Raw genomic sequence first — 72,089 nt, 5'->3', positions numbered from 1 at the left:
ACAAAAATATTGATATCTTTTTCCACATAGGAGCATGTTGCCTAGCTGGAATTTTTGTACTGCCTAGCCCCTTTCCAAGTACAACTCTAAGTGTCTTTACCATCTTAAATACCTACTCTACAGTGCAAATCTTTAGAGCTTGATGATGGTCCACTGTCCCATCAAAAGCTATTTTATTCTTGCGGTATGGGTGATCTGGATGAAGGAACCTACAGTGACCCATGAAGATCATTTTTCATCTATTTATTAGCCAGTGCCCTCCATTTCCTCCAAGCACTGAACACATCCATTGTACCCTTTCACAGTCTGCCCTGATAGGTCACCAGGAGCGGGCCAACCGGAGATCGTTACGAATAGCATTGCGCGTAGGGTGAAATTCTCACATCTGTACTCATCCCATACCCTTACGCCATCTTTCCATAATACAAGATCTTCAACCAACGGTTTGAAGTATACATCGATATCGTTTCCTGGTTGATTCGGCCCATTAATCAGCAAAGGCATCAAGGTACTCCCGCTTCATGCACATCTAGGGTGGAAGGTTGTAGATACAGAGAGACACGGGCCAACTGTTATGAGTACTTCTCGTGTTGCCGAAAGGATTCATCCCATCCGTACTCAACTCGAACCTTATATTCCTCACTTCATCTCTGAATTTCCTTGTACTTTGAATCGAATCTCCTCCATTGCATGCCATCAGTAAGGTGTCTAAGCATTCCATCTTTCTTGCGCTGTTCGGCGTGCCATCGCATCAACTCATCATTCGCTCTATTAGCAAACAATCGCTTCAAATGGGGCATTATAGGGAAATACCAAACCACCTTAATGGGGGGTCCTCTCTTCTTTCTCTTCACCCCCACGCTATCGCTCTCGATATCATCAACACCGTGGTGCATTGCAAACGTGACATGCTTCCAAGTCTTCATCCTCGGTGCGAAACAACATGCAGTCGTTTTCACATGCATGTATTTTCTCTATTTCCAATCCCAACAGGCAAACAACCTCCTTTGCATGGTACGTATTTTTGGGAAACACATTCCCCCTTGGAAGCAATTCCCTCAAGAATTCTAACAATTCTTGCATCAGTGTCAGCACCACATGCAACTTGCTGTGCTTATCTTTACAGTTTAGGTAAACTCGTGTTTTAGAGTCCTCTGCCATGCGCTGGAACTTTTGATGTTGTCTTTCACTCGTGAAGTCCCCCTCCCCATCGCGCAATATTTGCTGCTCTAAGCTGTCTTCATTGTTGCCAAAAAATTGTCCCGCCCATTGTTCTCGACAAAAGTATCTTCAAATGCCGACATATCAAAATCTTCGTTAGCCGTCGTATCATTGCTTATGTAATACAGAGATCCAGAGAGAGGCATTCCAAGAGCATTAATAGCATACACACAGGAGTAGAGTATTACGCTCCGTTTGGCCGAACCTGTCTAAAATCCCTCAAGCATTTACTCTCACTAGCAGTCGATCATCCGTCTCACCTACGTCTCACATATTCGCATTAAATCCACATATGAGGTAGATTCAGAATCATCGCCCCGGCCGAATCTCAATGAGGGTCCCTCAGGATCCCCGCTTCCAGAGTTCATCCTCTGACAGCTGGTGCGCCAGGTAGGGGGGTTGCATCCCTGAATCCGCCTTATTTTCTGGAAGAAAAATGGCGGGCGAAAATCGCCTTCAACGCACTGGCTCAAACTCGATCGAAGAAGTGGAGCACGTGGCCTAGGAGGCCCCGGTTCCTGCTGTTCCTCAGCAACAGCAGCTGTCAACCCATACGACGCCCCCCTCCCTTGGGGACAACGGCGCTGGGCCCAGCAGGACCGCCGCCGCCGCATGAGGGCCGTCCAACCCTCAGCAAGCGGCAAACGCCGCAAGATCGACGTCCGGACAGCGCCGAGCACCGTTACGGCGTAGGCTCGCCTTCGGTGGCGACAGCCCTGGGAGCGCTTTGCTTGCGACGCAAGAACTCCTCACGCACCCGCCTGTCTAGGCAGTAGGGGAAACCCTAGAAAGCCGTTGGCTACAGGAGGTGGCCGCCTTAGTGGGCACGACTCACCGGCAGGTGTTGGCCGAAAGTTCCCGTGCCACCTGCCACCGCGGTGCAACAAAAGCCGGTCCATCTTCGGGTGGCAGTAGAACTGGCCGGGGGGGCTCCAGGCAGAGCGCCACCCCTTTGGTCACAACAGGAGCTCATGACCTATGATTACACCTCAATGAGCGGAGGGCTGTCGAGGATGCGCGCGTCACCTCGAGCGCCATCGGAGTCCTGGCGCAAGGCCGAGGCAGAGGACCAGGCTTCCTCTATGCTGGCCCGCGACCGCCGAGGTTCCCCAGCGCGCCTACGTTCAGCCCCGAAGGGCACTGCTGGCGCCGTGTGATATGGCACGGGCTGCCGCGTATTCACCAGTGAGCTCCGCCGGGTCAACTGGCCCACGAAGTTCCGGCCAGAGCTACCGAAGAAGTACGACGGGTTCATCGACCCCGTTGAGTTTCTCCAAATCTACACCACCACCGTTCAAGCGGTGGGCGGAAATGAAAAGGTTATGGCCAACTACTTTCACGTAGCCTTGAGGGGCTCTGTCTGCTCCTGGCTTATGAACTTAACCCCAAGATCTGTTAGCTCCTGGGATGATCTGTACCACCAATTTGTGGCCAATTTTCAGGCACCTTCACATGCCCCAGCTTAGACTGCGACCTCCATACCGTCAAGCAGCAAGAGGGGGATACGCTGAGGCGCTTCATACAGCATTTCAGCCAGGTCTACAACACCATCCCGCGGATTACCCCCCATGCCATCATCATCCCATTCCGGCAGGGCATCCGCGACGAGCGGATGCTTGAAAAGCTAGGTACGCATGAGGTCGAAACCACCGCGGAGCTCTGCGCGTTGGCTGACAAGTGCGCCAAGGCGGCGGAGGCTCAGTCGTGGGACGTCCCGTGCCTTGAGCAACCCGCTACCGACATGGCAGGTCCTTCCTGCTCCGACAAGTGGGAAAAAAAAGAGAAAGAAGCACGATGTTGCCCCTGTCATGCCGGCGGAAGGCGTTGCCCGTAGGCCGGCACGCTGGGCGGCTGACGACAAGAAGCCCGCTCCCGTGAGGCCCAAGCCCGGAAAATGGTGTGAAATCCACCAAACTGACTGGCACGACCTCACTGAGTGCCGGTCGGTTAAGGGCCTCGTCGAGCGGGGCCAGAAGGAGCACGAAGAGTGCCGCAAGGGTGGCAACGACAAAGCTGCCCCCGAAAACCAAGAGCTCGGGTTCCAAGAGCCCGAGCACACCATCGCTTTCATCGATGGAGGCGCATACACGCCCTCCTCTTGTCGCTGCGTCAAGACAATGCAGCGTGAGGTGTGCTCCGCAACCCCGGGCGCTGCGGCCGCAAGGCCTCTGAAGTGGTCGGAGACCCCGTTCACCTTCAGTCTGGCGGACCACCCCGCGAGTACTGTAGGGGTGGGGTGACTACCTCTAGTAGTGTCCCCCACCATCTGCAATGTGAAGGTCAGCCGGGTGCTGATCGACGGGGGTGCATGCCTAAACCTCCTGTCCCAGGAGGCATTCAAGAAGCTGCAGGTGCGTTCGATGCACCTTAGGCCGTCCCTCCCCTTCTACAGGGTGACATCGGGGCACACGTTACCCCTCGGGCAGATCGAGGTGCCCGTCACTTTTGAGTGTCGGGACAATTTCCGGACGAAGAATGTCGTCTTCGAAGTTGCGGAGGTCCCTCTGCCCTACAACGCAATCCTCGGGCGCCTGGCGCTCGCTCGGTTCATGGTGATGACGCACTACGCCTACCTCACGATCAAGATGTCGGGCCCTGCCGGGCCCATCTCCGTGCCTGCCGAGACTGGTAGCGCCGTCTCCTGCGCTGAGCAGCTATACTCGGCCTTGGTCTGTGCTCGGGCCGAGGTCGAAGGACAACCCAGAGGGCCTGGGACCCTCTTCATGCAAACCTCGACTCGCCGCCGACGCCTCCATCCCCACAAAGGAGGTCGTGGTGGACGAAGACTCGTCCCAGGTCATCCGAATCGGTGGTGACTTGGGCGACAAATAGGAAGCGCTCATCGCCTTCCTCCGGGCTAACATCGACGTGTTTGCATGGCAGCCGTCAGATATGCCTGGGATCCCTAGGGAGGTGATCGAGCACCACCTCGCCGTTCGCCCAGACGCACGGCCGGTGAGGCAGAAAATCTGGCGGCAGGCGCCCGAGCGCCAGGAGTTCATTCGGGAGCAAGTCAGCAAGCTCCTCGACGCCAGATTCATCCAAGAGGTCCTCCACCCAGAGTGGCTGGCCAACCCAGTCGTCGTCCCAAGGCCAACTGCAAGCTGCGGATGTGTGTCGACTACACCGACCTTAACAGGGTTTGTCCAAAAGATCCTTTTCCTTTACCCCGCATAGATCAGATAGTAGATTCCACTGCGGGATGCGATCTTTTATTTTTTTCTAGATCAAAATTCGGGTTATCACCAAATCTGCATGGCCAAACAGGACGAAGAAAAAACATCTTTTATTTCCCCGGTGGGGACCTATTGCTATGTGTCAATGCCTTTTGGTTTGCGCAACATTGGATCTTCATTCCAGCGGGCCGTGTGCATTACCCTTAATACGCAGGTTGGCCTTAACGTCGAAGCTTATGTCGACGACCTCATGGTCAAGTCCTGGGATCAGGCCACCCTGCTGGAAGATTTGACCGAGACTTTCAATAGTCTCTGCACCACCCGCCTAAAGCTCAACCCTGAGAAGTGCGTCTTTGGGGTACCCGCGGGCAAGCTCCTCAGTTTCTTGGTTTCCAGCCGAGGAATCGAGACCAATCCGGAGAAGATTCGGGCCATCGAGCAGATGCATCCCCCGGCTCAGCTGAAAGGGGTCCAGCGTCTCGCTGGCTGCATGGCGGCCCTGGGGCGCTTGATCTCCAAGCTCGGGGAGCGAGGGCTCCCACTCTTCAAATTGCTGAAGAAGACCAATCATTTTGACTTGACACCAGAGGCCGGGCAGGCCTTCCAGGACTTGAAGAAGTATCTCACCTCACTGTCCGTACTGGTGGCCCCCTCCGAGGGCGAGCCTTTATTGCTCTACGTCTCGTCCACTCCTCAGGTCGTGAGCATAGTACTGGTGGTGGAGTGTGACGAGTGCTCGGGGCAAGGTGCTGGGTCCGAGCTCCCAGCCGCCCCCAAGCAGCATATAGGTCTCGGGGTTCCTCCTGACTAAGGAGTTGAGCCCGAGACCTCGGCTCCTCCCGACCAGGGAGTCGAGCCTGAGACCTCGGCTAGCCCCGACCACTGCGCCGAGCTCGTGTGCCGTAACAAGTCCTCGGGCGAGGCCACAGTCCAGGCTCGCCATATACAGCGACCGGTGTACTTCGTCAGTGAAGTCCTCTGAGATGCCAAGACAAGATACCCTCAAGCCTAGAAGATTTTTTATGCAGTGCTCGTCGCTTCCAGGAAGCTGCGCCACTACTTCCAGGCGCACAAGGTCTCGGTGGTAACCACATACCCACTGGGGCTGATCCTACGGGACTGAGAAGGCACTGGGCGCATTGTCAAGTGGTTGGTTGAGCTCGCAGAATTCAATCTGCACTTCATCAGCCGCCAAGCGATCAAAAGCCAGGCTCAGTCCAACTTCGTGGCAGAGTGGACGCCGGTCACAGAGATCGACAATGAAGAGTTATCCGCGTAACCCGGGCAAGATGGGCCCGGGTACTGGGTCATGCACTTTGACGGCTCCCTCATGCTAAAAGGCGCGGGGGCTGCAGTGGTGCTCACCTCCCCAACGGGTGAAGTACTATAGTACGTCGTGCAGCTGCATTTCCGACCGACCAATAATATGGCGGAATATGAGGGCCTCATCGCTAGCCTCCGAGCAGCGGTGGGCCTCGGGATCCGGCGATTGCTCGTTAAGGGAGACTCCCAACTGGTGGTCAACCAAGTATGCAATGAATACCAGTACGCAGACCCGTAGATGGCGGCGTACGTGGCAGAAGTCAGGAGGTATGAGCGGCACTTTGACGACCTAGAGCTGCAGCACGTACCTCGCCACGACAACGCTCTGGCCGATGACATCTCCTGCCTGGCCTCTGCTGGGCGCTCGTCCCGACCGGAACATTTGAAGAAAGGCTCATATGGCCATCCGTCCTGCCTGCCGACCAGGATGAAGGGGAACCCTCGAGCCTAGTTGGGGGAACCCAGGCAACACCCTCAGTGGGAGGTCCCGTCAGGGTGCCGCCGCCCGGTGAGTGTGCTACGCTTGCTGGTGGTTCTCAAGATGCCTCGTGGATCGACGAGATCCGAGGGTACTTGAAAGAAAACATCCTTCTCGGGGATGATGCCTCTGCAGAGAGGATTGCATGGCAGTCCAAACGCTATGCCATAGTAGATGGGGATCTCTACCGACGCGGCAAGGATGGTGTCCTCCTGAAATGCATCACCCGCTATGCCAAAAGCTTGATCCATGAGGGCGAGTGCCGTGGCCATGCATTGTTCCGCACGCTGGTCGGGAAGGCCTTTCGGCAAGGCTTCTATTGGCCTACAACCCTCCAGGATGCTTCTGAGTTGGTTCGGTGCTGCAGGGCATGCCAGTTTCACGCAAAGAAGATTCACCAGCCAGCTCAGGCTCTCCATACCATCCCCTTGTCTTGGCCCTTCGCGGTCTGGGGGCTGGACATCTTGGGTCCATTCCCCCAAGCAATCGAAGGCTATCAGTACCTCTACGTCGCCATCGACAAGTTCACCACGTGGCCGGAGGCGGTCCCAGTTATCAAGGTTACCAAAAACAAGGCGATCCAATTCATCCGCGGTATCACAAGTCATTTCGGCGTCCCAAACAGGATCATCACCGACAATCACGCCCAGTTCATAAGTGCCCTGTTCGGGGAATACTGCGAGGACCCCGGAATCAAGCTTTGCTTCGTCTCGCCTCTGTCGCTCATCCTCGGAGCAATGGGCAAGCTGAGCGTGCGAATGCTGAGATACTGAAGGGGCTTAAAACCCGGACCTACGACGTGCTGGCAAAGCATGGGAAAGGGTTGATCGACGAGCTGCCTGCTGTGTTATTAGCCAACCGAACCACTCCAAGCCGGGCCACCGGGGAGACACCGTTCTTCCTCATATACGGCACCGAGGCGGTCCTCCCCTCCGAGCTCACGCTCGACTCCCCTCGGGTGAATGCTTATTCAGAAGGCGAACAGGAACAGCAAAGACGCGACGACGTCGATCACTTGGAGGAGCGTCGGCAACGAGTCGCCGTTCGAGCCGCTAGATACCAGCAGAGCTTGCGGCGCTACCATCAGTGCCACATTCGGGCTCAGTCACTCAAGGTTGGGGATCTAGTTCACGGACGCACCCAGACGCGCGAAGGAAAGAATAAACTCTCCCCTATGTGGGTAGGCCCCTTCATCGTGACCGGCACCCCGCGGCAAGGCTCATTTTGGCTGGCCATAGAGGATGGGCAGCATCTACGCAAGTTTTATCCCTAGGTGGGCATGTTTGTGCTCGGCCAACCCAGGCAGGGGCCAGGCCCCCTGCCCAAATTGGCCGGGAGCTGCCACCAACCATGTAAGTTATCACTTCTGTACAAATTTGTTTGGTGAGATGCTCGATTTGTGCGAGAAAAACACGCTCTCTCATTTTTCCCGCTGATAAAAACGGATCCCGGTCAGTATGCGCGCAGGCAGTGACTACTGACTTAAGTCTGTTGTGGTAGGCTGTGGTTCCCGGCTGCATGGCAGTACCCCGCTACCGGGCCTCTAGGGTTCTTGGGTAATCCTACTGCTCGAACATGAGTGGTCGGGACCACCTAGACCCCAGGGGCGGGCTGTCGGTGCTCGGCCTGGTCAGTCCTACCCTGGGCACCACCTAACCATTGGACCTCTTGGTTACGACTCTGTCTGTACACTTCACTGGTCTGGGTATTCGAGAGGTCTCGGGTAAAAAACGAGAGCAGTCTATAATGAGTACCGCACTAACAGAGCGCACCAAGCAGAGAATCTTTGCCTATTTTTCAAGCTTACAGATAAATGCTCAAGAACCAAGCAGCCCGACTACAAGGGCCTCAGTGCCCGGGGCGCTGCTCGAGCCTCTGGGGTCCTTCGGCAATCCTACCGCTCGGACATGAGTGGTCGGGACCGCCTAGGCCCTAGGGTCTATTAGCGGGTTTCCAGTACTCTGGTGCTAAAAAGACGTCCTGGGGGCTTAGGCGCTCTGCACAAGGGAACCCATGTTCCCGGGCGCCCCGAGCCCAGGGCATCTTCCCTTTCCTGGACCGGTCGGCCGAAAGGCTGACAGCTACCCAGTGAGTTACTAAAGTTATATGAATTTCCTTCAATATATACGCAATAAACTATTGTTCCCAAGTTATCCTCGGGACCCTCGCATGCTAATCTGTTCGGCGAGATAGTCTCCTTGCGGGTAAAACCCCACCCACGTGCTCGCTTTTCCGGAACGACAAAAATAGATAGTAGTCGGTGTACCGTACAGGCGGCGATGGCTGACCTAGGTCCTTTATGGTGACCGTGGTGCCCAGCCGGCTTGGCAGTACCCCGAGCACTATCGAGCTTCTGGGGTCCTCGGGTAATCCTACCGCTCAAACATGAGTGGTCGGCACCACCTAGATCTCAGGGGTGGGCTCTCGGTGCTCGGCCTGGTCAGTCCTACCCCGGACACCACCAAACCGTGGGGACTCTTGGTCGCGTTTCCGCCCGCACGCGTCTCTGGTCTTTTTGTTTGAGAGGTCGGAGGGCAAAAAGTGTTCACTGGTCATGGCGTGCACCATGCCAGGTGGATTTGTCACTCGAATAAAGAAGTTCATGTCTGTGTCTCTTTGACTCAGCTGCTGCAGACTCACGAGGGCTCTGGGGATGGACGCTCGGGTGGTCCCACTACTCGAACGATGAGTGGTCGGAGCAATCTAACTTCCCGGGGGAAAATTGCCGGGCTTGACCCCGCCCGTGCCTTGGGACATCAAGCAAAAAGCAAACGACATAAAGAACAAGTACAGAGCGGAGTTTCGATCCCAAGAGTGGATTCTATTATATTAAAAGGAACTGTTCAGAAGGGGATCACTCCCATATTTACAACATTCCAAAAAACAAAAACAATAACTATCTACAGGCTCGGGAGGAGAGCACGCATCACTGCTGCTGTCGCTGCTCGGGCCCGGCTCCCGCACAAAACATTCCGCCACCTCGGTGGCGACGTCACGGACGGCTTCCCGGGCGGGGCTTCCTCTGCCTCAACCACACCCTGCCGGGCTGGCTCCAGTGGGAAGGTGGGGTCTCGGCTGTGGTAGCAGGCGAGAACGTGCTCGGCCACTCCTAGGGCCAGTGCATGCCCCTAACGGGTCGCCAGCTCCTGGACAGCGGCTGGCCTTCTCCTGCGCGGCGATGGCCTCGTCGTGGGCCTCCTCCAGCGCCTCCCGCTCCTCGGCCACCTCCCGCATGGACTTCTCGTAGGCCGAGCGGGCTGAGGCGATGCAGGTCTCCAGCAGCTTTTGGGCCTCCTCCAGCTGGCCCCTCTCATCGACTAGGGCGGTGAGCTCTTTTTCGAGCTCGGCCCGCTCTGCTGCAACGGCCACTTCGAGCCACCCGATGACCTCCCGGGCTCTTCCCAGCACCTCAGGGAGGGGTTCTGGGGCCTGGCCAGAAGATGGCTGAGGGCTGGATCCCCTCCGAGCCCTCTCTGCAAAGGTCCTCGGGGACCCCGACAGTGGCCACGCCGGCACTGCCCTTGACGCAACCACCTCCCCTGCGGTCGTTCCCTCCTACCTCAGAGGGCTCGGGGCAGGACCAGCCGAGGCTCTCTGCTCGAGACCAGCCGAGGCTCTTGGCTCAGGGCTGGCCAGAGCCCTCCGCTCGGGGTCCGTCGGTGCACTCGGCCCAGGGACAGGGGCTAGCCTTGGCTGCTCCGGGGGCTGCTGGCCTCCTGCAGAGTTCTTGGGCGGCCTGAAACGAAAACGGGTTAGCAACTAGCCAAAATCCGGGCAAAATGTGCTCGAGACAGAAAGGGAGCTTACGTGGTTTTGGGCCCGCGGTACTGCCATCGGGACTGCAGGATCTGGAAATCTGGGCTTTGCAGCTTTGGCTCAGGCCCGGGCTCTCACCTCCTCCTTTTCGGGGGAGGGCTCTGGACCTCGGGCTGTCGTGGTCCGGTCCCAGCGGCCGCCCCGGGGCCTGCTTCCGAAGGCTGGCCGGTCCAGCCTCCAGCCTCTGCACCGTTCCACCGCCAGTCGGGCTTTGGCCCCCATGGTTGCCGCGCCCTAGATCCAGCCTCCGCCCGGAGTCCGCTCCCGAAGACTGGCCGCCTCGGCTGCCCGCCGTCGCGCCGCCTGCCGTTGGCCGTTGTTGCAGAGGTGACGGCGACGAGGATGAGGACAGCTGAGGGACGTACGCTCGGGGACGCTTCCCCTTGTCATGAGGCGGGATTTCGGTAGGACGCTGTTGGTGCTTGACACGTCCCGGCGGCCGCTTCCTGTCCTCGGCATTTTTGGGGGTGGGGAGTGTGCTGGAAAAGGCTAGAAGCAAGGTGTGCCGCGGGCTGAAGAGAGAGCTCCCAGTGCGCAAGGAAGACGAAGGCAGAGGATGGCAACCGCAAGAATGGCGTGTGGGGTAACGATTTGTTACCCCTCTCCTTTTTATATCGTGGGGAATTCAAACGGCACATTCCTCGGTGCAATTTGTGAGGCGCATCTCCCTCGATCCGTGCGGTTGCCAGGTGCACCACCCTCGATCTGCGCGGTTGCCACGCACGCCTCCTGCCTTGTTATCAATCCCCTCGGAAGTCAGAAGGGCACACATCCTATCAGTTTCCCACCTGGGCCGTACCAAGAGCCTGGGGCAAAAAGACTGCAAAGACCGCAAGATTTTGGCACCTGACGACAAGCCATGTGGCACCGATGCTGTGATCGGCCTCGAAGAAATAGGGCCGCATCCGCAGTCTCTGGGCTATCGCCTGCAGATGGGACCGGGGGCTGCTGTCGGTGACATGGGAACCAGGGGTCCCCGAGTCCCGAGGCAAGGACAGTAGAATACCACGTGGTGCCTTCCCTCGGGGACCATCTCCCCGAGGCCCGAGAAGACCCAGTTCCGGGACGGGTGCTCGGAGCCATGAACAGTAGTCTCTGAGTACCCGTTGTTCCCCGAGGACCCGAGAAGATCCAGTTCTGGGAGGGGTGATCGGGGCCATTAACAGTGGTCCCCGAGTACCCGGAGTTCCCCGAGGATCCGAGAAGAGCCAATTCTGAGAGGGGTGCTCGGGGCCATGAACAGTGGTCCCTGAGTACCCGGAGTTCCCCGAGGACCAAGAAGAGACATACCCGGGAGAGTGCGCTCGGGGCTATGAACAGTAGTCCCCGAGCACCCAGAGTTCCCCGAGGGCCTGAAAAGCCCATTGCCGGTGGACCCCACAAGGGCTCAGCGGTGAGGTGTTAATTGGTGAGAGGTCCGATGCTGCATTTAAGAGGGAGCGTGGCCTGTCACTTCCAACCACTCCCCGCCCCCCACGCCTGTCGTACTGAGTATGTCAGTCCTTGCCACCGCCTGGTGGGAAGGCGTAGGGACATTTATTGCGATGGGTCCCCTCACACATCACCCTGCGGGGCCCGTAAGGGGAACGGCTCGGAGATATCATTGCTGGGCACGAGGCATATCGCCTGCCGCCTGCTGTGTTAGACCTGCTTTGATCGAGCGGGCATGCGGGGTTGTTCGGCAACTGCCCGGTGGGCCCCCCACTACACCTGCTAAAGTTGGCGTAATGGGTGACAGGACCGGCCAAGGGCGCATTTTCAACCCCCTGTAACATGAAACTGCAGCCCCATGATGGCTGCTTTCCATTTATGGCTCATAGGAACTCGTGCCCTCCTTTCTGGGCACGCCAAGCCTCCCCCAACAGGATAAAAGAACGGGTGCACTTCGGAGAAGAAGAAGCTGAAGTAGAAGTCTTAACACGCCTGAACAAGTTGAAGCATACGGCACACAAGTCTGAGAAGCTGAGCAGAGGTTCTCCAAGCTCGAAGCAAGACCAAAGCTCTAGACTTAGACAAAAAAACCTTGTAATACAAAGATCCAGAGAGAGGCATTTCCAAGAGCATTAATAGCATACACACAGGAGTAGAGTATTATGCTCCGTGCGACCCGAACCTGTCTAAAATCCCTCGATCATTTACTCTCACTAGCAGCCGATCATCCGTCCCACCTACATCTCACATATTCGCATTAAATCCACGTACAAGGTAGATTCAGAATCATCCCCCCGGCCGAATCTCAAAAAGGGTCCCTCAGGATCCCCGCTTGCGGAGTTCATTCTCCGATAACCGTGCTCATTCCATCAGGTATAGCCAGCCTTGAAACTCCTAAGAATCAAGTGTGCATGGATCTGCTTTATGTTTGAAAACTGCTTCTCGTTCTTGCAGTCGACACACAAACAACATATATAGTTACCGATACGCTTCCTTTTTGTCTTCTTGTACACTGCGGCAGCCCTCAACAAATCCTCAACGCAAACACAGAACTCTAGCCCTCAATCTTTGTACATCCATGACTAGTCAATCTGCAAATTATTATAATTAAACACATTCAACTTAATCATTAAACATTTCAGAATCTACAAAAAATTCATTAAATTACCTCGCATCCTGATTGTTCGCTATTTGAGGGCCCATCTCCTTCTGGTACTTGGGCCGGGTCGGGGGACCTGCCTTCCATAGGCTGCCATGTCTGATTGCGACCCGTGGGTGGACGTGCCATCCCTACAACAGAGTATTCTATCAACTGTGTTAAATTCATTATGTTGATAAATGAACAGAGGAAATCCACTGAATTATTATTTAAATTCGAGACTTTAAAAATATACTATAATATTTACATGTATCATTTACTTCACCTTATCCTGGTCACAAGTCTATAATTCATAACACAAGTCTATCAATTCATCGCAGAAGTACACCTGCTATTGCATTTGCATCCTTTCTCGAAAAAAAATAGCACAACTAAATAGCATAACTAAATCCATCTGTATAGTCTATTCATCACATGAGCTCGTTCCCAGCACCATGTGTTCATTACCACTCAGAAAACAACTGGAAGATGTTGTATCCTGCAACGATGACAATCTACTTGGTTGGGTTAGTAAACTATGGTTGCTTCTAGAAAACCTAGCAAACTTCTCTAGGATGGAAAAAGGCAGGAAGCAGTCAAGAAAGAGTAGGTGCTATTATTCAATTAGTGTAAGAACAAAGAGAACTCGGTGATGAGAATTAACAAAAACAAATATAATATACGAAGCTATGTTTGGTATGATAAACTGCAAATAAAAGATGTACACAACCAAAGATTTACACGACAGGGGAAAACAACAAAATTAAGCATGTACTATTTTTTGTGTCTTAAATCTTAAGGTGCATTTGACTTTTTCTTACTCAGAACAGCCGATTTCAAGTTGATTGGCAAAAGTAAATTCAGTCTTTGGATATATCTGTCAAGCTGAAAGTACAGACACTCACTCAACATCTACTACAAAAATGTGGTCTAAAACCTAAAGCTGCAACATCTATAGACTTCCATGGAACAAAAGAAATGCAACATCTATAGACTTCCATGGAACAAAAAATGTCCAACATGATTATATACACATCGTCTTCTCTCTTGTAGTTTTTCTAGCCTCAAGTCATACATACACACACACCAACACACATGGACTTCTTGTGAAATTCTTAATATAGATTCATTAGTTCCAAACAGGGCCAAAAAATAGTATTACTTTCCACCACTTAGATGGTAATTAAGCAATTTGTATGAGATTGATAAGTATATGTATGCATTGAATAAGCCCTAATTCAATTAATACTTCAGTGGAGCTCTTCTAATGCTTGTATGATGAGTCCTAAAAAGAACCTTCTATGATACATGTGCTAGACATAAGGTCTTCGTTCCCATGACTGCATATATATATATACTTACATCATTTTACGACATAGATGGAACAATATTGCCACAACTACTTGTCAATAATAATGTTTTTTTTATTAAAGAAGCATATCAACATAATACTTTTTAAAATATGTTCTTTGCGCTATCTCTTTTGTGTATAATCACAAATAGTTGTACTGATAAATTGTTCCTTCATGGGGGTTCTGAAGTAAATTGATAGCTCTTGCTCATTCCAAAATTCAACACCAAGGAACAACCACCTAAATTCAAATCTAGAGCAATATAGCAACTAAATGTAGCTAAGAATTAAATGTAGATCATCTCTATACATCTAACAATGCCAAAGTTGAAAACTTTTCCTAAATTAGATCTCAATTGCATCTCTAAATCCATAATCATAGAACAAGCACTAACCATCAACCCTTGAGCAATCTACCAGGTAAATCTATCTAAAAAAATATAGATCATCTTATTAACCATGGAGCACTTGACTCCTTCAAATCTTGAATCCTCCGACCATAGAGATGGCAAAAATGGCAATTAAACCAATAATGACATATTTTGATAAGCACGACTGATTTCCTAATATAGATAGAGCAAGTTGCACGTTGCGATGAGTTATCTTTTCAGTCAGGGATGCAACCTCCAAGATATCAAGAATTCTATCATTTATTCAGTATCCAGCTTTCTTTGAAGTCACCATCCATGCCTTTTCAATGCCTTCCGGAGGTTCATGTTTGAAGCAATCCAACATCGATCCACAAACTTGTGATCTAAAACTGGCAGCATTTTTAGAGTTTTCTTGTGACACCATTCATTAGAAGGGACACTAATGTTGATGGAAAGATTCGTATATAATCAACAACGACAAATACGAGCTTTTCACGGTTGCATAATAAAGGGCAGTAGTTACGATCTCACAGCGGAGCTTGCTGCATTCCTGATGGATCATGGATACACCGCCTGAAAGAAAACCTCACTCGGAAAATGATAGCTTTAGAAACATGCAGGAACAACGCAGAGCGGAAGAATGTAAGGAGCAGTCTGGATATCTCTTCCACACCCATTGTCATTAACGCACAACGCACCTCCTCTCGTTCCCCTCGCTCAATCAGTTCCCCTACCCACCTCTCCTCCATCGGAATCCGACCCTCCACCTTCCGAATCGAGCTTCCCACGAGCAGATCGAGCAGAATAGCACTCCCATTCTCGAGAAGAGGAAAAAGTTGCCCCAGACTCCAAATTGTAAGGTTTGGCAAAGCTAATCCAATCTGCAAAATACGTAGCATTAGCAAGGAGATAAGCATGCGTCTAGGGAACGAACCGAAGAATCCATCGGCGTTCCTGATAATCCAACAAAGATCCGGCCGTGCCACCCATGTCACAATGTAGAACGTTGAAGGAAACTCTAGATCCCCAAAGGGCTGGACCAGGTCTTCATCGGTGCAGTGGGAACATGAGCCCGAATTCTAGAGCCTCCGCCGAATTAGATCTTAGATCATGTCGCTGTCGGTGAGTTTCTGCAGCCACAACAACCATCATAGTGTTGTCCTTACCATGTTCCCTCTGCCTGAAACCTTTTGTAACATGTCAATATTCATCCATCTTTTTTCAGCCGTGCAACCACCGGATGGCATCGGCTTTCCTAGCGCATCAGCCATCCAAACACTGAGCTCCTTTTCCACCATGTGCCCCTAGTCTTCTTCCACTACTCCACGAAGCAGATAATCTAGAGGATCACTGACACCGCCAGCATCTATATCGTCGTGCCCCTTGCCCCTAGCCTGGGCACGTCTAGGGCGCGCACAGGGGATGCCTTTCGTGTTCCCGTCTATCTATTGGTTATTTTGATGCGCTGACTATATCATGATGTGTTCCATCAAGCCATCTACATGTCGACAGGAGAACTGCTGCTTGATCTACATTGACACAACCAGCAACACGATCCCAAATTCAAGCACCGCTGCTCGATCGCGCCAAGTATCCCACCAGATGATCTCCTTTTCAGGTGAATTTCTATCCAAACCTTTGCCCTATCTATCATTGTGTTCCTAATAAATATGAAACTCTATGTTCAAGTACTTTCATTGAATTCATAACCTTTCTCCGGGAACGCGAGCGTCTTTGTTGTTGCGTCTGTTCGCGGTCACCACCAAACATAGCTGCGTTTGTCGCTGTTTTTGCCGCTACCTCATAACACCCCTGCCTTTACCAACAATACCACATAGCTTTCCTTCGCGCATTTTACGTCATGCTTCTGTCAATTCATTGAAACACCATTGCATCCTAGCGTCAACGTCATCGACCGCCATCACCAAACTGAATTGCCACTGTCGTGATTCTCGATTGCCGCATTCCTCGCTAGCCACCTCTGCTCCCACCTCTTGGACATGGATCTGTACCCATGCACTCCACCGGCATGTCCTCTCCTTGGCCCCTTCATCTCCACTCCTTCTCCTACTCTCTTTCTACAACTGTGTACGTCATCTCTGGTTGGAATGACCGCACACACTGCCCCTCCCTTGTCTTGTAAAAAGGCACCACCGGCCTCTCCACATCCTACACAAAACTTCCTTACCTCTCTCCTACACCGAATTGCTTCCACATCGCTACGCTGACACCCTTCTTCAACTCCAGCAAAATCACCACCCACGCCTGATCACCATCTCTGACAAAACTCGAGCCATCGCTAACACTACGCAAAGTCACTGGCAGTATCCTTAACCTAATAGCACAATTTTTGGCCATTTGATCCATCTTGGGTAGTTGAGACTAGACCTCAGCATACCCCTTATATAATCAAGTTAGTGCTTGCATGGCATGCCAAGTTAGCACCACATCATCCTCCTTAGCCTAGGTAACGAAGTGTAGTAAGCCATATACTTCATGAACCTTGCATAATGATGATGTCAAGCCTAATGCAATGATTGTGCAATAAAGCTTTTTCTCGTAGGAAGATAATACCGGTAAACAAGCCTTTCCTTTGTAGCCTTAGCCATCTCCTAAATGCCGATTCTCATTCATCCTAATTCTCATTTAGGCAATTCTTGCATTTAAATTCTTCTAAAAACATAACCTATCCAACTATAGTATTTTTAAGGTGTTTTGATGATGTTTCGTATGTTGTTCTTAGTTTTTCCTTTGTGTTATTTGTTGGTAGTTTTCGTGATATAATGTTCCAGAATAGTTCAAGGACTTTAAGACCCTGATTTCGACAACACTGAGTAGCACATTGGAAGAACGCAAGTGTCCTTAAACATTTTGTGTCTATTTTTACAAAGTTTTGTTCTACAAATTGCATGCTGGTTAAATGTGATATCCAATGATTAGGGTTCACTAGTTTTCCACAATATTCCTTGTAGCTGTAGTTTTGGTTACAGTGTTATGTGTAGGTTATGCTTAATATTGCTTATTCATGGGTAGCATAGGAAATGATGACTCTTAATTAATAATGTTAAACATGATGATAACTTTGGTAAAGATGCTTACTCTTCCAAAGTAGGTTATGGGCAAGTTTGGCATGAGGTTGGTCTGTGGATGTGTTCCAGGTAAGAATGTTGGTTTTGTTGGATATTGGTTATTTCCCTGTTCTCGATGATGGCAGTCTTGCCCAACCATGTTAAGGACCGGCTTGTGGAGCGACCACCCATGAAAACAGTACAACCACAAGCCTGGTATGAGATGGGTCTTGTCGGGTAATTCTCTATCATCTCAACATGGTGAAGATCATTTGGTGGTACAAGGATGCAAGGGTGTACTTACTGGATTTGAAAGGAGCAAGATGGGGCTTCTAGGATGGAGAGTGTACTCTACTTATGTACGATTGTAAACCTCAGCAAGTTAACATGTGCTGAGATTAGGCTTTGGAAAGGCTTTGCAGTGGAATCTAGGCCACACACCTCAGAAGTGTGTAAGTGTTTGATCGATGTGGGCAAGAAGGACACACCTTGTGAATTAAGTGTACAACCTCTGCAGAGTGAAAACTAATATATCAGCCATGCTCACGGTTATGAGTGGCATAGACCCTCACACGATTAGTTGGGTGGTTTCGAATGGTTTGGTTTGGTTCTAGTGGATCACACTATTACCAAACACTCAGTTGGAGAAGGTATCAAGAAGTTCGCTTAGGATGGGTCATTCTAAGATGCTTTCTACATCGATCAATCCTATCGAAGAGTCATAAAGGATTAAATTATTCATGGTTTTTTTAGGATCCTATATAATTTATTTGGTTTGTAGGCCCATTAAGGTCACTTGTGTGATATGGTTTATTCGATTAAGGTTTGGATATTGTTGGGGGAAATACCCCAGCCTGTAGACATTGCTAAAAGGTCGTCACAAGGAGCTCCTTCGGAGCCCTTGGGCTCCAGATCCAAAGGAGGAAGCCTGGCTTTCGGAGTAATAGGCCCCTTCGTCCACTGTCCCCCAAGATAGGAGAATTAGCCATCCTTAGGGGGGGGTTGGGGGTCATCTCTAAGGACCCCTGACGCCCCGATCTTGTTGGCCTCCCGAAGCCCCAGCCTCCAAGAGCCACAACCTCCTCATCCCTAGCCTCCCGGAGCCCTAGTCTCCTGGTGCCATAGCCTCCTGGAGCCGTAGTCTCGAGGAGCCACAGCATCCTGGAGTCCCAGTCCTCTAGAGCCACAGCCTTCGATAGCCCCGACCTCCTGGAGCCCCATTCTCCCAAAGCCCCAGCCTCCCGAAGGTCGCCGTCTACTGGAGCCTGGGTGGGCTCCCCAGAGCCCCCAGGAAGGACCATCCGACCTTGGAAAAATATCAACCAAAGCGGGCCCACCAGCCATTCTCCACCTACAAGAGGTGACATACATTTAATACGACATAAGTGAAGGACATCCTAATATCTTGGTAGTGCGGTGCCGCAATAGGTGACTGACAGAATACCACACATTTAGGGCCACTTGCATCACTGTATCACCATACTAGATAATATCTTCTAAGTTAGTGGCATAGGTATCCCACCTAGAACCGTGCTGTGTGGTTCAACCGGCTCTAGGCCCATGATGTATTGTGATATTTGTGTTGCTGTAAGGGTATACCACTATATTTGTACCTTCGATAGCCCTATAAATACAGAGCCTTGGCCATCAGGCCAAGGGATGGATCCTTTTGACCATCAACATCCTCCCTCTCCACTTCTTCTCCTAACTTGAGCCACTCCTATGAGTAAGCCTTCACCGCACATGTTCGTGCAAGATATCTTCTTGCGCCAACAGCGCGCCATCTGTGAGTTCTGAACATAGAAGTACAAGGGGTGGTAGCATGCCACCAAGGACCACAAAGGCTCTGGCGCAAGCAGCCGCTTCTGTCACCACACCCACTCAAGAGTACGCATGGTAGTTGTGACCGGGCACCCTATGTGCCCCCTCCCACTTCACAACTAGGCAGAGTGGTAGCCCTTCATCCAACGTCGACCCGATTGCCTGGGCTGGCACATAAGCCCAGCAGTGGTGCGGTGAGGACATCCCCGCACCCCAGGAGGTTGCCGTTGAGGCTGCTACAAGACAGGCTGCCCTCCAATGGTTTTGGGCGCTTGAGCCCAAGAGCACCCATGCCTGGGCCCAGGCCCCAGATGCATCCGACGGCAACATCTCTGGCACCTCTGTTAAGCCAGTGTCCTCCGAGAGCTTGGTCCCCCCATCAACCTCCTCGCCACCCGTGGGTGGAAGGAAGTTTTGTGGGGACCATAGGCACTGATACTTGCAGATCCCGTTGGACCAGGGGCACCAACCACAGGTTCTTACACTACCTAAACAATACCATTGCATCTTGCACGGGGCCGGATGTGGCCACAGTACTGGTCACTGTTGGACCCTCGTAACCTTTTGATAGGAATACCTTGGGAGGAGGATAAGATGTCTAGTAGGAGGCAAAGCTAACAACAGGCGACCCGGTGGTCGTGAGGCTGCAGCGAGCTGCCAGGCAAGAGGCCGGATCTTACCAAGCCCCACTTGGCACACTGGGTCACCTCCGGCTCCGCCACTAATGGTGCAATTCCCTAGTGATGGGGACTGAGATGCACAAGCAGTCCCACCTGGGCCTCTGGAGGGGTGGGACCCCCCCACTGGCCTCCTGGGACGAGTTTGATGTTTGAGAGGTTGGCTAGACAAAAGGAGTATCTGGCTCCGGCAATGGGACTCTGGATACTTTGGACTATCGTGTAGCCCAAACCTTTCAGCAAACAACCCCGGCTGGGGGAGCCAACCCTTCCAGCGCCTTTAGGCTAAGAAGGCTTCCTGATCCCCGACCTTGTGGCAGAGGCTCCATTTTTGCAACGTTACACCAGTCTATAGCCACCTAGAAATAGCTTATCTAGCTAGTCTATATTTATATAGCAATGTCATCATATCGTGGAAATAGCTAGCCTAGCTATTAGGAAGTCTATAAAACCTAGGTCGCACCTCTGCCCAATAGTAGGCAGCATTACTTAATCTTTATCACTGTTTAACAGTAAATTATGAAACTTAGCTTAAAAATTGTACCCTTGCCTGTAAATACCATCTAGCATGGACAGGCAAGATCCCACCGGTGGGTCGATGGTGTAAGCCTCGATGCTAGAGGTACAAAAACTTAAGTGTAAGGTTATGTCTCAGCCCGATAGTAGGTAGTACTAAGCCATGCCTCAATCCAGCATGTGCTAAAGAATAGTCGTTCAACCTAGTCGTGACTTATACTGCCAATTAGCTAGTTGCCAACAAACGGTAAGGTACTAGACCTAGATTGGGTTACACCTCTATTCAAACAGTAGTCGATAGAATTTAAAATATATCTCTACACCTGAAGGCATTGTCTAGGTAGGAGACATGGCCTCTCCAGCATTGCTACATGCCGGAGAGGAGCGGACCCCTACTAGCATTGCTACATGCCGGAGTGGTGTGGACCCCCTTCGGCATATTTTTATGCCAGGGTAACACGGTCTCTCTGGCATTGCCACAGGCCCGGAGAGGAGGGGACCCCTTCTGGCATTGCTACAAGCTGGAATGGTGTGGACCCACTCCAGCATATGTTTCTGCCAGGGTGACATGGCCTCTTTGGCATTGCTACATGCCGAAGTGGTGTAGACCCCTGGCATATTTTTATGCCGGGGTTACACGGCCTCTTCGGCATTGCTTCATGCCCGGAGAGGAGTGGACCCCTTCCGGCATTTCTACATGTCAGAGTGGTGTAGACCCCTCTGGCATATTTTAATGCCAGAGTGACACGCCCTCTCTGACATTGCTATATGCTTGGAGAGGAGAGGATGACTTCTGGCATTGCTACATGCTAGAGTGGTGTGGACCCCCTCTAACACATTTTTGTGCCGGGGTGACACGAACTATCTAGCATTACCACATGCCCGGAGAGGAGCAGACCGCTTCTGGCATTGCTACATGCCAGAGTGGTGTGAACCCCCTCTGGTATATTTTTATGTTAGGGTGACACGGCCCATCCAGCATTGCTACATGCCTAGAGAGAGCGGACTCCTTCTGGCATTGCTACATGACAAAGCGGTATGGATCCCCTCCGGCATATTTTTATGCCAGGATGACACAGCCTCTCTTGCACTGCTACATGTCCGGAGAGGAGCGGACCCCTTCCTGCATTGCTACATGCTGGAGTGGTGTGGACCCCCTACAACATATTTTTATGCCACGGTGATACAACCTCTTTAGTAAATCACCGTGGGACTCCGGATGACCTTGCCTCTGGAGCATCACCATGGCTAGAGGCCTAGGGGGTCATAGAATGCCTCCCTTAGCCCCATCATCAGCTTCACCTCTGGCAAGCGCCGTGGGACTCCGGGTGACCTTGCCTCTGGAGCCTTGCTGCGGCTAAAGGCCAAGCAGGTCGCAGACCGCCTCCCTTGGCCCCATCGTCGGCTCCACCTTGGGCAATGCCTTGGTACTCCAAGTGGTTTTGCCTCTGGAGCCTTGCCATGACCAGAGACCTAGGGGGTCGCGGACAACCTCCCTCGGCCCCACCGTCGGCTTCACCTCCAGCAAACACCCCAGGACTTAGGATGGCCTTGCCTTCGGAGCCTTACCATGGCTAAATGCCAAGGGAGTCGAGGATCGCCTCCTTCGGCCCCATCATCTGCTTCACCTCTGGCAAATGTTGCGGGACTCGAGGTGGCCTTGGCTACGAAGCCTCACTACGGCTGAAGGGCCAAGGTGGTTGTGAACCACCTTACTCGGCCCCATTGTTGACTTCACCTTCAGCAACCGTCTCAGAACTTCGGATGGCCTTGCCTCCGAAGCCTCACCGTGACTAAAGGCCAAGCAGGTCGCGGACCACCTCACTCAGCCCGATCATCAGCTCCACCTCCGGCAACCACCATGGGTCTCCAGGTGGCCTTGCCTCGAGAGCCTCACCGTGGCTAAAGGCCAAGGGGTCGTGGACCGCCTCCCTAAGCCTCATCGTCAGCTTCACCTCCGGCAAATGCTGTGGGACTCCGGGTGACCTTACCTCTAGAGCCTTGCTATGGCTAAAGGCCAAGAGGGTCCCAGATTGGCTCGATCATTGACTTCACCTCTAGCTACCACCACGGCACTCTGGGTGGCCTCGCCTTCGAAGCCTTGCCGCGACTGAAGGCCGAGGGGGTCACGAACCGCCTCCCTCGGCCCTCTCGACAGCTCCATCCCTAGTGATCACCACCGGGCTCCAGATGGATAGCCTTGAATTGGAAATCAAGAAAAATTTAGAGTGGAGTCTGTACTTGCTTTGGATAGAAGAGAGAGCTCGATACTCCAGCTGCCAACACAACTACGGCGTGCAAAAAGGCTAGGGAAGGTACCGCACTTGTGGGATCGAAGGCACATAAAACACACGTCTAGCCACCTATTTGAAGGATCACCCACATTTTTATCCGAGAAAGGACATCAAGCAGTTCCAAATATTTATTCTCATTACTAATAACTTGCAGATCCAAAGGATGTTTACAAAGGAGGCATTGACAGATGAAAAACAAATCCTAAGAGAGAAACCCAGGGGGAAAGAAGTACAAGTTGATGATCAAGGATGCTACAATCGGTGATGCATGTCGTGACTGATGCGCTTCATCTGCGGCCTACCACTACGAAGGCTAATACATTAGTCGATCCCTGAGTCACCAAAGGACGAGGAAGAGGAAGAAACAAGCTCCATCGTGACCCTCTTCCCCTCCTTCTTGACCTTTTTCTTCTTCTCCTTCCGCCTCTACCTTCTCCTCCGCATCAATCTCCTCTTCATCATCAGAGGTATCAATAGTCTCAGCTGGAGCAACCACTTGGACGGAAGGATGTGATAGAGCAATGGGTGGTAGCCCCCTCTATGAGGAGGGGAGTACCATGGCCGTCGGCTCCCACCCCACAAGTACAGTTGCTGGTGCTAAGGGCGACCTCGCTGTCGAGAACATCAACATCTCCGATGATGAAGAGAAGGATGCCATACTCTGAAAAACCAAGGAGAAATACTCCCGTACACAAGTAGGGAAGGATCAGCTGGGTGAACCCCAGTTTTTATAGCTAGGCCGAATGGTTGTACACCCTTAGGGAAGGAAACAGAATTGCCATGGGTGTTGTTTCGCAACGGTTGCAATTACTGCCCTGGGGGACCTGTGGCCACGCCCCGGCTAATCCCTATCCACGTGGCGTCATCCTACGGTGGCACCTGGGTTTTTTGCGTATACATCCCATTGCATTCATAAACCAGACCCCTTTTGCTGCATGCAAGGGGCAGGGGCACCAGATCCCAATCGAAACTGTGCATAACCCCGTCAAACGCACCACCATTAGCTGAAGGGTCCGTGGCCATGCCTTGGCTGATCTGCATCCACGTGGCATCATTCTACGGTGGCACCCAGGTTTTTTGCGCACATGTCTCATAGCATTTATGAGCCAAGCCTCTTTCCCCATATGCAAGAATCGTGGGCACAAGACCCCAAGTGATACTACACATGACCTCGTTAGATGCACTGCCATTACCACACGTCATCCAGTACTTATGTCAAGAATAAAGAAAATATCTTGCCTCCATGCATGATCCCCACAATGACGGTTCAAGTGGCCAGAAGACTCATCATCAGAGAAGTTGAAGGGTTTACTCTGGCTTCCGCATGGACTCCAAAATATGGTGCCTTTGCCAGCATCTCAATGGCCTTCGGCTCCGTCGTCATCTACACCTCTGAGCCTTGTCGCTTCTATCAGGCCCTGACATCGTCACTTATGGTTATTACTGAGAGACTCCTCTATGGATTGAAGCTATGTCATGACATATCTTAACTACGATGTTGGGTTGGAGCTAGTTCCTTTTTACATCTGCTCACCCTTTCTCACCTTGGGCTAGCAAATGAGAAGGTACTATTGGGGAAAATACCCTAGCCAGCAAACATTGCTATAAAGTCATCACTAGAAGCTCCTCTGGAGCCTGGGTTCTGGAGAAGAAGCCATCCTTCAGGTCTGGTTGAGGGTTGTTTCCGAGGACCCCCGACAGCCCGGTCTCACTGGCATCCTATAGCACCAGTCTCCTGGAGCCATAGCCTCCTAGAGCCCCAGCCTCTCGGAGCCCTAGTCTCCCAGAACCCTAATCTCCCAGAGCCACAGCCACCCAAAGCCTCAGTCTCCTGGAGCCCCAGTCTCCTAGAGCTCGGCCACCCGATGGCACCTATCTCCTAGAGCCTGGGTGGGCTCCCTATAGCCCATAGGAAGGGACCATCAGAACTTGGAAAAAGATCAACTAGAGCAAGCCCACCAGCCATCCTCCACCTGCAAGGAGGTGACATACATTTAAGACGACACAAGTGGAAGCCATCTTGACATCTTGATAGTGCGGCACTGCAATAGGCGACTGACAGAATATTACACCTTTAGGACCACTTGCATCACTGTATCACCATAGTAGATAATATCTTCTAACTTAGGGGCAAAGGTATCCGTCCTAGATCCGTGCTGTGTGATTTAACCGGCTTTAGGCCCATGACGTATTTCGATATTTGTATCACTGTAAGGACATACCTGTATATCTATACCCTAGATAGCCCTATAAATATAGACCCTTGGCCTGATGGCAAGCCAAGGGACCAATCCTTTTGACCATCAATATCTTTGTTGTTCCTTTCTCTCTACTTATTCTCCAAGCTTGAGCCAGTCCTGTGAGTGAGCCCTCGCCGCACTTGTTCGTGCAAGATATCTTATTGCGCCAATAGATATTAGAATAATTATCATTAATGAAGTCACTATGTGTTGCGATTGATTCCTTGGCTCACCACATGGATGAGATTCGTTTGTTCATCAAACTAGTCTCGACAGAGGTGCTATTAGAGCCATATTGACCTAGAACACAACCTTTGATAGCATGATCAGCCCTAAAAGTGGAATTTTGGAAAGAACAAAAGTTATTCTCAAAGACCCCTTACCTTCTGTTGATGATAAGATTTGGCATCTATAGTGGTCATTACAATGATGATCGACTCCATGGGATATTGTTGGACCTAGTTGAATACGTGGGAGGGGATCTTCAAGTAGGTGACCACAACTAGTGAACATGGCCAGTGACCATGACCAGTGATCATGGCCAGTGACCATGACCAGTGACTACGACCAGCAACTAGCAACCAATGACCACCGACTAGGCGGCCACCGACCAAGTGGCCACAACCCAGCGACCACCGACAACGGTGATCTCTGAACATGGTGAATTTCAGCAGTTGATCTCCGAATAGGCGGCTGAATTGGACGGATTCGAACAGATGGATACATTCGATGAGAGGGGTAGATGTCGATTTAGGTGGAATAGATGTTGACGATCCGACTACACCGTCCAAGAACGCTGCGCCATAGCGATCGATACACCAACTCCAGAAGTTGTTCGTGATCTTTCGGAGCACGATCAACCTAACCACGAGGGTATTTGTTCCTGCAAGCAATCGAAGAATGAGCAAGAACAAGATGAACAAGCAACTTAATTGCGAATATAGATGAAGATCACAATCTGGAAACAGAAGTGGCGGGGTTCCGAAAATAAGTAATCAGACGGTCTAGCCGACACACGCGTTTACAAGGTGAAGTAGCAAAAGCTAGATCTATTCTATCAAAACCCAAACCATAGACGAGGGTGTGGCTGTCTATTTATGAGATAGAAGAGGAGAAGTTTCGGCCAAAACATAGGAAGCCGAATTGGACTCTAATACAAGGCCCAAGTTTGATTCAGACTGGAAAATAGATGTGACTCTCTTTAACGATTTCGGATAGCTCAGGAGGAATTTCAAGATGAGGCTGGATCCATCTGAAAGTAGACGAAATTATCTTTCCATCAAGTACTCATGGGCCCCGAGAATCTTTTGGAATCAACAGTTATGGCCTTTATTATTTGCTGCTGTCAGGAGGGCCGAATCCAAATTAAACTTGCCTCCACTTATATACTTGGGCTTGTGTGGTTCTTCTCCCTGGTTCCCAAGGACAATAAAATCATCACAATAGTTAAATAGTAATCTATTGTTATAAACATTTGTGGGTAGCCCTAGGAACAAGTTCAACTGATGATTAAGTTGGCGTGCTCGTGCTCTCGTTATTGGTCCTTCTATCACTTGTTCAGCGTGTTGTGTGGTAGGAGGAATGCGTGTATCCGTGGAAAGTATGTCCTCATCACATCGAGCAATTAGTCTCTAAGAAGGTAGTCAGGCCGAGAAGGTAGTACGCGACCAGATGTTCCGGTGGAGGATGTAGTCGTATAAAAGGAGGTCGAACTGTAATAAAGGATATTCCGGTAAATATATGGGAGTTGACGTGGTTGACTAGGAAAGATATATTAGTTATAGAAAGTTTGGAGATCAGGTGGCATGGAGTTTCCGAATAATATTTGTAAGTCTTGTTCAGTTCGAATTAGGAGTCCTATCTCTTATGGCTAAGACCTGCCCCCCTTTAAATATGAGAGGGTCCTAACCAATTGATCAAACACAATTTACATTACCTTTCACTTTTATCTATTTTGCCTAGTTTCTATAGTCTCGTTCTCTTTTCCAATCTGCATTCCTACTTGTTCTTGATATTGACGACTAGGAACAAGCCACCGGCGGGGACCCTCTTAAGCATGGGTGACAATGAAGGTCCGACAACGCAACACGACGACTGGGGTATGCTGGGTGCTCACCGGATATTACACACGAGATGCTCAATGTTTGGCATCGCATCTTTCTACATCAACACACTTTTTGGCAACTTTACTGGGGACTCAAAGTTTTCGACTACCTTTTAGTCTAATTCTAAAAATCTAGACATGTCTATTTCAGATATTGACAAAGATAACATCATCATGGCATCCTACAACGAGTTACTGGAAGAATTGCGTCTGGAGGTCGAGGCTGACTTGGAGCAATGTTGGCAACAGCTGCTCTTGTACTACATAAAGACTTAGCAAGGTGTGTTCAAGAAGGAAGATTCTCCACTGCTCATCGGCCAACACTCTAAAGTATTAACAAATACAAGTGTTCAATCCTATCTCTCACAAGAGGATGTTGCCAATATGATTGATCAATCCGTTGGTGTAACTATGGCTAATAGTGGTCAAAAGATGGTTGAGGACATGTTGGTTAGTAAGATTCGGCCTTTTGTACAAATACATGAGGAACAAGGTTTGAAGAAACCTATTAATAGTAATGCTAATGCTTCAATTCCTTCAGCTGTCAGGACATTACCTAGTGTTTCTTCTACTTACTTGAATAACCGTCATGATGGCCGAGATTATATGGGTAGTGTAGCACCTGATATTAGAACTGATGTAACACCATATGTCAAGCACCATGCTTCAACTTGGGCTCTAGCTTATAGAGCCGAAGGTTATCCTAATGTGTAGACACTATATTACCAAACCATATCATATAGTTTTCCACCTATATCACCCAAGGGTCAGGTCTCCCTTATGGACTGACACCTGCTATTACTTCCTGTGCGCCGAATTTACCCACATCAAAACTTGAGCCAATAGCTATCCCTGCTCGGCCTGTGGCCAATTATGCTAAAATCATGTGAGAACAAGTAGCTATAGTGCTAAGAGAACAATTTAGTGTGGAGGTAAGAAGAAAAGCTTGTGAATATCAAAAGACATATCTCGAGCAATATGAAACAATCCCATACCCCTGTGGTTTCATAGTTCCTGATTTTGTAAAATTCAGCGGGGAAAATAATAGAACCACTAGGGAGCATGTGGGTCAATTGGGTGAAGCCAGTTCCAATGATATCCTAAAAATTGGATTACTTTGTCATTGTCTAGGAATGCTTTTACATGGTTTACATCTCTTGCTCTAATTCCGTATATGTGTAGTCTCAATTAGAAGAAAAGTTTTGTGAATATTTTTATAGTCCTGACGTTGAATTAAGACTTTCGCATTTGACATCAGTTAAGCAGAAATACAATGAACATGTTGTTGATTATATTAGAAGGTTTAGGGATACAAAGAGCCGATATTTTAATTTAACACTTTCTGAAAAAGATTTGACCGAATTGGATTATTTATGCTTATTGTCACATCTTAAGGAGAAGCTAGAGGGTTATGATTTTCAAAATGTTAGTCGATTCTTACAAAAAGGCTCTGGCACAAGAGAGCCGGGTTAAAGAGTCTAGAAATTTTTATAAGTCAAATGACAAAATATGTGATCGAAGTATTAATTACTTGCTACAAGAGAAATAGATTAAGTTGTTTCATGGTCTTGTAGTTCCACCGCCAGATGAGTTAAAAAGGTGAGCTTATTGCAAATTGCACAAAATTCTTATTCTCATGCAACTAACAATTGCAATATTTTTCATCAACAGATTCATTCAGCCATTAATGAAGGATGATTGAAACTTGCAGAGATGCTAATAGACAAATAGTCATTCTCGGTTAACATGCTCAATTTCCAAGAAAAAGCATCCTAATTCGGCCAAATCAAGTCGAATCAGCAAGAGGGAAAAAAGTTAATCATTGGTGAAGAAAGACCTAAGCCTTTGGGGAAAAACAAAAGCTTGTTAAGAAAAGTGATACTTGAGAAGATTCCTGAAAGTAAAGAATCAATCAAGATTGTGGTGCACACTTTAGCTACCGGGGGGCATGATCACAATGCTAAGCCAAGGATGATCAAAACAAAAAACCCAGAAATTGGCAAGTGGAAGGTTAATGAGGCAAGGAGAAATAACAAGGTTGAGAAGATGAAGCCTACCTTTAAGTAACTTTTGTTTAAATATGAGAAAGAACAGGCCGCCCAAGCACATACGAGCCAACCAAGTGGGTTTAAGCGATCTGGATCACCTTCAAGGCACGAAGAGGATGGTCATCATCGACAAGCAAAGGATTGTGCTGCTGCCATTTATCCACCGCATGGGCAGCCAACGCACTACTATGGGCACTCCCTCCTATGTAGTTTCGTTGTTACCCAATGTGGGGTTATGACGGTATGTGGATGCCTCCTCCTCCCATGCAATTTCCTCCTTTTCATCTGGGATGGATAGAATCACGGAGGCCAGTTTTTGATAGAATATTAGATCCTGTTCATGACCAATTGAGGCGCATAAATTGGTCTAGTAATGTACAACATACCAAAGCTATGAAGAAGGTATACCGAGCCAAGGAGGGTGAGGTTTCTACTCAAATTTCAGATCCTAATGACGATGAAGCGAGGACCACAACTGTTGATATTATTGAGATTGGTTCAATGAAAGTGGTTGCCAAAGAGTCTGGCGAAGGATCGATTGTCATTAGCGATAATCCTATCACGTCCAAACATGTATCTACTGCTCTCCAAGTTGCTCCAAAGGGTAATGACCATGAGGCTAGCAGCAGCAAGCCATCATCTAAATACCTACAGCCGAGATGGTGTCCCTCAGGTTTATCCCATACATAGAAGAGAAGATTGCAGCGGCTACACAAGCAAGAATTGATGGAGCAACAAGCTACAAGATTATGGGATGCTACTTTTAATGAGTTCAAACCGATGCAACCCGTGAAGCAAATATGGTGGCCAAAGCAAGGTACTACAACCTTGCCAATTTTAGCGCTTACCCTAGCTTCTACACCGGCACCCATGCATATACACAAGATGACAAGGAAGATGAAGAACTACTCGATTATGGCAATTTGTCGGTACCCACTAATGACGCTTCACCTGCCGAAGGTATGGATATCAATATGGTTTTATGTTACCTGTGGAGTTTCATGCTATAGATGAGGGTGTAGTTGCTCAATTGGACTATGGACCGAGAGAGGCTATCTTTGAAAAGCAAAGAGGCAGATCAACATTTGAAGCCGTCATATGTAAAGGGCCATATTAATGGGAAGTCGATTTCGAGAATGCTTGTTGATGATGGAGTTGCGGTTAACTTAATGCCATACTCCATTTCCAAGAAGCTTCGCAGAGATGACAATGAATTGATAAGAATAATTTGGTACTCAATGGGTTCGCTGGTGATTCTAATGAGGCCAAAGGTGTTATTTCTATAGAACTTACCATTGGAAGCAAGACATTATCCACTACCTTCTTTGTCGTTGAGGTGCAAAGTAATTATAGTGTCATTCTTGGACGGGATTGGATTCATGCGAATTGTATTCCCTCTAGTTTGCATCAATTTTTGACTCAATGGGTAGACGACGTAGAAGTGGTAGCCGCGGATACTTCGGCCTATGTCGCTTAGGCCGATGCTTTAGCTGATTGGAGATATGGCATTGGCAAGTGCTTGTTAGGACTTGATCTTTCGGATTATGACTTTCTTAGTGTCTCTAAAGATGGACTTGTGCCGATGGTTGTAAATCCAGTTTTGCTATAATCAGTTAAATGATGTGGTAGAGATAAGAATTTAGAATGGCTACAAAAGCATGTGGAACAATATCGTTTAGATAGCAACGATATTTGTGAATCCATTGAAGACTTAGATGAGTTAGATACGTTAGGTAAACGTTTTGCATTGGCTAATCCGTTAGAGGAGCTTGATATAGGAGTTGGTACTGTACCAAGGCCAACATTTGGAAAAAAAAAATGAAATCCGATTACAAGGCTAGGGTGATTGAGCCGCTCAAAGAGTACATCGATTGTTTTGCTTAAGAGTATCATGAGATGGCGAGGCTTAACCGAGAGTTTGTAGAACATTGGCTGCCCATTAAAGTGGTGTTTAGACCTTATAAACAATCACCTAGGAGGTTTAATCCTAACATGTCTGATCAGATTAAAGAAGGGATAGACCGATTATTGAAAACTGGATTTATTAGGCCATGCAGATATGCGAATTGGAATTTCAATATTGTCCCAGTTGAGAAAAGGTAGCGGTAAGTTGCGAATTTGGATTAATTTTAGAGATTTGAATAGAGCTACTCCTAAAGATGAATATCATATACCTATAGCTATCATCTTAATTAATGATCCATTAGTACAAAGAATAATTCGTTTTCATGATGGTAATGCTGGTTATAACAATTTTTTATGGCCGAAGATGATATGTCTAAAATGGCTTTTCATTGTCCTGATTTTGTTGGTTTATTTGAGTGGATGGTTGTAACATTTCGGTTGAAAAATGCCAGTGCTACTTATCAAAAGGCTATGAATTTAATCTTTCATCATTTTCTTGGGAGTTATATTAGAAGTATAAAATGATGACATAGCCATTAAATTGTATGATAGTGATTGTCATTTAACCGATTTGAGATTACCCTTTGAAACAATGTGTCGAATTGGCAAATGGGCCAATTTTAAGTGGTCGAATTGGCAAATGGGCCTATGCACTTAAAGAATATGATTTGGCTTATGAGTCTTTCAAATCTATGAACGACTAGATTGTTGCAAATTTCATTGTTGACCATCAGATTGATGATAAGCAAGTTTTAGAAGTCGGTTTCCTTGATATCAAATAACAAGATGTTTCAAAAATAGCACCTCTTCTGCTATTCCCACTAGGATAGATAAGGCTCTCCATCTTCATGTTCAATATGCTATTAACTATCTATCCATGTTCAATATGCTAATTAAAAACACGAATTGCCTTTACTAGATAATAGGTTCTTGGGAGGAACAAGTTAGGGAGTTCTTGTTAAATTAGGAAGAAGAGGATGATGAACTATTTTTGGCTATTGTCCCTGCTATTTACTCTTGCCTTCATGATAAGAAAAGGCCAAGTTATCACTTGTGCAAAAAAAGATCAAAGAAATACTGGAAGGTCATGAGAGTTGGTGTAGAGCTGAGTTCAGGATGGAGCCTAAAATATTTAGAGACATAGCAAATTCTCTTATGGGGGAAGAATTTTTTTGCGTGATACACGTGGTGCATTGAGGAGTAGCTGGGAATGTTTACGTTCATGCTCTCTCACAATGAAAGCAATCAAAGGCTAACAAAGGCATTTTCAACACAATGCTGAGACAATCCATAGGAAAGTAAAGGAGGTCTTCGGTATAATCCCAGCCTTGACTCATAGATTTGTGAATTTCCATAGTGCAAACCAAACTCATGTGAAGATAGCATCTGACCCTCGATTTATGCCTTTCTTCCTAGTTAGCCATAAGATGTAAACATCTGTCTCTATCACCATTCCAAAACACTCAATTCCAATCCTTAGTTTCCTTTTTTATGTGTTAATAGTGCTACCTACTAGGACATATTGACTCCCAAATGCACACAAAGATCATAATAGTTGAACCTTGATATACTCATGCATCAATCCTTTTGTCACACGATACCAGTTAAGCTCAAGGCGAAATACATGCCACCCTTGTGATAGCTTGATCATTCACTCGATCTCATACTAGATTACTATCTTGTGATCAGCTCTTTAATCACATTGGTATGGCCATGCACTTTCTTAATCCATCCACATCGAGGGGCCGAAAGATATCTCTCTTGTTATCGAGGAGGGGCAAATTACATCTTGATCGCTCATATCCCAAAACATGTTTCATAGCATACCCGAACGCAATTACAAAGTAGCATTTGGAAGCCTCTAAGTGTGTTACTTCATATTCTGGGAATCAATGACGATCTCAGGTCAAAAGATTCTACAGGTACACTATTTGAGACTACAACTGATGGCACAATAAATAACATCCCAGCAGTGTCTCAAGGTGTGTCAATCCAACACTATGTTGTCTAACATGTGTCCACATTATTGATTCGATATCTCTATATCTATGATCCGTGAAACATGATCATCTATCAATCAATGTGCTAATCTATGAATTATTATTGTCCCACATAATGATTTGAGATTAGGGATCATTTAGAATAACATCAGAATACAACAAATAGTTTCACAAATAAGTCACATACTTGCTGATCAATGTAAATGATAATTATTCAAAAACACATAAACATAGGCATGATAAAATCTCTTACATGCATTAGACTCAATCATGCAAGTATCTAATACCCATATAGCTCATGTGCATCTCATTCGGGCAAGGAGAGAGGCTTCGTCAACAGATCAGCAATATTCAAATCTGTGTGCATCTTGCATATGTTTACATCACCTCTATATAGGATCTCTCAAATAAGGTGATAGCGTTGTAGTATGTGTTTGGCCTTCTGGTGCGATGTAGGCTCCTCGGCTTCTGCAATAGCTCCACTATTATCACAATGGAGGTTCATTGCACTAGATGCACTAGGCACCACACCAAACTCAAAAATAAACTTTCTGATCCAAACAGCCTCCTTTGTAGCATCAGAAGCTGCGATGTACTCGGCCTCCATCGTTGAATCGATAACCATTTCTTGTTTGGAACTCTTCCAACTCACCTCACCTCCATTAAGGCAAAACACAAATCTAGACTGCGATTTGATATCGTCCTTGTCTGTTTGAAAGCTAGCATAAGTGTAACCATTTGCAGTGAGCTCCTCTTCACCTCTATAGACCAGGAACAAATCCTTAGTTCTTCTGAAGTACTTCATCATATTCTTAGCTACTACCTAGTGAGCTTCACTTAGGTTTGGTTGGTATCTACTTGTAACACTTAGAGCATAAGAAATATCTAGGAGTGTACAAAGTATGGCATACATGATGGACCCGATAGTGGAAGCATATGGAATCACGCTCATCCTCTTAAGCTTATTAGGTGTCATAGGACATTGACTCTAGCTAAGAGTGATGCCATGTGGTATTGGCAAGAAACCCTTCTTGGAATCCTGCATGTAAACATTTTCAATACCTTGTCAATGTACATACTTTGGCTTAATCCGATCAGCCTTCTCGACCTATCTTTATAGATCTTTATGCCCAATATGTATGCCGCCTCTCCTAGATCTTTCCTTGAGAAACTCTTTCACAATGAAGATTTGACAGTATAAAGTATTGGAATATCATTCCCGATAACAATATGTCATCTACATATAAGACTAGAGACACAAATACGCTCCCACCAGCCTTTTTGTAAACACAAGGCTCTTCTTCGTTCTTGATAAAGCCAAACCCTTTGACTACTTCATCAAAAACGAAGGTTCCAACTCCGAGATGCTTGCTTCACCCCATAGATGGACTTTTGAAGCTTGCATATCTTCCTAGCATTTTTTCGGATTGATAAAATCTTCAAGCTATGTCATGTACACATCCTCACATAGGTTTCCATTAAGGAAAGCCATTTTGACATCCATTTGTCATATCTCATAGTCGAAATATGCAACAATCTCTAGGAGGATCCAAATAGACTTTAGCATTGTGACGGCAAAAATGTTTCTGTTGGAACTATTTCTATGAACAGTACCAAAGGTTCCGAGCAGAGAGAGAGGAGTGGATGTGGAAGGGATCTCCCCTCTTGACCTCTTGGGTCCTTTATACAGGTGAGGGGGAGAGGTGAAACTTTCTCTCTAGCCCTTGGTGGGATACAAATATTACATAAAGGCCCTTAGGCCTTCATATGGGCTGCTTTGTTACATAGGCTCCTTTGTGGATCTGAGCCTTTCCCCAACAGTAGCCCCTCAGCTGTAAGCTTTGATGGGACAGTGGGGCAAACAGCTACAACTAGGAAAAGGTCCAGACTTATAGTCGCCATGTACGTCTCGTAAAAAAGTCTATCCCAAAATCCCAGTGGGAAAAAAGGGCATGGAGAAAACAACACGTACATCGCACTGGTTCTTCTTTTCATGACTGCTAGAGCTAGATACATTCTTATAACTATGCTTCGTCTTGCCCGGTGAATGGGTCTTGGGCGAAGGCTGAGGACTTCGGCAGCTGATGAAGGTGCTTCTTCCTCTGTAGTTGAAGTTGAAGGTACATGTTCGATGACGTGATCGGTGAAGGCTATCGCCGAGGCTTTGATGATCATTGATGACATGCTCGGCAAATGCTGCCACCGAGGCTTCGGTGGGCGCAGCTTCAACGTAGTCGATGTAGCCGAGTTTGAAAGCTACTATCGCGACCTAGCGAAGGCGATTATGTCCTCGCGTCTTAGCTCACATGCGTCGGGAAAAACTCTTGGGACCCAATATGGGATTTTAATATGGGTGCCCCTCGTAGCTCCTCTTGACCGGTGTTCATGAGTGGTGAAGGATGTCGCGCAGTTGACGTAGTCAGAGTTGGTTTATGCGAAGTCATCATGGTCGAAGCTCCTCTGGTCAATGGAGTCGTAGTCGATGGAGGCAAAGTCGACATGCCCGAAGCCCCTCTAGTGACGTAGTCATGGTCGTGGTGAATGCATGTGAAGGCATCACATCCGAATCCCCTTTGGTTGACATCCAAGTTGACAAAGTGAAGGCATTGTGGCCATAGTCGTCGTATGGTCGACGTAGTCGGAGTCAATGGAGGCATAATCGTGTTAGCCATAGTCGTCGGTCAAAGCCCCCCTGGACAATGTAGTTAGAGTCGCTGTGAGCAAAGTCTTCATGGCCAAAGCCTCTCTGGTCGATGGAGGTGAAGTCGACATGCCCGAAGCCCCTTTGGCAACAAGGTCATGGTCGTGGTTGACGCATGTGAAGGCGTCACAGCCAAAGCCCCTCTGGTCGACGTCCAAGTTGACAAAGCGAAGGCGTCATGGCACGTCGCCTGGTCGATGTAGTCGGAGTTGATGGAGGCATAGTCGTGTTGGCCGTAGTTGTCGGCCAAAGCCCCCTTGGATGACATAGTCGAAGTCACTAGAGGCGTAGTCGTCGTGGCTGAAGTCGCCGGCCACAGACCTCGTTGTTTTTGTAGAAGTTGATGTGGCCGAAGGCAACTCTAGTCGAAGTAGACGGGGGCGAAGCCGTCGAGGACTCCATCTAGAGTCTCATTGACGTTGTCGAAGCTGAAGGTGAGGGCGACTCTGTCTGGGTTGATGCTGATGCCGAAGGTAATGACGAATCAATGTCGAAGGAGTTAACATAGCCGAAGTAGTAGGCACTGTTGACAAAGGTGGTTGGCAATGCCCCATGTACGAAGGGTCCTTTGGCTCTATGGAGTGCAAAGGGCCGTGTCTTCAAAACTTACTATTTGAGGTCCGAGTGGAGTGTTTCATTTACTTGAAGCTAAGTGGCACCTCAGTCCTCTTCGACAAGCCCTTGTCCACCTTTTAAGTCGATTGTTGCTTTGCCTTTACCTAAGGAATAGCGACAATTTGACTTCCATAGGTGCTTCGCATTCTTTTTGGAGACAAAAACACATTATAACCTATGTATGTTAGATGTCTGCAAATGAAGAATAAATACTTAAATGCATTGATGTAATCTGAAGGTCTCTTTTGCCTTCGGTGCGGAGGTAGACACTCTTAGCCCCCGTCTTTTATTTTAAGTCGAGAGGTGCGCTGACTTTGTTCTAAGGTCAAGCAGCACTTCAACTTTTAGTTCCCAAAGGTATCTTTTGCCTTCGGTGCGAGGACAGGCACTCTTAGCCCCCGTCTTTTATTTAAAGTCGAGAAGTGCGCTGCCTTTGTTCTAAGGTCAAGCAACACTTTGGCTTTTAGTTCCCGAAGGTCTCTTTTACCTTCAGTGCGGAGACAAACACTCTTAGACTCCATCTTTTATTTCAAGTCGAGAGGTGCGCTGCCTTTGTTCTAAGGTCAAGCAGCACTTTGGCTTTTAGTTCCCGAAGGTCTCTTTTGCCTTCGGCGCAAGGGCAGGAACTCTTAGCCCCTGTCTTTTATTTCAAGTGAGGCACGCTGCCTTTGTTTCAAGGTCAAGCTGCACTTTGGTTTTTTGTTCTCGAAGGTCTTTTTTGCTTTCAGTGTTGGGGCAGGCACTCTTAGCCACCGTCTTTTGTCTTAAATCAAGAGGTGCGCTGCCTTTGTTGTAAGGTCAAGCAGCACTTCAGCTTTTTCTTCCCGAAGGTCTCTTTTGTCTTCGGTGCAAGAATAGACACTCTTAGCCCCCGTCTTTTGTGCATGTGATAAATAAATGCATGAAAGAGTACAATCAAAGAGTAAACGCTTTAGAACAATGACAAACGTAGCAGCAAAGGAAAAAACCTTCAGTATATGGGGGGAAATCTACATCCTATGAATTAAAAATTCCTGTATATGAGCAATAAGAGCTTTCTCATGTGAAGGTTGAAACCTGTGTATGAGGAATAATTATTCCCTCGAGCGAAGGGGAAGAACTTGCATATGCGAAAAACAAATGCTTCGATATGTATAGGAAAGATGAATACTGAACAGAATAGATAATCCACCGCGCGAAGGGTGATATTCCTACATTTGTAGAGGATGTGCTTTGATGCAAATAAATAATGCAAGTGTAAAGAAAATGAGTACTTCGGCAATTGTGCAAAGGATAAACGCTTTGATACATATGCGAGCATTTCAAAACGTATGCATACACAAAGAATAAATATCCCAATGCACTGATGCAATGCAAAATGGGTGAAGCGTATGCATTCCTGAGTGATGACGCTATGCAGATATATGAAAAGTATGCGCTTCAAAGCAAGTGAGTTATGAAGATATACCTGCATGTGACGCGTATATATGTGTGAAGTATGCATTTATGCAAATACACAAAAAATGAATACATCAGCACGTAAACGGGATGTATGAAGCGTATTTTTTGCCATATGAAAAATAAAACATATATGAATGATGGATGCCTCATCACACCGAATAATGAAAACTCTCAAGCGAAGGGTAAGAACCCTATACGAAGGGCTAAAACCTGCAAACGATGAATAAAGTCCCTTGAGTGAAGGGTTAGGACACGTATTTGGAAAAGTAAATGCTTTGGCACTTGTGCAAAATGAGCACATGTGATGTGAGTATGCGAAGAGCAAAACACTTCGGCATGTAAAAATGAGATATGACATGCGCAAGGGTAAAAACCTGCATTAGATAAAGAAATAGACCCTCAAGCAGAGCATAAAAACCTGTATATACTTGCGAAGGTAAGAATAAATACTTCGGCTCGTTTATACTATGCAAATGCACAGAAGGTGAATACTTTGGTATTCATGCAAATATCACGTGCTTCGATGTAGATGCAACGTGGGCTCGAAAAATAAACGCTTTGACATACAAGCCACGGGCAGATGTGATGCACGCATGCGGAGATAAATTCTTCGGTAAGGAGCATTTGTTTATTCATTCATGCAAAGGTTATATCCTGCACTTTGCAAAACAAATTTCTTCACACGAAGGGTAAAGAGCTTCACAATGAAGCCTATCATGTTGAACGACAAAGTTGAGATCTAGTCGATGCTCAGACACACTAAGCTAGACAATGCCCAGCTAAGAAAACCAGAGCTGGTTGTGCTTCACTCTTCACTCACTGCCTGCAGGGTTTGCACAGCAATAACAGTGCAAATCGCCATGTGCAAGCGGTTGACGACGCTCCCTGGCACAAGGAACAATAGCTCAATGGGGCAACTTGTCAGCACAAGGTGCTTCGCTCGTAACTCAATGGGTCAGCATGTGAAATTAACATTCAACGCACTACTACTCACAGCACAAGATACGATAGCACATTGAGATGCTTTGAAGATAAAGAAAAAAAGACAAATCACGCCTAACAAGAGGCAAAGGATCTAGTGGTCTAGTAGTAAGGATTGCCGCCCACAACCCAAGATATCTGGGTTCGAACCCTGGCTAGCGCTTCCTTTTTGCAGATTTTGCACAGAAGAGCTAGTGGAATGGCATATGGGCATACCTCCTGGGCTGAAGATGACTTGCGCGCGAAGGCCCTGTGGGCCAAGACCGAGCTTGCAAAAGTCCGGAGGGCGAAGGCTCAAAGGCCCATGGCACGAGGTGCAAGCCCGGTCATGTCCGTGAAGGCCTGCCGCACAACGTGAAAGTGTGGCCAAGAGTGTAGAGTTAGGACGTAGGGTCTGAAGGTTAGCAGGCGCATTCCCTACATACGAAGGCCCGACAAAGGCACATAGCATGAGGCAAATGCAGGACCCTGAGCATGATGGCCCAATGAGTAATGCAATGGCATGGCCGAGCACACGAAGTCTAGACGCGCAAAGCGAAGGCTCAGCGCGCGAATCATGTGGAGACCTGGAGAGCTTCAGGCCTTGATCCGCAATGACCCACAAAGGTGCGCACTGTACCTAGGCTGCAACTCACTTTTGCCTACCTAGCAGAGCTGGGAGCGAAGGCTTGCTGCTGAAGCCTTGCCTTCAGGATGTACATCCCTCCGTATGACTAGGGTGCAATGAAAGTCTGATGATGATAGCTGGGCACCCACATGTCTGAGGCAAAGGCTAGCCTATTTATAGTTGTGGTGCTAGGGGACCCGACGCACGAAGAACTGTTGGCCAGTTTGACATGGAAAGGTACATCGAGTCATCGACAAAGCCGAGGCCATCCTCAGACAAGGGTGGGCCACCTCCATCCTTGGAGGCAAGGGTTGATCATGTGTGCCAAAGCCGGAGTTGCCAAGGCTTGCGTTTTCCCGCACATGTGAAGGTCTAGGTGAGCTAGTCCCGCTCGCATTGTGCGAAGGTCCAGGTGGTGCAAAGCCTTGCTTAGGCACACCCACGGTAGCAAAGGCCAGGCGAAGGCCCACACGGGTTGGCGAAGGCCTATTTCCTTTAGAACTGGATAAACACGGACTCACAGTGTCGAAGGCCTGCTGGTCCGAACGCATTCTAGCAAAGGCACATATGCGAAGAGCGGTGGCGAAGGCTCGCGTAAGAAGACATAGCTCGACGAGTGCCCGCTTAGAACCCATCGTACAAATAGCACTTCCGTATGAGTACATGGCTTCAAACTTTCTATGCTGCATCCCGTCGGTGGGTGTCTCTTGTACAAAGGGTGCCTTTTGTACGAAGAGTACCACTTGTATGAAGGGTTCTTATCACTTTTGTATGGAGGCCTGATGAAGAGTGTTCCCGATGAATGCCTGATGCAGTCCTTTTTCCTTGACTAGGTCTTATGAAGGGTTCCTTTTCCCCAGCGAAAGCTTGACAAAGGGTTGTTGTCCAACAAAAACCTAACAAAGGGTTGTTCCTCAATGAAAGCTTGACACAGTCCTTTTTCACCAACTAGGGCTTAACAAACGGTTCCTTTTCCCTGACGAAGGGTTGTTGTCCAATAAAAACTTACAAAGGGTTGTTCCCCGATGAAGACCTGATGAAGGGTTCCTTTTCCCTAACAGGCTTGATGGAGGGCTGTTCTCCGACGAAGGCCTGACAAAGGCTTATTTTTCGATGAAGACCTGACGAATGGTTGTTCCCTGATGAAGGGTTGCTCGACAACAAAGGCCCAGCTAGTACAAAGGCCCTGCATATATGAATGCCCTGTCTGTACGAAGGCCCTGTATGTATGAAGGCCTTGTACGTATGAAGGGAAGACCTCCTCTATATGAAGGCCGGCCTCCTTGTACGAAGGCCTCCTTGCAAAACCTATGTGATCCAAAGGCCTCTTCAGGATCAGTGCCAACTGTTGGAACTATTTCCATAAACAGTACCGAAGGGTTCAAGTCGGGTAGTGAGAGAGGAGTGGATGTGGAAGGGATTGACCACATTTCTGATCCCTATTTGCATTTCAGTGGGTTGGTCTGGTATGAGAAGTTTTGGGAAAGAGTATATTATAGCATTGCTAATTCATGAATTTCTAATGGTCCATGGAAGAGAAGCAAATGAAACACTTTCATAAAAATTCTCGTAGAATCGAGAATGAAGTTTTCGTGCTCCTTTGGAGGAAATCTTCCTCGATCACATACTTATAGTCATCTGCGTAGAACTTTAGAATACACCGCTTATCTGGTTTTTCAAACCATAGAGTACTTAGCACGGGTGCTACAGAGAGATATGTTTTTATATCCCGTATTGAAAATCCTCCTTCCTTATTGGAATACATATATGATCAGATAAAAGAAACAAAGGCTAAAGTAAGCTCTCTTTGGTTTGATCAAACTATTCCACATTAATGGGAGTACATTTATGTTTCTGCTTCACGAATATGATATTTTTTGGACATTTCTAATAATAGCAAGCCTTATTCCTATTTTGGTATTTTGGATTTCAGGACTTTTAGCCCCGGTTAGTGAAGGACCAGAGAAACTCCCCTCTTGATCTCTTGGGTCCTTTATATAGGTGAGGGGGAGAGGTGAAACTTCCTCTCAAACCCAGTGGGGTACAAATATTACATAAAGGCCCTTGGATCTTTATATGGGTTGCTTTGTTACGTAGGATCCTTTGTGGGTCTAGTCCTTTCTCCCAACAATTTTATCATAATCAACACCTTGAATTTGCTTGAAACCTTTAGCCACATACCGTGCTTTATAAATATGATTGTTTCCATCCATATCTATCTTTTTTCTTAAAAACCCATTTGCACTCAATGGTTTTTACACCATCGAGCAGATCAACCAAGTCCCAAACTTGATTCTCTTGCATAGATTCTAATTCGGATCTCATGGCTCTAAGCCATTTCTAAGAGTCTGGTCCCACCATTACTTCCTATAGTTTTTTGGCTCATCATTATCCAACAACAATATATCACGTTGCCCCGTAGTTAGAAGGGTGAACCCTTCAGTTGCGCGACATGCCCTTTCAGACCTACATGGGGCTGGTGGTTCAACAACAGGTTCTACAACATCTTGCACATCCTGTTGAGATTCAGCAGGATCTGAAACTCTTTTTGGTGTTTCCTGAATTTCTTGAAGTTAGACCGTGCTCCCACTAACTTTCTTTGAGAGAAAATCTTTTTCCAAAAAGACACCATTCTATGCAACAAATACTCTGCCTTCTTCCTGGTTATAAAAATAATATCATTTGGTTTTCCTAGGATACCCCACAAAGAAGCACTTAACTAATTTGGGAGTGAGCTTATTGGACGTCAAACGTTTTACATAAGCCTCACAACCCCATATTTTAAGAAAAGACAACGCGGGATGCTTCCCAGTCTATTTTCTACAGCTTTAGATGGAACTCTGTTTAATGTAAACGCGTCAATTTCTACAGTGTATCCCTAGAAAGACAATGGAAGATCATATTGGCTCTTCATGGACCAGACCATGTCTAACAAGGTTCGGTTCCTCCATTCGGATAGCCCATTCCATTGAGGCATTCCTAGCAGAGTCCACTTTTGAACGATTCCACATTACTTTAGATGATCACCAAACTCATGGCTCAAATATTCAACCCCACGATTTGATCCAAGAAATCTAATTGTCTTGCCCATTTGATTTTGTACCTCATTCTACAACTACTTGAACTTTTCAAAGGATTTAGACTTGTGCCTCACCAAACATTAACGTTATAAACAGAGATATCCTCAAGATCTAGATAATAAAGTCCATTCACCAATAGAAAACAACCATAGAACATGTCATTTAAATAAATTGAACAACACTTGCTCTTTATTATGACTTCAAAACCACTATCTTCTTCCAAACATGAAGAAGAAATAATGTTTCTGCCCAAGGTCGAAATATAATAATAATTATTTAATTCCAAAACTAATCCTGAGGGTAATAACAAGGGTGTCACGTCCCAAAAATGATAAGCCGTAATTAAGCATCGCTTAACCATTATCACATGTGTTATCACCTGTGTTGTTACGTAATTGTCCAACAAGTTTAGTTTGAAGGTGTTTCAAACACCCTAGAGATAGTTTAGAGCTCTTTAGTAAAGCCCTAGATCCTTTCAAGAAGAAAGTGAAGGGAAAGCTGGAATACTTAGAAAGATTCAGCACAAAACCCCTCTTACTGGCTGACCAGGATTACCCATGGTCGGACTGCAAGGTGCCAGCCACGTGGGCTTGCCACATGTGCTTGCTGCGGTCTGACCGGTGCCCTGCACTTGACTTAAGGTGGTAAATTGCCTCTCTCACTCTCTCACTCTCTCATTTGCTCTCTCTCACTCTCCACCAAACACTAGAGAGGACAGGGATTCCTTTTTCGTCGCGTTCGAGGGCTGGAGATCGGAGGAGGGGACTCTCACAAGCTCCCGAAGAACTTCCCCAAGCGTCTCCCCCTCTTCTCCCTTGCTGGAGACATGCAGTTCACCTCAAGCTCCAGCACCACCCTGGGAGCTGATCTGCAAATCAAAGCATTCCCGAAGCAAACCCATATGCTAGAAAGCTTCAGTGCACTAAGGTGAGGCTTCCCCTACTTTTTTATGTTATTTTCGTGCTCAATTCGACCCCCCCGGGTGTCATTTAGGTCCAAAACTCAACCTAGCCTAGGTCCAATCCATGGGGCATTTTGAGTTTAGCTCAGTGAAGGTAGTCCAAGTCACTTTAGAAATACTCTAGTAGTCTCATAGAGCATTTAGGTACCCTCTAAGGTCGAGAGTCTCATCGGAGCTCTCGCCGGCCATCCCACAAGGGTGCTGCCGTCAAGGCCTGGTGGTCTGACCGCAACTAGGGCTGGTCTAACCGCCAGTTGGGACCAAAAGGTCCGAAGTGAGGGCTCTATACAAGGACCACCGCTAGAGTCGGTCTGACAGTTTGTGGGTGTTCTGACCTCTGGATCAATATTGGTGTGACCGCCAGCCCCCAAAACTCTATGCTGGCCACCAGTCTGACCGCCACCGTAGGGTCGGTCTGACCGCCAGCCACTGAAGGTTTGGTGCACTTTAAGTTGGCTTATCGGGGTTTCACACTTTGAAGCCCTAGTCCCTTAGCGGTCTTTGCGAATGTTTTTGAGTCTTGGCGCTCCACTATTACTTGAGCATGCATTTTAAGCATCCTTTTTGCATCATTCATTTATTTATGCATTGCACCCGTGTTTCTTTTAGAGAGTGTCGATCCTACAGTTCAGGCGAGCAAGGGCAACACCAAGGCACCCCACTTCTGTGAATTTTGTACAGGCTGCATCAGGCAGCCAGTGGAGCAACAAGCCAAACATCTAAACATATTGAACCCTTGTGTTGAATTCAATGAAGTAAAAATTTGATAAATTATGCTTATGTATGTTTGCAGGAGTAGCGAGTCCGTGTCGGGCAAAAATGGGTAGAGCCTATGTTGTATTGCATATCCTCTACCTTGAATTGTTGATTATCCTCATCCTTGTCACCTAAATAATATTGTTGATGTATATCCTAAGAAGTTAAGCAACAGTGATGCCGTTGTTCGTGAGCTTTGGTCTTACTTAATGTTTCACACTATTGATTATGTTGTTGAGATGGTTGAGATGTGAGAATGAGACAAGATGTGGGTAGTGTTAGGGGTATCATCTGCCGTGGAGGAGGTTCTCAGGGTAGTTTGGGGAGGGAGCCTGGATAGCGAAGACCGCCTTGCATTGATTAAGCACCAACCATTGGCCGCCCTTGTCTTTAGCACTTACCGTACTCTCCACATGCTAATATAATGGTAAAGTAAGCTGAATACCTCTGTAGCTGTGATCATTTGGGCTTGAACATTTACGGTATGAGCAGGTGGGCTTGTAGAGGTATCTAGTTTGCTCTGCGAGTAGTTCTGGATATCTCCACGCTGAGCGATGCATGTATCAAATGGTTGGGGCTTATTGGAAAGGTTATCACGTGTACCCCTTGTATGGACCTGTGTGGTCATGCAAGCCGAATGATCATCGAGTGATGTGGGTAAAGGAGTATCCACATGCAGGGTGTAAAAACAGTTTATATTGCCGTGCTCTTAGTCATGAGTATGTTTTCTGTCCATGCGCACCATCGTAGAGTCACGAGTTGTGGTTTGTGGTTGGATACGTTGGTCATGGGGAAGATGGTTCGTGTTACATACATGTTCTTGATGTTTCCAGTTACATTTATGTGAAGTTGGTCATTGCATGGTATAATGGTATTGTTGTTAGTTAAGTATAGATGCTCACACATATGTCTATTTTGCTTAAGCATATTAATGTACTTAACCTTGAGGTCCTTTTCTTGCTAACAACTCAATGCATAATCCTTGGAGTCAAGCTATTTACATGTGCTCTATACGGATTAAGTCTTGCGAGTACCTTCGTACTCAGCTGCTCTATAGGTTTTGCAGGTGAGGAGGAGGCGGTGTTTGTCTACTTCATGCCTGCCGAGGGTGGTGGCGGGCATGAGTAGTGCATCCTACTCAGTTGGCGTGCTTTTGTGATCGAGCCTAAGGGCACATGGCTCCATACTCTTTTGCCGTTTATAACTTTAGCTTTCGCTGCGTAGTGTCTTTTGTTGGTTAGGAGTTGAGAGCAGGTTTTAGTCTCCTCCTAACTCTCTTTTGCTGTATATTGTAATAACTTGATAGTGCTTAAGAACATATAATATAATGTTAATTACTTGCTCTTTGGCACATGGCTCCATACACTTTTGCCGTTTATAACTTTAGCTTTTGCTGCGTAGTGTCTTTTGTTGGTTAGGAGTTGAGAGCAGGTTTTAGTCTCCTCCTAACTCTCTTTTGCTGTATATTGTAATAACTTGATAGTGCTTAAGAACATATAATATAATGTTAATTACTTGCTCTTTCTTAAGCTGTGTTGTGATGCTATATGTTGTAAAGGCATGTGTTCTAATCTTGGGCACAAAACCCGTGTTTGGGCTACCGGGATGATATTATGGTTAATCATCGAGATTGTGATTACGAATAATGATCCTCCTGGTGATTAATTAGAATATTATTTGGATGGTTCCCCCAAAAAGGGTAAGTGCCAACAGGCAGCGCAACAACCTTTGCTCCATTACTGACACGAATATCGACCTCATTTCTTGCAATACTTCTAGTCCTTCTTAGTCCATGCTATGATTTGCAAGTATGAATCGTCACATAGGTATCAAATACACATGAATCATTAGGACGAATAGCAAAATTAATTTCAATAACATTTATTCCTGAAGTGGAAGTCTCACTTCCCTTCTTATTGAGTTGTTCCATGTACAGCTTGCAGTTCCTCTGCCAATGGCCAGGCTTGTGGCAGTGGTGGCAAGCATCAGCAGCACCAAGGCCAGCCTTTGACTTTCTAAAAGGTTTAGGTTTAGAGTTTGAGATCTCATATGACATATTTACCCTTTGCCTTATGCTTTCTCTTCTTACTATCCTTCTAAACCATCATCACATGACTAGAGTTTTTCTTAATACTTTCCTCAACAATCTTTAGCATCCGCAATTCAGCCATGCTTTTCTCCATGCTATTCATATGAAAGTTCAGAATGAATGGCTCGATGCACATAGGGATTGACTGGAGAATCACATTAGTAGCCAACTCTAGGCTAAGGGGAAAACCAAGCTTTTTATGGTTTCAATGTAACTAAACATCTTGATCACATGAGGACTGACTGGGCTACCTTCTACTAACCTACATGCAAACAAGGACTTTGAGGTGTTGAGGCCCTATCTTGGTTCTCAAATATGCCACAGGGTCCTACAATCATATTGTGAGCATTCGTATTCTCAAATTGCTTCTAAAGCTCAGAATTCATTGTGGCAAGCATCAGACATCCAACATCAAGTGCATCATTGATGTGCTTCTCATAAGCTCGCTTTCCAGCGGCTATGGCACCCTCTTCTAGTTCAAGAGGATAGGGGACATCTAGAACATATTTATTTTTCTCTTTCTTGAGAATAATTATCAGATTACGATACCAATCAATGAAGTTTGTTCAAAAAAGCTTCTCTTTTTCAAGAATAGATAGCAAGTTAAAATAGGAACCATTACTAATGGTAGGTGCCATGATCTACAATAGAAAATAAACATGCAAATTCAGCACTAAGTTTACGAGAATCTTCTATTAAACAATTTAACAAAAGATGCTCCATTATATGTTTTACAACCGTTTCCCCTCTATCGACATATAGTGTTCCAAGATCCATATTCTTCTAAGTTCAAGTGAGTTTTGGCATCACTGCTAGAAACCTAGTGACACAGGTAAGCAACAACTTCCTAATCACATCCCTATGTGACTCTTGTTTGTTGGGTGGAATGGAATGCCCCGGCCACCCAACACCATGCCCCAAAGCCCAAAACCTTTTTTGATAGCTTTGTTAAGTAAACCAATACTATGCTACCAATGCCTGACATCCACCCTATTTAATCAGATAGCTGAAAGTACCCTATTTGGTATACCTACCACACAATGATCACATTTTAATAGGTGTAGCTATTGGAAGGACATCAATTGCTCTTAATTTTTGAGAGAAAGTATTCTATCATAATAATCATATCCACCACATATAAAACATGAAAGAATAGTATAACAGGAACATAAAAAGCATCACAGATAATCAGATTAACTGTGACACAGTATGGCCCTTCCCATGGTGATCTCTATCGCCAAGCTTTCTATCCTTATAGCCATCATGCTAGAAGGTTCTAAGATCATATACTAAGCTACTACACCTAATAGCTAGCTCGCAATGAATTACATGATAATACCAAGCATCACATGTCGACATGCAGGCCGTTATACAATAACATAAGAGCCTTAAACTGTAATTAACCAAGATACGCATGCCACAAAATTACATACATGCATCACATTCATAATAAGGCCATACCAGTCACATCATTCTCTACAAAAACAAGTTAAGCATAGAATCAAATTCTAATGTTTGGATGTAAACATGTTATTATAGCTATTTGTGTGTGTACGCTACGCAATAGCGATCCCACTAGCCGGTGAGCAGGTGGGCATCGAGGGGGGAGCCGCTATTCAATCGCTATTAAAATCTCATCGGATTGATCATATCAAGTTGATTCTGAGTCATTCACAATTCCTCAATTTCCACTAGATCAAGCCAAAATAAAGTAGTATTTCCAATGTTGCAGGGTATGATTGATTAATCAATCTTTCCAAATCTAATCTTGGTTCGTTAGAACCATATAAGCCCATACCCAGAACTTCGATTAAGAAAAAAATGGACCCGCCTGCAGTATACAAAATAAACTTGGTAGCTGAATACAGACACTAAACTACGTACCACCCTATATTGATCATCGCATGAGGTTTTCTGGAAACGATGACAACACGCACAACCTCGATCTGTTGTCCTTCCAGCCATGTAGTGGTGCGTGCTATTAGCCCCGATGGTGATTCAGCCAGTAGGGGCAAGTCACACACATAGCCAGGTGGGAGAGTGAGCTCATCTTTTGGTCATATGGTTCCATCGATTCACACCTCATCCGACCCATATTACATCAAACTGCGCATCACCCGATTCATCATACGAACCAATCATAAGAACACCAATAGATCCAATCTATTACTATAACATATCAACTATATGTGATCGATCTCGATAAAAAACTATGCATGTAGGCTCTGATACCACTGTTGGGGAAACGGGTAGTCTATGTTAAGAAAAAACAAATTTCTCTATGGCATTCAACCAGGAAACTATGCGAGCAGGGGATCATGGATCGTTACCTCTAGACACGTAGTGCAGCGTAAGAAGAATCGTACGCGTCTACGAAGAGGAAGTAGTAGATCATGTCGATCACCTCGTAGACCATGAAGATGAAGTATTCAATCTCATCGTAGTGTCCTTGTCTCCAATCAGCACCACAGTAGGAGCAGTAACGCCTTCACGGTATCCACACATACATGGATGGAACACCGTATGCCGGTGTGCTAGTACCACCCTCAACTAAGGTTTCGTAGGGAGTTTGGGAAAAGGTGGCGGCCAGGGTTTTGGTGGTCGAAACAACTATTGCGCCCACTGCTCCTACCTCCTCTTATATAGAGTACACAAATGGGCCTTTAATCACATTAAGACCCCTCATGACTCTAAACCCTAATGGATATTTAAGCATATTAAATCCCACTTGCAGATCCAGTTTGCATATATGATCGTTGTTGGAGCAAGAATTCGTCTTGCGCAGTACTTACGGCTAGAGTTTATTCTAAGGAGGAGACTCAAGCTTGGAGACAAAGTTTGAGAGGAAGGAACACCACAAATGTATTGATAGTACAAAAAATAGATCGGTCTGGGGAGTATCACAATGTGGTTTAACACTTGGGCACCTTTGTGTATTGCGTGTTGTCTTGAGCATTCTCCTTGTGACCTCCTCTTCCCAGATGACCACTACCTCTTATTTATAGGGTGGTACGTAGTTTAGTGTACAAGTTATGTACAAATATCTAGGACCTGGCCGAATTACTGGTCTTTATCCTGGATAACTACTTTTTACCCTAAGAGGTGAGCTGGTTGCCAATTACGGCCCGACGCCGCACTACCGGAGGTGTTAGGACCACTTTCATCGCACTGGGTGTCAGGATAAGCACCACTTGCACTGGCACTAATCACTCGTCACCTCACGTCGGGTTGGCTGCAGGAGGGTGTCCTTTTCCTCCCTGATATTATCTCCGGAGGCCAGCTGCATCTTTTGGCTTCGGAAGGCCGCATGGGCACTGGAGGGGTGGCTCGAAGGGGTCCGTACCCTCTGAGGGCCAAGCCTTCTGCTGAGAGTCTGGAGGCCGAAAGCTTTTGAGGGACTTGTTGTAGATCCGAGTCTTCAGAAGGCCGTGTATGTGTTGGGGAGGTGGTCTGAATGGATCTGCAGCTTCTGAGGGCAAGGCCTCCTACTGAGAGTCCGGAGACCAAAGGCTCTGGAGGAACTTGTTTTAGCTTTGAGTCTTCGAAGGGCCATGTATGTGCCGGAGAGGTGGTCCAAAGGGGTTCGCGGCATCTGAGGGCCATGCCTCCTGCTAAGAGCCCAGAGATCGAAGGCTCCGGAGGGTCAACCATTATCCTCAGGCTGGTCTATGTCCCCCAACAATACCCTCTCATTTTCTAGGCTCGATGTTTGGAGGGGTGACAGGATGTGGAGGAAAACCAACTCCAGCCTAGGCTAGTAACAAGAATGCTTGAAGGCACTTCCCTGTCCCTCAGAAGTTATTTGGCGGGTACCATTGGTGTTGATGGCGATGCTCAAGGCTGATGGTGCATTAGTAGTGGGACATGCCCTGGGGTTTATGCTGAGGTCGGAGGTGCAGCCAGCGTCAAAGTCAAAGTCAAGGACCAAAGACGTATTAGCAGAGGGGGGCATGCTCCAGAGCCTGTTTGGAATTGGTATATGTGGTATCAGGACCCGAGGCTGGAGGGGCATCGGTGGAGGTGATGCACTCCGGGGTCCATGCCGTGGCTGATTTAGATTCTTCGAACTTCTTTGGTGATGGTTCTTCTTGCCATTTGAGTTTTGTCATAGTGGAGATTACGTGTGGGATCTGGGGCCTCCATGTTTGCCTGTTTGAGGATGGCAGGATGGGATGTGTCACTGGTGCATTTTAACTGGATAATGCGTGGGTTCGTTTAGGGTTTTGTGCCCATGCCCCTGGCATGTGCTGAAAGGAGTCTAGATCATTAATGTGACGGGACGTTCGCGTGAAAGAATGAGGTGTCACCGTGGGATGTTGCCATGTGTCGGTGGAATGACTAGGATATGGCCATAGGGCCCCCAGGGATTCAATGGAGGACACCAAGGAATTACGCCGTGTTGGTTCCACTTTATCTCCCAGGTGTACGGAACTGCTTAGCCCGGGTATAATGTTGTGGTCATCCGACTGGATCCACCACTGCCCCACGAGTGAGCACTTAACCTTTGACTTAAATATGGCATCGTCTTCCTTCTCATCCTCTCCAGAGACGTTGATGGTCTCGACTGCTTCTACTAGGGCTGGGCCGGCTTGGTCACCGGCGGTGACGCCGGAGGCCATTTTGCTTCCGTCCCTGCGGGGTGGACAGCTACCTACCGCTCCTGTTCAACCCTTGGTTCAGGAGACTGCACCTGCCAAGATCATTGATATTTCTGACGACGATGAGGAGACCGACTAGGATCTCCTACAGAGGGAGAGCGACGAGGAGGAGCGGGCATTTGCGGAGACGTCGGCGGCTTTGGCAGTGGAGGAGACCAGGAAGAAAGGGGAGGAGGCCCCAACGGTGGCAACTTTGGTTTCTTCTTTGTTTTCAGATAAGTCAGCATCCAGTTACTGTATTAGCTTCCACGGCCTGCCGCTCTATGCGCATACGCCGTGCTGGTGAAGCCGTGCGACATCCCCGTCTAGCGGTCCAACTATGGCCCTGCTGTGGGCCCTAGTTGCCTTTTGCTACTTGTACTCTTTCTCCCCCTGGTTTGCTCTTTCGGGGTCTGTCTCCTCCATAGCGACCTTTGTACTGTTGCTTCTTTGTACGCGTCCTCTGGATGCACAATTTGTTTAATAATATATTTTGGACCTTTGGGCGCGATTGTATCTCTTTTTGGGGTCTAAGTGTAAGGGGATCCTTTGAACATGTGACCGCATGTCTATGTGCCTTTGTGTCTTCGTGCTGAGCTTCTTCGCCTCCTTCGTAGGCGATGGCTGGTTTTTTGGATGACTGAGGTATCGAGACTTTGCATAGATCATAGCCGTTCCTTCCTGGGAGAGGTGGCCTCAGGAATCTGGTAGCGGCAGACATGTAGGGTAACTAAGGAGGGCCGGGTGCAGTAGTAGCGACTTCATTGTTCCTAGTTATCGCGTACTCGGGTTCGGCGTTGGTAGGGACTTCTTCCAAAATTGCTCTGGATTTTTGACCCGACGAGGTCAATCAAGAATCTTTCGGAGGTTGTCCACGACCCTTCGGGTTCTTGGCCGCTGCCCTCCGGAGGCGATCCGTCTAAAGCCTAGCGATAGCGTGTCAGAGGCAAAGCCAAAGGCTAGATGAGGACAGGTGGTCCTCGACACCCTCGGCCCTTAGCCGTTGTCTGGCTCCGGAGGTAATTTGTCTAGAGCTTGGCGACGGCGTGTCAGAGGTGAAGCCGAAGGCTAGACAGGAGAGGTAGTCCTCGACCCCCTCGGTCCTTAGCCGCTACTTGACTCTGGAGGTAATCTGTCTAGAGCTTGGCGACGGCATGTCAGAGGTGAAGCCGAAGGCTAGACGGGAGAGGTGGTCCTCGACCCCCTCGACCCTTAGCTCCAGCCCGACACCGGAGGTAATCCGTCCGGAGCCTGGCAACAGCATGTCGGAAACTGCTGCCTCTATAATGAACAGTTTGGGGATTCCGTTCTATTTCTCGTGCCACACAAAGTGGGCTTTTGCTTATAATGCATAGTCTTTATAAATTATGTATGAGTCATGTCTTAGATGGGACTACACGGTAATGATTTTACCTTTTAGCATGCGTGTTTGAGTCACGTGGGCCATACCTCTTCCTGCGGGGAGCGGGATTATACCCCTTTGATCTGTTGGTGGTGCCTCTCGTAGGCTAGTGGGTTTTGCACTTCTCCAGCACGGAGGCGTTTGCCTTCAAGATGCTGGAGGGTTTTGCTTTTGAACATAATGTGCTCAGACAGGGAATAGCAAAATTCTGCAACCTATGCAGGATCAACCGAGCCTTCGAGCTCCCTTACTCCCCAGCCCCCCCTCGTGCCTTTTGGCTGCGAGTGGGCGGACGTTCTATTAGCCCTATTGTCATGGCCTTAGCAAAGGCAGGGAAGCTTCTAAGACGGTTGTACCACCTGTAAGCATATGTATATGTATGTAGGTATGTATGTACATATGATGCATCAGTGTATGTATGTATGATGTGTGCATATGTATGAATAAGTGGCCCACGCATTTTTATGCATGGGATGGCCCATGTATTTTTATGCGTAGAGTGTTGTCGGCACAGAGGCTTTTCCTTCAAGATGCAGAGGGTTTTTTACCTCTCTGCCAGGTATGTCAGCTAGGCTTTAAAGATGGCAGAGGATATATGCCTGTCCAGCATAGAGGCTATGCTTTCAAGATGTCAGAGCGGTCTTTGCCTCTCCACCACATAGGTTAGCTAGACCTTTAAGATGGCAAAGGGAATATACTTCTCCTTCACAAAGGCACTGCCTTCAAGATACCGGAGGGTTTTTAGATGATAGGTCTTTAAGACCTCTCCACCACCGACGCTATGTTATCGGTGAGGAGGTTTTTAAAACATCCCTGCTTTGCGGAGGTTTTCCAAACATCTCCGTTTTGCGGAGGTTTTGGAAGACTCTGGTTTTGCAGAGGTTTTTGTAAGACTTTCCGTCTTGCAGAGGTTTTGGAAGTCTCTCCATTTTGGCAGAGGTTCTGTAAGACTCTTCGTCTTGCGGAGGTTTTGGAAGTCTCTTCGTTTTGGTGGAGGTTTGGTAAGATTCTCCGTCTTGTGGAGGTTTTGGAGGATTCTCCGTTTTTGCCAGAGGATTAGTAGGAGTCCATTTTCGCGGAGATTTTTGTAAGACGCTCCGTCTTGCGGAAGTTTTCAGAAGTCTCTTCATTTTTGCCGGAGGCTTTGTAAGACTCTGTTTTTGCCGAAGCTTTCGCAGGACTCTCCATTTTTGTCGGAGGTTTTTTAATCTTTCCGTTTTTGCCGAAGGTTTTGTAGGACTCTCTGTTTTTGTATCCCTTTTGGCATGTACTAATGTCGAAGGCTCTATACACTATCAGAGCTACGCAATACCTTCCAGGAAACCTAGGCAGTCTTGCTTTCTAGGTGACCTAGGTATGCTACGCCCGCAGTGTGTAGGCTTATCATGCTCCCGCAGGAATGCCCCGGGTGCACCGCAACACTGTCCAACAAGGGTGTGCCCTGGCGCGTGGCATTTATGTGATTGAAGCTATGCAATACCTTCCAAAAAACCTAGGTTTTATGCCTTCGCGGTATGTGGGTTTTTGCATGGTCATGTACTAGTTAAGTTTTATAGTCTACTATTGGGAATAAGCAGCTAATTGCAGTATAGGACATAGCTCGGTCAGGTGACTATTCTTAACTCATGTCACATGAAGATGTAACTTAAGTTCTACTGCTTACTGCTAAACAGGGATGTAATCTAGATTTACCATTTCTACCTAGTGGCTATCTGTTGTAAAAACTTCTAGCAGTAAGGTTGGAGGCCTCCAACATATTTTGATCGTACTATACAAAAGATAGACCAGCTAGGTAAACTATCGATATGTAGTAGTGGGCATACCTTTGCCAGAATAAGGCGTCTATTATGAGGCTTAAAGGCGTCGAAGCCTATGGCAAGGCCAGGAGAGGTGGTCCTCGACCCCCTCAGCCCTTAGTCTTTGCCCAGCTCCGGAGGTAATCCGTCTGGAGCCTGGCGACGGTGTGTGTCATAGGTGGAGCCGAAGGCTAGTCAGGAGAGATGGTTCTCGACCCCCTCGGTCCTTAGCCGTTGCCCGACTCCAGAGGTAGCCCGTCTGGAGCCTGGCGATGGTGTTCTCCGAGTCAGTCCTCATCGACTGGGATATTGCACTATTGGTGGCGGAGTTGGTGGCGATGGAGCGGGGTCGGAGGGCCAGGAATTTGCCTGGGAGTTTGCCCTAGGCTTCAGACCCCTGTGCCGTCCTTCACCGGTTCCCTCTGTGGCTAGGTATCTTGCTTGTCTTCTGAGGTACTCCTCCCGGAAGGTCATGAGGGTTCGGAAGTCGTTGGTTATGTGGCCGCATCCTATCCCGTGCAGGATAAACCCGTATGCCTTCAGGGGTACCGAAGCTTGTGGTTGACGTTGAGGTCACTGCCGGGGGCCGCGTGCCCCGGAGCCCATGGTTTTCCTAGGGCCTTCTTTCCTTTAGGGAGACCGTCGAGGTCATCTGGTGAACCGATTATCGAAGCTGGAGTGGCTCCAACTACGCCTCCCAGGACGAGGTGGACTTGGGGTTCCCTGCATGCGGCTGGCGTCACGAGGGCTGCATCGGGGGCGCTGGCGGGGTCTGCGCACTTCGGAGCCTTGTGTCTCCTTGGAATCCTCTTTTGCTGGAGGGGCCCGAGGAGGACGCCGGGTAGACAGATTCTCTGAAGATGTTAGCTCACTCGGGGCATCCCAGGTGCTATCGAAGGAGATACCTTGGGACATGGTCTAGGTGGGAACATTCCTGGGTTTGACCACCTAGAACCACTGGAAATTAGCCTGCCTAGCTGCGACCTCGGCCGCGACCTCTCCTGGTGCTACGAGGTCTTCGCCATGCAGAGCCGAAAGGCCTTCAAGTCATCTGAAGTTTCCGTACCAACCCAAGGTTTTGGGTCGTTCAAGGCTGGAGGAACATCGTCCCATACAATAGTGAGGCTGGAGGGTACATGTGGTGTGCTTGGCTAAGACAGCCACACATATGGTTGTGTGGTTGCAATGATGGATATGGTGGCTAGTGCGTTAGTGGTTTTTTGGTGGATTCCTACCTCTCTTTAGCACTTCTGGGTTCACATCCCCACGAACGGCGCCACTGTTGGAGCAAGAGTTCGTCTTGCCCAGCAAGTACGATGAGAGTTTCTTCTAAGGAGGAGACTCAAGCTTCGAGACGAAGTTTGAGAGGAAGGAACACCACAAATGTATTGATAGTAGAAAAATGGATCGGTCTGGGGGAGTATCATAACATGATTTAACACTTGGGCACCATTGTGTACTGCCTGTTGCATTGAGCGTTCTCCTTGTGACCTCCTCTTCCCAGATGACCACTACCCCCTATTTATAGGGTGGTATGTAGCTTAGTGTACAAGTTATCACAATGTACAAATATCTAAGACTTGGCTGAATTACTGTTCCTTATCCTGGATAACTACTTTTTTACCCTACATAGAAGATAAATATCTACCGTAGTAACTATTGTGGTGCCTGCCCCCTGAGGGGTGAGACAGTTGCCAATTGCAGCCCGACGCCGCACTACCGGGGGTGTCAGGACTACTTTCATCGCCCTGGGGTGTCAGGATAAGCACCACTTGCACTGGCATTAATCACCCATCACCTCGCGTTGGGTTGGCTGCAGGGGGTTGTCCTTTTCTTCCCTGATATTATCTCTGGAGTCCGACTACATCTTTAGGCTTCGGAAGGCCGCACGGACAGCAGAGGGGTGGCCCGAAGGGGTCCACAGCCTCTGAGGGACAAGCCTCCTGCTAAGAGTCCGGAGGCCGAAGGCTCTGGAGGGCCTTGCTGTAGCTCCAAGTCTTGGAAAGGCCATGTATGTGCAAGAGAGGTGATCCGAAGGGGTCCGCAGCTTCTGATAGTCAGACCTACTACTGAGAGTATAGAGGCTGAAAGCTCTAGAGGGACTTGTTGTAGCTCCGAGTCTTCGGAAGGCCATGTATGTGCCAAAGAGGTGGTCCGAAGGGGTCCGTAGCCTCTGAGGACCAGGCAGCCTACTGAGAGTCCGGAGGTCGAAGGTCTGGAGGGACCTTTGATGGTGATCGTCAACTATTATCCTCAGGCTAGTCTATTTTCCCCCAACAATCGCCTAGGGTACGTCACCAACATGTCCAACTTCATGGTATTGAAAGTTTGATTTTCAGCGACGCACTATCGAATAAAGTGAGAGAATGGTGACAATGGGAGATTGTCTATTTTTTTTTGGCAAATTTTGCTTTTTTTTTTTGTCTATTGTCAGATGTTGGGACCAATTATTACAGATGGCTCAAAATCCATTATCACTGATGGTTGTGGCCTCAAACCATCTGAGATAACGATTTTTATCACAAATGGTTTTTGCCCTGATAATAAAAATGATGTTATCTCTGACTCTATAACTTTGATGACTCGAAAACTATCTGAGACAAGGGTTTTCATGTTGTTTGAGATGACACTCTGGATGATAGTGAAATGGCATGAAGTATTTTCTCTAACCAAATTCTTAACAAGACCATGCACTACAACATAATAAGTGAAAGAACACGATGTGTCAAAGACGGTGTCTTATGACCCATGACTAACAAAATATCCACAAACAGTTGCTAAGACAGATGTGTCTATAACATGACCACCGTCTGGCTATGCCAAAACTTACAAATTATTTTTATATATCCGTCTATGTCTCTCTGATAGACACATGGATTTTAGGAAAACTCGTTTATAATATTGTCACAGACGGTTTCTCCTAAAATCCATCTATGTCTCTCTGATAGACACAAACCGATGACAATGATAAACCGTATGTAATTAAATATTGTCTTTAGGAAGTAGAACATATAGATGGTTCATTCAAATACCTGTTTGACACTCAATTATTGCTTTTAAGACACAACCCTTTGGCGTGAGTTTTTCAAACAGAGGTGCATGCCAATCTTTAGACAGTGGGCTTGAGCTTCATCTTTGGGGCTATTTCTTTGGAGCTTACTCTGCAGCATGGGCTTCCTTGGTTCGAATCCTAAGAGGTTAGTATTTACCTTCTTTAGCTCCAAATTGGTAGATTGCAGTGGTAACTAATTAGGTTAGACAAGGCTCCTTTTTTTTCTCTTGGATATTGCACATTGTAATATGTTGTTTGGTGTGAAATATGGTTTGAATTTTTTAGCTTCTGATGAAGATTTCCTACATATGCATCTGACGATTGTGTAATTGGGATTTTTTGGCTCTCGTTTTCATAGATTTGTTTGCCTCAGAAAGAGAATTATGAAAATTTGACAAATTCTCAATATGTTGTCTTTTTATAGGTCATAACCATTGCTTCAAAATTTTGAACTTAAAATAATGAATATTCAATAATAGTTATATTTTGGAAATCGCAGATGGCCGACCAAAGTTGGATAGAAGTACCTATAGAATAGTACTTGTGATGAGGTTTTTAATGGCATATCTGGATTCATGCATGCTGTCGAGGCAGATATGTTGAACAAGAATGAGAAATTTATGCCTTGTCCATGCATTGATTCCCAAAATAGAGAAAGTTTCCAAAGACACAGAATATAGATGCACACTTGATTATCCATGGATTCACATAGAACTATACATTTTGGACCAAGCATGGAGAAGAAGGTGTGAATGACCATGATGGCGATATGCATAGAGAAGGTATTCCTAAGTGTGATGTGTATCAAGTTATTCTTGATAGGGACGTCAAAGATATTGTTGATGATTTCATTGACTGTGGTGATTGTCACACCATGAAAACCCTAATAGAGTCATCAAGCACGCATATGAATCAGGGTATCATGTTTAATGCTTTTGGTTTTTGGTTTAAGTGTTCAAAACAATTCAAGATGGAAAGGTGAAAAGCGACTCGCATTTCTACATATACTTATGAGTGGGAATTACTTTTGAAGTAGTTTAGATAGACCAAAACAATTTAGGAGTGAAGGGGAAAAATGGTAGAAAAGGGGAAAAGAGGAAAACTTACTGTGCATGGGCCCACTCCATGGTCTGATAGGCATCACCCAGTATCTGACTGCTAGGGCTCATAACATCACTTAAAGCCTCCATCGACCACCTTCCTTTCACTCTCCCTCATTTCCTTCTTCCACCCAAAACAGAGAGAGAGAGAGAGAGAGAGAGAGAGAGAGAGAGAGAGAGAGAGAGAGGAGAGCTCCATTTCGACCACCACAATGGCCAGAGATCAATGGAGGAGACTTCCCTGAGCTTCACCAAGCCTTCCCGAGCTCCTCCCCACCATCATCTTTGCCAGAGAAGCTTCCCACGTGTCTTCTTCCACCTTAAGGCTGAACAACACCCCGAAACCTGATCTCCAAATCGAAGCCTCACCGGAGTTGGCAAACCCATAGGAAGCTTCCCCACACCAAGGTGAGAGTTCCCTAACTATTTTCCCTATCATCCCTGAGCTCCATCGACCCACATTAGCTTAGACTCGAGCTCCACCCCTAGCCATGGCGTTATCCATGAGGCCCTAGAGTTTGACCCTATGTATGTCAACCAAACCACCCAAAATTAACTCTCCCTAGCCTTGTAGAGTTTTTTGGTACCTCTCTTCGCCGAAGGCATCGCTAGAGCCTTCGCCGGCGACCTCATCGAGGTCCTGCGAGCTAGGTCTAGCAGTCTAACAGCAGTCTACAACATTCACCCAGGAAACCATGCTAGTAGGAGATCATAGATCGTTACCGCTCGATGAGTAGTGCAGCAGAAGAAGAGTTGGAGTATACCAATCCAACGTCATACACGTCAAACTCCTCGAGCAGCTTCTCGATCAGATTCGCATCCAACCCTTCGCAAGTGGTCACGCTCCCCGACCAACTCTAAGCAGGTGGTCGTGCAACTCGACCAGTTCCTTGACCAATTCCCGATCAGGTCTGTCGCATCCTCAAGCAATTTCGAGTGGTTGTGTTGTGCTATTTGACCAGATCCGAGTGGTCGCATTGTGCTCCATGATCAGACGAGTAAGTATGTTGACTGGTTCATCACAGCCGACAACCAGTCCCGAACACATCACGATTAACTCGCCGAGAAGATCAGTGCCACAATAGCAGCAGCGCCTCCACGGTATCCTCACGTATTGGGTAGAAACGCCGAACGCTGATGTGCTAGCACCACACACGCGGCTAGGGTTTTGGTAGATTGTGCAGAAGGCTACGGCTAGAGTCTCGGAGTGGCTTAACAGAGCTCGCCAATGGGCTCCCACGTTGGAAGTCCTTTAGGATTCTAACTTCTCAAGGATCACAATCCAATCAAAACTCATATACGAATCCAATTTGCATGTTTTGTTTCAACCCATTAAGTGTGTGACCCGTTAGGTTCATGTACAGATGGCTACAACTCAAAAATCCTTTTCACACTAAAATCAATAGTGGTCCCTAGCAGGACATGCTGACTCCCGAGTATACACAAAAGATCATATCAGCTGAACCTTGATATAAACATGCACCGATCCCTTCGCCTCACGAAACCAGTCAAGCTCAAGGCGAGATACGTGCCACCCTTGTGATAGCTCGACCATTCACTCGATCAAGTAGTGGATTCATCATGACTAATTCTTTAATAATATTGGCATGGCCATGCACTTTCTCGATTCAACTACTTCGAGGGGTCCAGAGATATCTCTCCTGTTATCGAGGGGTAAATTCCATCTTGATCGCTCACACCCCACAACATGTTTCATGACAAGCCCAAAAACTACCTTTATGACTATCCAGTTACGGAATAGTATTTAGCAGCCTCAAAGTATGCCACTACACATTCTGGGAATCAATAACGATCTCAGGTCTAAGGATCTTGCAGGTACACCATTTGAGATAACAACTAACGACACATCATAAATAACAATCGCAGCGATATCTCAAGGTGGGTCTATCCAACATCATGTTCTCTAACATAAATGTCCACATTATTGACTTGATATCTCTAACCTATGATCCATGAAACGTGATCATTAGTCAATACATATGCTGGTCTTATGTATCATCATAATGATATGCGACCAGGGATCAACTAAGAATAACATCATGATATAAACAAAGAGTTTAATGAACAAGTCACATACTTGCCAATAAATATAAAAGGTAGTCATTCTTAGAATAACATGTTATTCAAAAGTACATTAATATATACGTGTGATATAATCATCTTTATGATTGCCTCTGGCGCATATCACCTTCAATCTCCCACTTGCAATAGAGTCAATTATGTAAGTATCTAATACCCATAGCTTTCATGTGCACCTCATGCTTTGGCCGCAGGAGTGGCTTAGTCAACGGATCAAAAATATTCAAATCCGTGTGCACCTTGCATATCTTCATGCCACCTCGATCTAAAATCTCTCGAATAAGGTGATAGCACCGTAGTATGTGCTTGGACTTCTGATGCGACCTAGGTTCTTTGGCTTGCGCAATGGCTCTACTATTATCACAATAAAGATCCATTGGACTAGAAGCACTAGGCACCACAGCTAACTCAGAAACAAACTTTCTGATCCAAACAGCCTTCTTTGCAGCTTCAGAAGCTGCGATATACAGGGCCTCCGTCGTGGAATCGGCCACTGTTTTTTTGCTTGGAACTCTTCCAACACACTGCTCCTCCATTGAGGCAAAACACAAAACCAGATTGCGATCTCGAATCGTTCTTTTTGGTTTGGAAGCTCATCAGTGTAACCATTTATAATGAGCTCCTCCTCACCTCCATAGACTACGAACATATCCATAGTTCTTCTCAAGTACTTGAGGATATTCTTTACTGTTACCCAGTGAGCTTCACCCAAGTTTGATTAGTATCTACTCGTAGCGCTTAGAGCATATGAGACATCTGGGCATGTACAAAGCATGGCATACATGATGGATCCGATAGCAGTAGCATACAGGATCCCACTCATTTTCTCAAGCTCATCAATGGTCCAAGGACACTGACTCTTGCTGGGAGTGATGACATGTGACATCGTCAAGAAACACCTTCTAGAATCCTTCATATTGAACCTTTTCAATACCTTGTGAATGTATGTACTCTGGTTTAATCTGATCAGCTTTTTTGACCTATCTCTATAGATCTTTATGCCCAATATGTATGCTGCCTCTTCTAGATCTTTCATTGGAAAACTCTTTTACGACGAAGAATTGACAACATCAAGCATCTTAATATCATTTCCGATCAATAATATATCATCTACATACAAGACCAGAAACACAAGTGTGCTCTCACTAGCTTTTTTTAAACACAAGGCTCTTCTTCATTTTTGATGAAACCAAAGATTCCAACTCTGAGAAGCTTGCTTCAGCCCATAGATGGACTTTTGCAGCTTGCATATCTTCCTAGCATTTTTCGGATCGGTAAAACCTTCAGGCTATGTCATTTACACATCCTCACTTAGGTTTCCATTAAGGAAAGATATTTTGACATCCATCTGCCATATCTCATAGTCATAATACAATTGTTAGGATGATCCGGATAGACTTTAGCATTGCAACATGTGAAAATGTTTCATCATAATCAACACCTTGAATCTGCCTGAAACCTTTTGCCACTAATCGTGCCTTATGAATATGAATATTTCCATCAATGTCTATCTTTTTCTTTAAAAACCCATTTGCACTCAACTGCTTTGACACCATCAGGTCGATCAATCAAGTTCCAAACTTGATTATCGTGCATGGATTCTATCTCGAATATCATGGCACCAAGCCATCACTCAGAGTCTGGTCCCACCACCGCTTCTGAAAAGCTCTAAGGTTCATCATTGTCCATCAGATATATCGCACTACTCCGTGGTTAGGAACAAAAACTTCTCAAGTGCGCGGCTGATCCTTTCCAACCGTTGTGGGGCTCATGTCTCCACAAAATGTTCTGCAACATCTAATTGTGCTTCACTAGGAGCTGAAACAGTTTCTGATGGTTCCCGAATCTCTTTGAGTTGCATTGTGCTCCCACTGATGTTTCTTGAGAGAAACTCTTTCTCGAGAAAAGCAATGTTCTGGGCGACAAACACTTTGCCTTGTTCCCGGTTATAAAAGAATATCCTTTGGTTTCCCTAGGATACCGCACAAAGAAAATTTTATGTGGTTTGGAAGTGAGCTTATCTAACATCAAATCTTTTATATAGGCCTCACAACCCCGGATCTTAAGAAAACACAACACAGGACGCTTCCTGGTCCATATCTCATATGGTATCTTCTGTACAACATTACATGGAACCCTGTTGGGGGAAAATAAATTAGCCTGAGGATAATGGTTGAAGATTACTATCCAGGTCCCTCTGGAGCCTTGATCTCTGGACCCTCAACTAAAGGTTTGACCTCCGAAGGTATTGTGCTTCTTCGTACCACCTCTTTGTACCTACGAAGCCTTCCCAGGACTCAGAACCACGCCTGTCCCCTCTGAAGCCTTTGGCCTCTGAACTCGTAGCAGCAAGCCTGGCACCCAAAGGTTGTAGACCCCTTTGGGCCACCCCACTGGCGCCCAGGCGACTATCCTAAGACTAAGATACAACAGGCCTCCGAAGACAATATTAAGGGGGAAAATGTCTCCCCCTGCCCACCAACCCGATGTGAAGTGACGGGCGATCAATGCCGGTGCAAGTGGTGCTATCCTAACACCCCAGTGCACTTAAGGCCGCCCTCACACCCTGATAGTACGGCGCTATGATAGTTACTACGATGGATATTTTGTCTCCCAGGTAAGGTAGAAAGTAGTTATCCGGGATAAGGTCCAGTAATTCGGTCAGATCCCAGATATTTGTACATTGTGATAACTTGTACGCCAAGCTATGCACACCCTATAAATAGGAGCCCTGGTCACCTGGGCAAGAAAAAGGAGAGGCAAAGAAAACAGAGGTGAAAAAACACAGTCACGCTATGATACTCCCCCTGGATCGATCCATTTTTTCTACCATCAATACATTCATGGTGTTCCTTCCTCTTAAACTTCGTCTTCAAGCTTGAGTCTCCTCCTTAGAAGAAACTCTCGCCTTACATGCTGGGGCAAGACAAACTCTTGCTCCAACGGAGAGTTTTACCAAACCTCCGCCAAAACAGAGAGACTTCCAAAAACCCTGCAAATGGGGATGTTTCCAAAAACTCCGTCGGGCAGAAAGGTTCTGAAAGGACTTGACGGGAAGAGTACCCCGGTATCTTGAAGGCAAATGCCTCCGTGCCGAAGGGGTATGAAACCTGCTAGCCTCCAAAAGGCATAGCAAACAGGTCAAAGGGGTATAAAAATCCCCCTCCCTACAGGGAAAGGTATGACCCGCATGGCTCAAACACGTATGGTAAAAGGTAAAACCATTACCCTACCATCTCCTTTAAAGACACATTTCATAAGTCATTTTGTGAAAATTATGCTGACATTTAATAAAAGCCCACATTGTGTGGCACGGAAAATAGTGGAACCCTAGACTGTCCATGTCAGAGGCTGCAAATTCATTGCAGCGGCTAAGGGCCGAGGGGGTCGTGGACCACTTCCCTCGCCTGGCCCTTGGCTTCACCTCCAACACGCGAAGCCGGGCAGTGGCTAAGGGCCGAAGGGGTCACGAACCACCTCTCCCGCCTAGCCCTCGGCTTCATCTGCGACACGCCGTCGCTAGGCTTTGGACGGAATACCCCCAGAGCTGGGCAGCGGCTAAGGACCGAGGGGGTCGCAGACCAACTCTCCCGCCTGTCCTTCGGCTTCGCCTCCGACACACTGTCGCTAGGCTCCGGACGGAGTACCTCCGAAGTGGGGCAGCGGCTAAAGGCCGAGGGAGTTGCAGACCACCTCTCCCGCCTTGTCTTTAGCTTCACCTCCGACATGCCGTCGCTAGGCTCCGGACGGAGTACCTCCGGAGCCGGGCAGCGGCCAAGGGCCGAGGGAGTCGCGGACTACCTCTCCTGCCTAGCCTTCGGCTTCGCCTCCGACACCCCACACTAGGCTCTGGACAAAGTACCTCCGGAGCCGGGCAGTGGCTAAGGACCGAGGGGCTCGCGGACCACCTCTCCCATCTAGCCTTTGGCTTCACCTCCAACATATTGTCACCGGGCTCTAGACGGGTCACCTCCGAAGCTGGGCAGCTGTTAGGATCCCGAAGGGACGCAATCCATCTCCGAGAGCTTGTCCCCAAGAATCCCAATGGGGCATCGCCGGGTCGAAAGTCTGAAACAAGATTGGAAAAAGGCCGAGCCAAATGCCAAACCCGGGGAAGAACACGATGGCCGGGAACGGTGAAGTCACCAACACCCCTCCCGGCCATCCTTAGCTACCCTGCGTATCTACCGTCACTAGAGCCCCAAGGCCACCTCTCTCCAAGAAGAAAATGAAGCCGGTTACAATCTATGCATGGTCTCAATACCCCAGTCATCCGAAAAACCACCCATGAAGAGGGTGAGGAAGTACGATATGAAGGCACGAAGGCACACATACATACGGTTACCCACTCGAAAGATCCCCTTGCACTCCAATACAGAAAGAGACACGACGTCCCGAAGATCCATATTATATTATTAAATAAGTAGTACATCCGGACAACACATACAAAGAGCGACAGTACAGAGATTGCTACGAAGGAGATAGACCCCGACAGAGCAAACCAGGGGGAGAAAGAGTACAAGGTGACCAGGTCAAGCCATGGGCCCACAGCAAGGCCATAATCAACCGTGAGACATGAATGTCTCGCGACTTCACCAAGAGCTCCCTCTAGAAGACTGCCTTCACCTCCTACGGGTCCCGGCAGCCACGCATGGGGTGGCGTATGCGCCTCATCTGCGTCCTACCGCTACTGAGGCTGATATAGTAGCCAGCTCCGAGCTGTCGAGGACGAAGAAGAGTCCGAGGAGGTCGCCAGCGGGGCGTTCTCTCTCACCTTCTCAGCATCCTCCTTCGCCGTCAAAATCTCTGTCATCTCTGCAGACGCCTACTTCTCCTCATCGGTCTCCCCCTGCAGGAGACCCCAGTTGGTCTCCTCATCATCGTTGGAGATATCGATGATCCCAACGGGCGTGGCCTACCGAGCCAAGGGTCGGGCCGGAGCGGTAGGCAGCCGCCTCCCCTGCAGAGATGGAAGCAGCATGGCCACCGGCACCTCTGCCGACGATCGAAACGGTCCAGCTCCCGAAGAAGCCATCAAGATCATTGACATCTCCGAAGAGGATAAGGAGGAAGACGACGCCATACTCAAGTCAAGGTGAACTGCTCACTTGTAGGGCTGTGAAGAATCCAGCCGGGTGACCCCAGCTTCATAACCAGGCCAAGCAGCCATGTAAGCTCGGGAGATGAAGTGGAATTGACACAGCGGTGTCCCCCATTAAATGCCTGAGGGGACCGTGGCCATACCCAGTCATTCCACCAACATGTGGTAGCGTTCCACGATGAACACCTCGCTTTCTCACACGAATGTCCCGTCACAATAATAACCCAGAATCCTTTCGACGCGTAATAGTTGCGTGGGCACAAGATCCTAAACGACCACCCGTATTGTCCAGTCAGAACGCGACAGTGGCACATCCCCTCCGAAGCATTCGGCCTCTGAACTCTCAGCAGCAGGCCTGACCCCCGGAGGTAATGGACCCCTTCAGGCCATCCCACCGCGCCCGGGCGGCTTTCTGAAGCCTAAGATACAGCAGGCCTCCGAAGACAATATCAGGGGGAGAAATGTCTCCCCCTGCCACCGACCGGATGTGAAGTGACGGGCGATCAATGCCGGTGCAAGTGCTGCTATCCTGACACCCCAGTACATTTAAGGCCGCCCTGACACCCCTGACAGTAGGGTGCCAAGCCGCTATTGGCGAGTGGCTCGCCCCCCATCAGGGGGTAGGCACCACGATAGTTACTATTGTGGATATTTATCTCCCAGGTAGGGTAGAAAGTAGCTATCCGGGATAAGGCCCAATAATTCTGTCAGATCCCAGATATTTGTACATTATGATAACTTGTATGCTAAGCTACGCACGGCCCTATAAATAGGAGCCCTAGTCGCTCAGGCAAGAAAAAGGAGAGGGAAGGAAAACAGAGGTGAAAAAACACAAAGTCACGTTGTGATACTCCTCCAGATCGATCCATTTTTTCTACCATCAATACATTCGTGGTGTTCCTTCCTCTTAAACTTCGTCTCTAAGCTTAAGTCTCCTCCTTAGAAGAAACTCTCACCGTACTTGCTGGGGCAAGACGAACTCTTGCTCCAACAAATCCTATTTAAAGTGAACGCATCAGTTTCTAGAGCATATCCCCAGAAGGATAATGGAAGATCAGATTGGCTCATCATGGACTAGACCATGTCCAACAAAGTCCAGTTCCTCCGTTCGGACACTCCATTCTATTGAGGCGTCCCCGGTGGAGTCAACTGTGGAACAATTCCGCATTGCTTTAGATGATCACCAAACTCATGGCTCAAATATTCACCTCCATGATCAGATCACAGAAATTTAATTGTCTTACCAAGTTGATTTGTGCTTCATTCTTAAACTCCTTGAACTTTTCAAAGGACTCAAACATGTGCCTCATTAGGTAGATGTAACCATATGTACTAAAGTCATCGGTAAAAGTAATGAAGTACTGAAAACTACCTCTAGCGATAGAGGTCATTGGTCCACATACATCAGTATGTACAAGGGACAACAACTTACTCGACCTCTCTCCTTAACGGATGAAAGATGCCTTAGTCATCTTGCTAAGTAAACAAAATTTACATGTATCAAATGATTCAAAATCAAATGAATCAAGAAGAGCATATTTATGGATCCTCTGCATGCGTTTCTCATTTATATGACCTAAGTGACAATGCCAATTAAAAGTGGGATTCAAATCATTAAGCCAAGGCTTCTTCGTATTAATGTTATAGACAGGGACATCCTCAAGAACTAGAATATATAATCCATTCAGCAATGGACAATTACCATAGAGCATACCATTCAAATAAATCGAACAACACTTATTCTTTATTATGAAATCATATCCTTCTTCTTCCAAACATGAAGAAGATATAATGTTTTTGCCCAAGGCAGGAATGTAATAACAATTATTTAATTCCAACACTAATCCTGAGGGTAGCGATAAGGTATGAACACCGACGGCCAATGCAGCAACTTTTGCACCATTGTCGACACGGGCAACCATCTCCCCTCTTGCATACTTCCTAGTCCTTTCCGGTCCCTGCAACAATTTGCAAGTATGAATCATTGATCCGGTATCAAATACCTATGAATCATTAGGACGCGTAGCAAGATTAATTTCAATAACATTTATACCTGAAGTGGAAATCTTACTTCCCTTCTTCTTCTTGAGTTCTTCCAAGTATAGCTTGGAGTTCTTTCGCCAATGGCCAGGCTTATGGCAGTGGTGGCAAGCATCAGAAGCAGCAGGGCCAGCCTAGGACTTTCCAAAGGTTTAGGCTTTGAGCTCGAGATCTCATCTGAAGCTTTAGCTTTGGCCTTGCGTTTTCTCTTCTTGCTATCCTTCTGAACCATCATCACATGACTAGAGCATTTCTTAATGCTTTCCTTAGCAGTCTTAAGCATCCTATGCAATTCGGCCAAGCTCTTCTGAATGCTATTCATATGAAAATTCAAAATGAACGGGTTGAAGCTCGAAGGGAGCAACTGGAGAATCACATCCGTAGCCAACTCAGGTCTAAGGGGAAAATCAAGTTTCTCTAGGTTCTCAATGTAACCAATCATCTTTATCACATGAGGACTAACTCGACTGCCTTCTATCAACCTGAACGCAAACAAAGACTTAGAGTTGTTGAACCTCTCGGCCCTAGCTTGGTTCTCAAACATGCCTCGGAGTCCCACAACCATATCATGAGCATCCTCGTTCTCATATTGCTTCTAAAGCTCAGAGGATATAGTGGCAAGCATGGGACAGCTAACATCGACTGAATCATTGGTATGCTTCTCGTAAGCTCTCCGATCAGCGGTAGATGCATTATCAGCTGGTTCATCAGGATAGGGAACCTCTAGAACATACTCTTTTTCTCTTGTTTGACTACAATTAACCATGACACGCAGGCCATGAAAATTACACGCATGCAACATATACTCATAAAGGCCATACTATTCACATCATTCCCTGCAAAAACAAGCTAAGCACAAAATTAAATTCTAATAGGATGATGAAAACATGTTATCCCTAGAAGCCCTAGGCTCGGACAGCACGTCGGTCCCACTAGGTGATTAGCGGTGGGGGGTTGAGGTGGAAGCCGCCCCCATGGGTTTCAGGGCAGCGCCCCGAAAACCTCTCAAAAATTCATAGATCGTATCTATGAAAGCACTATGAAAATCTCATCGGATTGATCATATCTAGCCGATTCCGAGTCATTCACAATGCCTCAATTTTCATTGGATCAATCATATTGATCATCGTGTGATGTTTTCTAGAAACAACAACAACACGTGCAACCTCGATCTGCTGTTCTCCTGACCACTAAGCGGCGCGCACTGTCAGCCCCGATGGTGATTCCAGTCGGTAGGGGCATGTCATAGGCGCGGCCAGGTGGGAGATCGAGCTAATCTTTTTTGGTCGTATGGTTCCATCGACTCGCACATCATCCAATCCCAATTACACCAAACTATGCAATGACCGATCCATCACATGAACCAATTACTAAAATAATAGGTCAAATCTATTACTACAACATATCACATATATGTGACCAATCCAAATAAAAAACTACGCAACCTGGCTCTGATACCACTATTGGGTAATGGGTAGGCTACGCTAGCCTAAAATAAAAAATTTCTACCGCATTCACCCAGGAAACTATACTAGTAGAAAATCATAGATCGTTACTACTCGACATGCAGTGTAGCGGAAGAAGAGTTAGAGTATACCAATCCAACATTGTGTGCATCAAACTCCTCGAGCAGCTTATTAATCAGATCCGCGGCCAGCCCCACGCAGGTGGTCACGCTCTCCAACCAACTCTCAGCAGGTGATCGTGCTCCTCGACCAGTTCCTCGACCAACTGCCGATCGGGTCTATCGCGTCCTCGACCAGTTTTGAGCGGTCGTGTCGTCTGTCCGACCAAATCAGAGTGGTCGCATTGTGCTCCATGATCAGACGAGTAGGTACATCGACTAGTTCGTCACGGCCGGCGACCAGTTCTGAACACGTCATGATCAACTTGCTAAGAAGATCAGTGCCGCAATAGCAGCAGTGTCTCTACAGTATCCACACGTACTGGGCAGAAATGCTGAGCGCCGATGTGCTAACACCGCACCCACGACTAGGGTTTTGGGAGATCGTGTAGAAGGCTGCGGCTAGGGTTTCAGAGTGGCCTAACCTTGGCACGCCCGACTCACGCCTCTCCTTATATATAGCTCACTAATGGGCTCTCACATTGGAAGCCCTTTAGAACTCTAACTTCTCATGGATCACAATCCAATCAAAACCCATCAGTACTACAGAAATAGACATATATGTCGGCCCATCACTACCGGTTTCTTACGATCGAGCAGTGATGGGATATCACTGCTGGTTCGTATCACGGACTGGCCCTAAAATGCCATTCGAAAAGAACCGGCAGTGAAAATCTACTATCACTGGCCCTAAGATGCCATTCGAAAAGAACCAGCAGTGGATGACAACTTATTTTAAAAATATCATAACTTTTTCATATGAAGTCGGATGGGGCAAACTTTATATCAAAACTGTAGCCCTCGACGAGATCTACGACTTTGTAGTTGAAAACTTTTTCATTTGATGTCATTTAGATATCAAAATGATCGTTTGAAGTTTCAAACAGAAGATGTTAAAAAGGATTGCATATGCTAATGGTATCACTAGTACTTCTGTGGTGGGATGGTAAGGATGTATCGTGTAAGGTGAGAGGCTTCGAGTTCGAGTGCCACGAACCGCACGCACACACACGATGGTGTGGGGGTTCCTCAGGTGCAAAAAATATATTTTTAATTTTTTCAGCCCCAAAAAGATCGATTCAGCGTCCCACTATCACTGCCGACTGAAGTCTTCAACCGACAGTGATAGTCGACTATCATTGCTGCTTTAAGCCTTCAGCCGGTAGTGATAACCCCTTCACTACCGGTTGGGGACTATCACTGCCCGTTGCCCACTGCCGGCTCCAAAACCAGCAGTGAAACCCCTTTCTGGGCCAGCAGCGAAGGGTTTTTTTAGTAGTGCATATACGAATCTAATTCGCATATTTTGTTCCAACCCATTAAGTGTGTGACCCTTTCCAAACCAAAATCAATAGCGGTCATTGGAAGGACATGTTGACTCCCGAGTATACACAAAAGATCATATCAGCTAAATCTTGATATACACATGCACCGATTCCTTTGCCTCACGATACCATTGAAGCTCAAGGCGAGATACGTGCCACCCTTGTGATAAACAAAGAGTTTCATGAACAAGTCACATACTTGCCGATCAATGTAAAATGTAGTCATTCTTGAAATAATATATTATTCAAAAGTACATTAACATAGACGTGTGATATAATCATCTCTATGATTGCCTCTATGGCATATCACCTTCAACCTATGCCAAGGTTGGAACTTGGCCGGCTAGAATCAAGTTCAAACTCCATAGTTAGAAGTCAGACTGCCATTATGGCTAGTCTGACCTCCAGAATCCACAGTCTGATCACCAGGGGTTCAGTCTGACCACCATAGCTACTTAGTACCCAATTTTTCTCTATTTGACCCCAACGGTCTGACTGCCACCCTACCCTGCTTTGATCGCCAATTACGCAGAAGCTAGTAAGCTTAAGTTGTCTCATGCGATGTTTAGACCTCTTCTGGACCAATCGATTAAGTTTTCTTTTGCAAATGTTTTCATGACACGACACATTGCACCTTGTTCATGGTCATGCATATAAAGCAGATCTCTTAGCTCATTCTTTTATTTATTCGATGCATTATTTCATTGATTAGAGAGTGACATGTTAATGCTTCAAGAAGTCGAGATTGATATTGAATCGGAGGTATGTTAGTGATGCACCAAAAAATCAAGGCAAGCATCTATCATATTGCACCCTTATCTTACAGTGGTCATATATATGAATATGCTATTATTGTATGGGATAGTTATATTAAGTTTGAATTATGAAGGTCAAATGGGTAGATCATATCTTGTTGGATTACCTTCCTTTTGATTGATGCTATCGTATCCTTGTAACCATGGGTAATGATTAGAATCGAATAAAGTATCGATAAATGCTTAGCGTATCGGTAGAAACAGCAGTGGACGTCGCCATTATTCGCGAGTTGTAGGACATGTAATACATATGTGATGAAATTTAAGTCAATGTGGTAAGTGTGTTGGTTCATGAGACTTGAGCAGGTTGTAGGGACAATTGAGAAAGGAGTCTCAGATGTCATAGCCCCAATTGAGTTGATTAAGGACTGCACCGATGTTTGCATGTGCCTAACACTTACTGTACTTATCACATATCTGTGTATGGGATGGATGAGTTCAATACCATATGTGTGTGCATCGACTAACTGTGGCCCTACGGTGTGTCGAGAAAAATGATGAGATGGAGAAGTTTATATTGGGATAGTGAGGACCCTAGGGTGTCCAATGAGGAAGAGCCCCGCTGGAAACTAGGTATCCTCGGTAGCATAGGCACATGCTAGTTTGATGCAGCACATATGAGAAAGGTTGTCATGAGGGTCAAGAGGATAGACTCATGTCATGTGGGTAAAGTTGTACCCCCTGTAGAGTTGTAAGATCAATTTGAATATATGGGCTCTCAGTCATTAGCATGCTTGGTGTCCTGACATTTTGTCGTAGAGTCACATGGTGATTTGTGAGATGATTGTCATGCTCATTGGGGATGAGTATAAGGGGGAAAGGTTGTTGTGATCCCTTCGGGTTGATTGCTTGTATAAGGTTATTCATTAACTTACAAGTAGGATTTGGG

Source organism: Phragmites australis, chromosome 9 (assembly GCF_958298935.1).
Source record: "Phragmites australis chromosome 9, lpPhrAust1.1, whole genome shotgun sequence".
Classification (NCBI taxonomy): Eukaryota; Viridiplantae; Streptophyta; class Magnoliopsida; order Poales; family Poaceae; genus Phragmites; species Phragmites australis.
The sequence above is the reverse complement of the archived record's forward strand: the minus strand, read 5'-3'. Positions refer to the sequence as shown.